The sequence below is a fragment of the Dipodomys ordii genome, unplaced genomic scaffold (assembly GCF_000151885.1).
Source record: "Dipodomys ordii isolate 6190 unplaced genomic scaffold, Dord_2.0 Scaffold235, whole genome shotgun sequence".
Taxonomy (NCBI): Eukaryota; Metazoa; Chordata; class Mammalia; order Rodentia; family Heteromyidae; genus Dipodomys; species Dipodomys ordii.
In genome coordinates, this window is record NW_012267451.1 from 1,360,069 (window position 1) to 1,432,157 (window position 72,089).

Below are 72,089 nucleotides of genomic sequence, written 5' to 3' on the forward strand. Positions count from 1 at the left end.
GGCAAGATAGTGAATACATTTCTTATCAAGCATTGTTGCCTCCTTCTTTGTTTCCCCATACTATCCCTTCCACTCTCCACCTGCGACCCGCACTCCCCCCTACGACCCCCAACCCCCCACCACTCACCCTGCCAAAGGTGTAATTAACCAAACAAAAATGCAAATTTTAAGAAAACCCAAGAAATCACTTACTGAATGCTCTGTTGCTGCACGACAAGGTCATTAATGTTTTGAAGCCATTCCCAAGAATAAAAGGGGAAAAACCCTGCAATCACCACATCTCCCCTGCTGTGTGCCACAGATTTCTCTGTGCAAATGTGTTGGTCATCTTCAGAGGAACATAACACGAGCAGAAGCTCAGGGAGAAGCAGCATCAGAGACACAGGGAACATTGCTGCTGCATTGGCCTGGAACTGTGATTCTGGATGCAGACTGAGCCTGCAGTTTCAGATGGGTGTCTAAATGAATCTTCAGTTTTTGTGGCTTATTGTTAGCTGGATGGCCACTGGGACACACCATGGGCCTCCTCCACTGTCATAGAGGAATATAGAGCCCTTTCTGCCCTCTAGCTCAGCATCTGGTGTCTGACTTCAAGATCAAAACACAAGTTGAAAAACATGTGTACCATCTTCTCCACACCCTCAGGACTGTGATTTAATCCAAGACTGTAGATAATGAAACTCCAGGGATGGATTCTTTTCTTGTTGAGTTGTTCACAAAATTGTGTGAAAGCAAAAAGTTGAAAAGAAAATAATCACACAACTTAAAGTCCCATAGGAAAGCCATTAGCGATGATGGGAATAGATAACACCAAAGGATGCCAGGTGAAGGTCAAAGGGCATAGATTACCATGGCCAGCAAAGGCACCATCAGAGTTATTGGAACAGGATCAAAGATGAGGATGGGCAGACTCACAAACCCAGGGCCAAGGGAGCCACAGAAGTTTACTGAAATGACACATTCAGGTTTCCATACCAACTCCATATACAGAAGCATCCAGAAGAGGTCAATGAAATTTACTCCTGCAGGTGTTACCAACAGTCTCAATGAATTCAACCAATAGAGTTCAATACTTCAAGGTCAGGACACACATCCAATTAGACTTCGTGTTCTGAAACTTGAACTTCTTCAGTGCTTAAATGCCTTTGACCAGCAGAATGCATCTATAAATAAACTGTGGGTATCCACTGCTAGACAGGGATGTTCTATGATCTATGACTTTCTAGGAACCTAGCAGGCCTATCCAGTAAGGATCCTGGAAGCTGTGTGTGTATGGATGGATCTTGTTCTGCTGTGTGTCTCCTTCATGTTCCAGGTGCTGGGGAAATTATTGTATCCCACTTGGACAGGCATGTGGTCCCTGCTCTGTCCATGTCTCCCTACCTGTCTCCTTTATTTGTTCCTCATAATAGAAGTGAATCCAAGGTCACAGCGAAGGTTCCTACTCCCCACAGACTTCACCATGGTGGCTGGTTCTGTGATTTGACTCCATGTGTTTATCAGGAAGGACTTGGCAAAAGTAAGTTGGAAAAGTCAGGATGCACATGCTTTTTGGTGTTGGTAGGCAAGACCTTGCAAGAGGTCCAGAGCTGGGGCCAAGCTCTGACTTGGCTTCTGAGGTAGAAATCTTTGTTGCTTCCTGTACCCAGGATTACAGGTATTAGCCTCCCCAGCCTGGCTCTGAAGACAAACTTTTACCCTGTTCTCCTAATCTATTACTCTATTTCTGTTAAATCTGCCCAGAAGAACAGCTCCTCTCGACTTCCTCTTCACCTACCTGAAACCAGGAGTCACCTGTCAATCACGTGACTGAGTCAGCACACTCTTAGGTCACTTCTTTACAATATTACCCAGTTTGTTCCCCTCCCTTCCCTACCCACTGGTTGTATGCTTAATTTTTCACACAGTGTTCAGTATATACCACTGATGCAGTTATCAGAGTGATTTACTGAACACAATGATATCCACTTCCTCCCATATTTCTGACTCAAATATATAATTACATGCCCAAGACTCCATTGTGTCTGTGTAACTCAATTTACTTTTTCTATTCATGGGTTGATTGGAGCTGACCCTGAATCAGGATTTCAGCATCTAAGTAGTGTCATGATAAAAACTTGTCATATATAAACATAGACATAACAAGACGCCATACTAGTGTGTGTGGGTAGTGTTCATGTAATATTATATCTTTTCTCATATTATGTTACCAATGATGTTACAACTTCTTTTGGCCATATCCTCACCTGCACGTGTTATTATTAATTTTATTGGTAATCTCCCAAATTGTTTAATACCAATTATTTTATAATGATCTCTATTTTATGAAACTCAAGACCTAATCAGACCATGTGCTACTTAAACATTTTGTGGTTAGAAAGAGTGAAGACAATTTTTGCTTCTCAAATCATTTTTTTTTATCCAAATGAAACCAACTTGTTTCCTCAATTCCCATTCTCAAGGCTTTTATTTTCTAACTTCCCTCTTCCTTTACATTTCATTATTTCCTTACAGAGTTTGTTTGTTTGTTTGTTTGTTTTGTCAGACATGGGGCTTGAAATCAGGGCTTGGGTACTGTCCCTCAGCTCTTCATCTCAAGGAGTGTGCTCTACCACTTCAGCTGCAGCACCACTTTTCCTTTTCTTGTGGTTTATTAGAGAGAAAAGTCTCATGGACTTTCCTGCCTGGGCTGGCTTTGAAGCCTGATCCTCAGGTCTCAGCATCCTGAGTAGCTAGGAAAACAGGCAGGAATCAACAGCACCTGGTTTTCTTGCTGAATTTTTAAAAATTGATTTTTAAATTAAGTCTTTGAAACATTTGATCTCAACATGACATTTTAAAAAATATAAAGTAATTACCCTTAGACAAACTGGTTGTAAATTGATATTTTACATTTGGTTTTAAACTAGGGAGAACAGGAGAATCACATGTAGACTGACATTGCACTGAGTGCAAACTCTACAAACTTGAGGGATCTTAGACCATAATATTTTGCTGTTTTCAAATTGCATCACTTTACATATCACTCTTCTAACTTTCATAGGCAATATTTGAAGGAAAACAACTTTTAGGTAGAAGCAGTCATACATCAGCCGTTTAGCATGCAAAGAATTGAGTAATCACTGGGAACGGTTGGCTCCAGCAGTGGCTCAAGCCTGTAATCCCAGCTGCTAAAGAGGCTGAGATCTGAGAATGTAGGTTCAAAGACAGTCTGGGCAAGAAACTCCGGAGAATCTTATCTCCCATAGACCACTCAGAGAACCAGAAGTGACCCTGTGGCTTAAGTGGTCAAATGCTTACCTTGAACTGAAGAGCATAGGGACAGCATCTAGGCCCAGAGTTCAAGCCCCACGACAGAAAAAAAAATAAGACCTGAGCAAAATAAATTAGAATTTACATTGAAGAAAATATCTAATCAAAGGCAGAATTTTTTTATTATTTTTGCTGGTCATGGGACCTGAATTCAGGGCCTGGGTGCTGTCCCTCAGCAATTCAGGTCAAGGATGGCCCTCTACCACTTGAGCCACAGCACCATTTCCAGCTTTTTCTGCTTATGTGGTGCTGAGGAATTGAACCCAGGGCCTCATGCATGCAAGGCAAGCACTCTACCACTCAGCCACCTTCCCAGCCCAATTTTAATGTAGGTGCTATTATTTTTCTTTGTCCCTTATGGGTAATCACAATGGTAAAAATATGTATGTAGAGCAAATTGTATAATATCTATCTGAACCATATCTAAAAGAAAATAGAAAATCTTAACACACACTCCACAATTATTTTACCAAAGGAATCCTGGGGAGAAAAAGAAGGTAAATATGAGTTTGGATGGATTAGTATAAGTGAAGAAAATAAGTGAAAAAATTTAGAAAACCATAAAACTCAAGCCAATATTCTTACCTTTGTATGTTCTCAAAGCCAGTTAGAGAATTTCTACCTCCTATCCCTTTGGCTGGTGGAAGCTACCAATAAGTTGCCTAAAGACTTCAGATTGCAGTATCCAAGTCTGGTTGGTATGTAAGCCATTCACCACCTATTATACAGGAGTGAAGCTTATGCCTCTGGGAGTTTCCACATCCACCATACAGGCCAACCAACCTAGGGAGTAGGCCTAACCACGTGCATCAGGCCCTCCCCTGACCTGACAACCATCATGTCCAAGCTGCCCAGGCCCTGTGCATGGTTTGGTGCCTCTTGTGGAAGATGAGGATCAAGATCCTGCTCTGGGAGTTGAAGGATTCTCCCACCATACCCTGGGGCATGGGGCAGTGATCATCATCAGGATGGAGACCTGGGCCATCAAGTGAGGGACTGCACCTGGCTCTCGAATACCACAGGACCTTGCCCTTGTCTGGGCGTAGGTTCAGCAGCAACAAGAAGTGGAAGATCCTGAGCAGAAGGCCCAGAGGGCACGGACAGTATCCATAGCCTATTCATGCTATTCACACCCATCTCCATGTTGGGGTGCTACACATGCCACGGGTGGGCTTCTCTTTTCTTTTTTTTTCTTTTGCTCACGCAGATTGGGTTGGTTTTTAATGAAAGATTATGTGGCTTTAATATATTGGGTATTTTTTTCTCTCCCACACCCTTTTTTATTTCCTGGTATGTTTTGAGCCTTTGGAATCATTGGGATTACCCACAGTGGCATACACAGACCATCTGAAGAAAGCACATCATTTGCTTTAAAAAAAAATTAAATACAGGATTGACTATTCTCAGAGTTGGATGGAGGGAAGAAAAAGGAATTAAAATTCAATTTATGGAATAAATTGTGAGTGTGTATGTGTGTGTGTGTGTGTGTGTGTGTGTGTGTATGTGTATACCAGCCCTAGAAATCAGGGTCCCAAGTTCCCTTTCTTGGCTTTCTTCTTTACAAGTGGCATTTTACCATTTGAGAAATACGTCCAGTCACACATTTTAACTTGGAAGTTAAAAATGGAGTCTCATAGACTTTTCTGTCCAGGCTAATTTTGAACTGTGATCCTCAGATCCAAGCCTTCTAAGGGAGCCATTGGTAGCTGACTCGAACAAAATTACATGGTTAATATTGAAATTAATAATGAATTTAATAATAGATTTACACAAAAATGTGAAAATTTAATAAACATTAATCAAGGTTTTAGTCAGTATTTTAAAACAGTAACACTTTTTCTTTATTTAGATTACTTACATAAATTTGACAGTTTAGCTAAATTTACTAACACATTTTGACCTTTACAATGCATCTTGTCATTGTCTTGATCTACAAAACTTATGAACTCTTCAGACTTTAACAATAAAGTTGTTTCTTCCAAATCAAGTGATTTGTACATTTCTTTCCTTTTGCTCAGTATCAGCTGTTTCTTCTTTCTCTCTCATTCCCTCCCTCCCATCATCACCCTTGAGTTGCTTCATTCACTTTCATCAATAATCAGTGCCACTGATGGAACCCTCTGCTGTATTTTTTTTAACCATTTTCCTCCACTTCTTTTTTTTTATTGTGAAAATACTGTACAGAAGAGTTACAATTACATGGGCAAGATAATGTTTCCCCTTCCCATCCCTTCCATCTTCTCCCATCTCCTCATATCTCTGCCCCCCCCCGGCAAAGTTATAAAGTTCATTTTTCGACATAACGACTTGTATGTCTCATTGTTACAATGGGTCCACCTGTATCCCTATTTAAATGACTTGGGTTTTTTTTCCTTCCTCTCCACAAATTATACCAACCTCAAAAACAGTGAAGGCAGGGGTTATATCGTGGGAGAGGGACCTACAAGGTAACAAAGAAACCATCTTACAAATATGTTAGAAACAATCACATGAAATAAAAAAGAAACATTGGAATACTTATCTTGGGGTTCATTTCAACTAACATCAACTTATCTGAACTTATCTGCTTTGTCTTACACATATACTAGTTATTGCAAATAAGGAAAACCATCGGGTCTATGTTTCTTTGGGCCTGGCTTACTTCACTTAATATAATTTTTTCCATGTCTTTCCAGTTCCTAACAAATGGGGCAATGTCATTCTTTTTGATGGAGGCATAGAATTCCACTGTGTATATATGCCACTTTTCTTGATCCATTCATCTACTGAGGAGCATCTGGGTTGGTTCCATATCTTAGCTATGGTAAATAATGCTGAAATAAACATACCTGTGCTGGTAGCTTTAATCCATCTTAACAGGCCCATATCAAGCATTGAAATAGAAGCAGCAATGAGAGACCTACCATCTAAGAAAAGCCCAGGACCAGATGGTTTTATAGTGGAATTCTACAAGGCCTTCAAAGCAGAGCTCACCCCAATACTCATCCAAATCTTCAATGAAATTGAAAGAGAAAGTTCACTACCAAACTCCTTCTATGAAGCCATCATGACCACCATCCCCAAACCAGGCAGGGACTCATAAAAAAAGAGGACTTTAGACCCATTTCTTTGATGAATATCAATGAAAAACTTCTCAACAAAATTTTGGCCAATCAATTTCAACAATTCATCCAAAAAATCATAAACCACATTCCTCCACTTCTTTGCCCTCTTCCTAGTTCCCCTCAGATGTGCATGCCTATGCACCATATGTGGGGTCCAGAACATAGAGTCATCTAGAAACTATATAACAACTTAAGGAGACGTTCTTTGTTTCTTGGGTCTTGTTTACTTTGTCATATCTCACTGTAAAACAGAAACACTTTTATGATAGGTAATTTAGTCCAATCAAGTAGAGATTTTTCACCACTGGATCTGAAAAAAATAAGCAGGAAATAAAGCAGTGGAAGAAAGTACAAACTATCTTTTGCCAGCATGGCTAAAGAAATCCCCCCAAAATCTAGTGTATCTGTTGTTCTCTTCTCTCTTCTTCTTCCATTTCTATTTGGGTGTCCTTAGAGATCTGGTATAATATGATGCACAAATTGACTAATTGTGAGCTCTGAGCATGAATTTTCCCAAGGTCATATGGAAGTCAATGATGAGCCTATCCTTTCCCTCCTTCACTTGAGTGTCTCCAAGACACATGTGGGTTCCATGTTTGTATCCTCAGGGACAGAGGTTGCAACTGGCAAGCTCTTGGTCTGTCATTTCTGAGGATGGAGGTTGAGCTTTCCTTGAGTACCAGGCTTGAAAAGTTCTTTTGTTCTTTACCCTTTGGTTCTGTCTAAAGGCAGAAGTAGCTCTACCCAGTAAGTACTGATGTATTTGATATGTGAAGAATCTTTGAAATATCATCTCTTAATTATAAATAAAAGCATAATTTCTTTGGGTAGCCAGTTTGTAGGACAGCACAGTGAAAATTATTTCATCACTACTGTGACCATCACAGTTCACCAGGTTTTATACATCCTTAGTTGTATTCATTTTGTAGAATGGGTAACCAATTTCTTTTCTTTCTACCTACACACTACTGGCTGTGTTTCCTGTTGAGATCTTCCCTAAACTACAATACGTGTATTGTTCTAAACTCATTCTGAGTACTGCAAAGGAGCTAGTGCAATGACATTATAGGTCTGGAACTCAGTTATCAAAACAGCATCAATGGCAGGGTGCTAATGGCTCAGGTCTATAATCCTAACTACTCAGAGGCTGAGATCTGAGGATTGCAGTTCAAACCCAGCCCAGGTAGGAAAGTCCTTGAAACTCTTATCTCCAATTAACCAACAAATGACCAGAAGTGGCACTTTGGCTTAAGTAGTACAGCACTCTCCTTGAGCTGAAAAGCTCAGGGACAGCACCCAGGCCCATAGTTCAAGTCCCAAGACCCACAAAAAAATAACAGTATCAATGATATTATTCAGAGATTCCTATTTTTGTCAAGCTATGATCTCTGATTTCTGTGTTGTTCTTTTAATTTCATATACTTTATCTTTCTGTACTTCACAGTGAATTTCCATCATGGCCACCTAAAGAAATGAAAGTCAGCTGATGTTCTTATGGGTTTTTGTGTTTTTTGATGCTGGTTCTGATATTTGAAGTCAGGGTCTGGGTGTTGTTTCTGAGCATTGTTTCTGTGTAAAGGGAGTGCTCTACCACTTGAACCTCATATATATTCTGGCTTTTGTTGGATCATTGGAGATAAAAAAAAATCTCATGAATTTTCTTCCCCAGGCTAGCTTGGAACTCTGATCCTCACATCTCAGCTCTCTGAGGAGCTAAGTTTACAGGCCTGAGGCACTGGTGCTCAGCTGAGTGTGAGCAGTTTTAATGTAACTTGTAACTGTTTAAACACAAACTGTTACAGCTGTGTTTGCATTGGGATCACTGGTTATGGACAAAAGACATGAGATCAGAATCATTCTAGTAAGTTGTCCTCTTTGACAGGTAAACATTCATTTTATTTCACTGGGAATCCAGGAATAGGTCCCCTCTACCTTAGACTCTTTCCTTAGAAATGACTTTATGCTTACTTCCTTTACATTGGAGAATGATGAATGTATAAGTGCAACTCCCTATTTATTATAGCATAAAATGGTAAGTTTCCACTCGATGAAGGGCAAAATGTTATTGGCTTTGAAGTTCCAATTTCGCTAGTGAGCAGCTGATCAGAAACTTCATATTGCTTGATGAAGACATTTGATATGGTAGTCTAACATTCATTTCTCTTGTTTAGTAGGCTGTTTTGGTTCTCATTAAAGCTTTATGGTAGGAAAATTCATCAATGCCCCTGTGTTGAATACTTACTTGTCCAAAAATAGCAGTCATTGCATAAGCGCCTATACAAAACAGGGAGCACTCTCTTCTTTGAGTCATTGAAACTGGGAATAATCTGTTTGGCTTCCAGACATTTCTGTCTTTGTGCTTTCCTTTGTGCTTTCCTGTTTTCCAGCAATGGCCCAGCAGAATTACGAACAGCACTGTGTGTCTCTGTGATGCATGGATGGGTGATGTAATTCCACTGACCCACAGATACAGCATTGAATGACGTCAAGATCTCTGGACTCAGAGACACGTGCTTCCTTGACCTTTGGATTAATCCTGACTGTGCAATGCAGTGGTGGCCTGACAATATTCCCACTTCAAGTTTCTCAACACATCTGATTTCTTAAGAGACCTTTCTGAATCAATCTTGTACTCATAAAATGGTAAATAATATTGAGAGATATGGAGTCTAAGCCTATCTAATATGTTTGTCCTGTCTTTGGGGAGTTTTTATCTTCTTATAAATGATTCCACTTCTCCACTCATTAATATTGAGGATTCTTAGGTCTGGGACAACAAGGATCTGCTTGGCCAATTATGCACTCTGTATCTTTGGTTTTCAATAAGAAATAATATCCAATAAGCAAACTATTGCTCCAGCTGCTCATTTGGACAGCTCTAATTATGTTTGAGCATTTGCATTTCTTCCCTGAAAAATACATTTATAGACTCCTGTCAGAAACTGGAGCAGATTAACATCCTGCTCTAAAATTCTTAAGGAAGGAAGAGAGAGAATGAGAGATATTCTGAATATAGCAACTTCTTTGTTCAAAGAATTCCTCAAATTAAACTAAGATGTGACTGTCAAATTGTTACAAATTGCTCTCAGAGCCTGTAAACATTTCAAGCAACACTTATGTTCATCTTAATGTTTCTTTCTTCCAGGACATGATCTCTCCTCAAACTTGGACAGAGAATTACTCTCAGGCATTATCAAGATGATGTAGCACTTGGGGGCAAAGATGCAGCCCAGGAGACCTCCACTGGAAGCCAATATGGAGAAAACCTCCACAGCCATCATGACCTTCCCCTTGGTGTTTGGTAGACTAGCAGAAAGGTGAGTCACACACTGCAGAACATCAGCATACTGAAGGTCAGGAACTTGGCCTCATTGAAGGTGTCAGGCTGGTCACTGACCAAAAAAGCCACTGTGAAGCTGGCTAGGGCCAGGGTTCCCAGGTATCCCAGGACACAATAGAAGGCAGTGAGGGAGCCCATGTTGCACAGGATGATGATGTGGCCATGTTCAGAGTGTGCATCTCTGTCCACAAAGGAGGAAAGATTCCCAGCCAAAGGACAGAGAGAGTTACCTGGATGAGGGTACAGATGGGGACGAGGAGGTTAAGGGCCAAGGACACCAGCCACTGCTTCATTCTTCTCCCTGGAGCAGTGAGTGGGAAGGCCAGAACCACAGTGATGGTCTTGGCCAAGACCGTCGAGACAGCCATGGTGAAGACTACTGCAAATGAGATGTGGTGGAGGATGCACGTGGCTGTGTGGGGACGTCCAAGGAAGAGTAAGGAGCAGAGAAAGCAGCAGATGAGGGAGACAAGCAGGATATAGCTGAGGACCTGGTTATTGGCCGAGACAATGTTGGTGTCCTGGTGCTTGATAAACACCCCAAGAACAACAGATGTGAGTGCAGAGCATCAGAGAGCCATGCCAGCTATCGCCATGCCCAAAGGGTCTTCATAATCCAGGAGGCTCTCAGTTTTCAAGAAGCAGTAGTTCCTCTCAGTGTTGGCAAACTGATGATCTGCACACCTCACACACTGCTCCATGTCTGGTGAGGAGTAAGAATCACTATTAGCCTATATTCAGCATTTCTCTTTCTTCTCATTCCCCTCCACTCAAGCAGTTCATTTTCCCTGATTTAAAAGTTAGCTTGTATTGCTTTCAATACCAAGAATAGTAACTCTCTATATCAAAATACTATCTGGTGAATTATCTTTCTTTCTCATATTTCTTATTCTTACCTTCCTCTCTTTCTCTTTTTCCTGTTTTTCTCCTTCCTTCCTTTCTTCTCTCTATCTTTCTCTCTCTCTCTCTCTCCCTTTCTCTCTCTCTCTCTTTCTTTCTTTCCTTCCTCCAGTGCTTGAACTGTGGCCTTGGGAATTTTTTTAGAGAATTAATGCTCAAACTACTACTCTACCACTTTAGCCACAGCTTGAATTCCAACTTTTTGGTGCCTACTTGTGGAAAAGAATCTTGTTTCCTGCCCATCATTACATCAAAGTTCCATCATCAAATTTCAACTTCCTGAGTCACTTGGATTACAGGTATAATATGTAATTACTTAGCCTTATGTGATATGTTCTTGACAGGTCACATCACTCTGGCTCTCTGCTACTGATTCAAGAAATAATGGACAAGAGGCTAGGAAGTTGGCTTAGTGGTAAAGTGTTTGTCTCACATGCATGAGGCCATGGGTTCAATTGCTCAGCACCACATAAGAAGAAAAAATCCAGAAGTGGTGTTATAGTTCATGTAGTAGGGCACTAGCTTGAGCTGAAGAGCTGAGGGACAGCGCCGAAGCCCAGAGTTCAGCCCTCACAACCACCCAAAGAATAATAAGAAAGAAAGAAAGAAAGAAAGAAAGAAAGAAAGAAAGAAAGAAAGAAAGAAAGAAAGAAAGAAAGAAAGAAAGGAAGGAGGGAGGGAGGGAGGGAAGGAAGGAAGGAAGGAAGGAAGGAAGGAAGGAAGGAAGGAAGGAAGGAAGGAAGATAAGGAAAATAGAGAATCAGCCAAATCGATCCATTTTTAACAAGAGGGTCTAATCCAAACCTCAACCTACTTCTTACACCACATACAAACTTCCTGAACATTTGATCTGTGTCAAGAACAATGCTCCTCCACCAATATGACAGGGTCTAGGAAAGATCAGCTGGAGATAGGAAAAAAAGAAGTGAAATGGAGATGGTATACTAGTTCTAAAACAATTGTATTTAAGTAATTGCTATTTAACCTAGTGGCAGTGTAAGAAAGGGAGTGATCCTAAAAAAGTTCTTCTATTATTAGTTATGCTAAATAGAAAATAAAATTTAATTAGAAAAGAGCAGCAATGGGCACTCAGAAATGAAAGGCTGTGTTAGATCCCCAGTTCCATGATGATTTGCACATCGTTTCAAAGATCAACTACTAATCCTTGATATTTTCTTTTCTTATATTTCCTTTAAATACAAAAAATGTGACTGATAAGAGGGGAACAGGGATATTCTCCAGCCTTCATAGATTAGAAAATACAATCAGAGATGTAATGGAGGGGCAGTGGGTTATTTCTTCTAAGGAAAAGTATGGGTTAAGGGTAACCATGGAACTCTTCCTGAAGGTGCATGTTTGTTCCTGCCGTGCTGCTCTAGATCATTCTACTGGCTTGGATGGACTGGATGTTAGAAAGGAGAGATGGGGAATTTCTTTATAACTCACAGACTCACCTGACCCATTAGACATCTCATTCTCTGGGCAAGGAGTGCAGTCAAAGCAACAAGTAGCATTTCCCTCCAGAGAGGCCTTCCTGAATCCAAGACCACAGCTCTCAGTGCAGACAGACTGAGGAGTCTGAGAACATTAAGAAGAAGGTTATTGACCATGAGACACTCAAGTTATTTAGGGGAAAAAATCATCAAAACACATAATTTTTATATACATACAGCCAATGAATTGGATGAGCCTATTACAGTTTCATCTAACATGACCTCAAGAAAATGTGGGGCCTTAACAACCAGTTCCTCATGCTATCAGGAAGTCATGGAGCCTTTAAGAGGTGGATGTTAATTCTAGGAAAATAGGAAAAAGGAGTTAAATCCTGCATCCCATTATTTTTTAATTAAGTTTTTTGTTGTGAAAATACTTTACAAAGGGTTACAGTTACAAGAGCAAGGTAATGAATACATTTCCTTTTTATTCTTTATCGAGCATTGTTGCCTATTCTTTGTTTTTCCCCTACCAAATCTTCACTCCCACCTCCTCAGCTACACCACTCCATCCCTCATCCACAAATTCCACCCCCAACCCTCCTCCCTAAATTGTAAAGTTCCTTTGCTGACATAGTGTCTTGTACATCTCATTGTCTCAATGGCTCAATCTGTGCTCTATTTAAACAATTTGTTTTTCCCTGCATCCCATATTTCAATTCAGTAATGATTTTTCTCTCCTATTCATCTGCGAACAAATGAATAAGAACATGAGTGGAAAATCAATCAGGGAAAATTCAAACCCACCCTCTAAAGCATAGCTAATTGCTTTGAAGGTGCTGCTGTACCCGGGGCCATTCACATCTCTATATTGGCTTCCCATCTCCAATGAGGTGGGTGAACTTCACTGGCAGATGATCCTTTCATTACATCCTGTCTCACCACAGACTCAAAAGCAGCAATCTACCCAACCTTGGTCTGAAATCTCCACGCAAAAACAAAGCAAGTCCTTCTGCATTCTTACTTGATTCCATCAGATATTTTGTCACAGTACTGAAAAGATGATTCACAGGTGGCATTCAGCTTTTGTCATATTCAATTTGAAAATATAGAACAACATATTGGTAATGAAATATTCCCTATTCCCTCCATGAATCTGTTAGTAAGAAAATTCCGGAAACAGGAAGTTATGAAATGTACACCACTGAGACATAGTTTTAGTGAACAAGCTTAAAAACAGAAGTTTTGTTTATTTATACATGAAATGATAGACCATGATATGATAGTCAGAAATGACCAACTATGGGGGAGAAATAAGGATGTGGTAACATAGTCTACAAGCACTGTACTCATAACCTGACTTAAGGAATTATAAGCACTTTCTACAACTACGACATAATAAGAATACTTTTTTTTAAAAAATGAGAATGCAAAAGAAGTAAAAATGACCTACCTTGGTAATACCTACGGGCCACTCTATCAGATTTTGAAACAAAATCAGTTGTTGACCATGAAGCCTAGATGGAAAAAACTTGCCAACTTTCATCCATTGTGTCAGACCTTCAGGAAAATTCCAAAAGCTCATAATGTCATACCGTGCCTCCAATTCTCTTCGTCTTTCAAAATCACTTGATCTCCAACAGTTTTGGTAAATTGGATCTTCTTCAAAAAGGAATGCAGCTAAAAGGGACACATTACAGTATGGTGAAGTGCTTTCCAAAGTTATGACAGAACCCCAGAAAAATGGATGCACACAGGTTAGCCTTCATTTTCACCACATGATTCACACACACCACAGGAATCTAACCAACTGTATCAAATGCTCACCCACAGATGACTAAAGTGTTACCAAATTCTAAAACCTGGTTATCCAGGATGGGATGCAGAAACTCAATTTGAAGAGAATGACACTCCAACCACATCCAAGCAAATAATGACTTATCATATGACAGACCTCAATCACTGTTCTAAAGTGAATTCTTATCAATTATTTTATGATTGTGATCAGAATCAGTCTGAAAAACAGGTAAATAATAAACTAAGTAGAATCATAGAATATTTATGAAAACTATGGAGGTTTATGTTAAGCAAGACTTAGTTCAATGTGTGTGTGTGTGTGTGTGTGTGTGTGTGTGTGTGTGTGTGTGTGTCTATCCTGTGGCTTGACCTCAGGTCCTAGGCATTCAACATGAGGTATTTTTTCCCTATTCAATGTAAGCAATCTATCATTTGAGCCATAGCTCCACCTCTAGCTTTTTGGTGGTTAATTGTAGTCAGAAGTGAGCTAGCCCAAAGGAGGAGGCTGCAATGCTTGGTAAGAAATGTATGCATTATCCTGCCCATGTAATTGTAACCCCTCTGTACAATATGTTCACAAATAAAATAAAATAAAATTTAAAAAAAAAGAAGTGAGCTAGCTACAGGTGTGAACCACTTGTGTCCAGACATTCTTAGGTTTTCAAGAGCTAGTCACCCTTGATCTGTTATTTTAAAATTGACAAGGACAATTTGGATATATGCTATTGAAAAGGGGATGGCTTTTTCCAAACATAAGGAGGATGGGGACAGAAGACACAGCACTTCCTTGTCATGAATTCAGCGTTCTTCAAGAATATTGTCTTGCTGGGCATTGATTGGTCATGACTGTAATCGTAGTTACTCATCATCCTGAGACCTGATCATCACAATTCACAGCCATCCCAGGCAGGAAAGCTTGTGAGACTCTTATCTCTAATAAAACAGTCAGAAAACTGGAATTGGTGCTCTGGCTGAAGTGGGAGAGTCCTACCCTTGAGCTGAAGAGCTGAGGGACAGCACCCAGTCCCAGAATTCAAACCCCATGACCAAAAAAGAAAAAAACAAGAAAAAATTGTCTTCATAGCTCTACAATCACTTCATGGAGAGGCAGAGCAGGCCCAGAGTCTCTTATATTTTCCAAAATGGAGGCAAACAACTTACATCCATCTGCTATGAAAGCTTCTATAAAAAGTCAGTATACCTAGAGTAGGACACCCAAAAACAAAGTCATTACCTGTGAAGAGAGAAATGCCTTTGATTGCGAATTGTGAAATTGTGGCTCTTCCATGAGATGAAGAATCATCTGGTGAAGGGAATGGGCCACAGCGTACACAGCATTGTAGATGTTGTAACTCTCTTCTGACATGGTCATGTCAAAAATATACCTCAGCAACCAATCCAGTGTGGCATTGTATGAACAGGGCCCCAAGTCTCTGAAGTCAGACATAATCAATAGGTAACAAACAGACTGGATCCGTGACCTGGGAAGGGAATTATCTCCTGAGTTTTTGGACAAGGTCTCTGTTAGAATAAAATTTGTGAACCCAGCAGTATTTCTATAATTGTGAGAGAAGATTAGAGGTGCATGGAAGGAGTCAATCAGAAAATATCTTTTACCAATGGTCACGTCATCATAGGGTGAGTTCATGACCCAGACTTTCCCTGTAACTAAAAGTCCCCTAATTTAAGAATAAAGCTTAGTAGAAATTTGCCGACCCCATGAATGATAATCACATTGGTTGATGATTCAATTTGCTAGCGGTGCATTGGTAGATCATTTGAGAAACATGAAAAGGCAGTGTAAGTGATCATGTTCTCAAAGGCCAAATACACCCCATTCTTGCCCATCTTTTCTCTCATTTCTGAGTGGAACCACTCACCATAGTCGTCTTCATGTGATGAACAGTCCTACCCAGGTCCATCTAAAATAAAGCATCATGGAGACCATGGCCCGGGCTAGACCTGAGTCCTGGACAGTCATCTGATAGACAGTACCGAACTTTCCATGGTCTCTCAGGAGAAGATCAAAAGACCCATATGTGAACTACATGGAAAAATTAACAAAACACCAGGAAGACGATGATAGTAGGAAAGTCTCAGCCCTGATGTGAATTAAACAATTTGGATCAGTGGAAACAAAAGTTTGCTTATGCCATTTGCAAAATCACCTCCCATGTTGCAAGCTCATTGTAGATATGTACGGATAAGGCTCAGAGCTTTGGGTCATCCTTTGGTCTCTTACAACCTTTCCTTTATTTATTTTTGCAGTAAAGAAAATATGTATATCCCACTCACTTTTTGAGTCTTTCCCCTGTGAGATCATGCATTTTGAAGGGTTTGTGATAACACCTCTTTTTCAGGCTGTCGAGGACAGAGTCAAAGTGGCCATGGCTTCACATCTGCCCACCCCACCCAGCCGCACCTCTGGAAGTTTGTAGAGGTCCAGCAGTGTTCCAACTGGGACAGATGTACTTGAGGTTTCTGTGAGTACTGCTAAAGCTTTGTTGTCTCTTTTGCAGGTGTAATTAGGGTTGTTTTTATTCTTCCCAGACAATCAGATGAGTGGATCCTCTAACAGATCAGTACCTGTGTAATGTACACTATAGATCTCAAACCCCAGAGTCATGTTGGGTAGCAGATGGGCATTCATATTGATCTCTTTCACAGCCATTGGTATTTCTATAAGTTCATCCTGCACAGAGGTCACAACATTTGAGTAGGTATATGTGTGTTACAAATGATAAACTGCAAATGTCATGACTTTGTTGATTCAAATGCTTATCACTACACACAGTAGTATGTGTAGATCCTATCTCCCAACAGCATGGCATTAGAATTTGGAGTCTTAGAAAAGTTCTTAGATTTAGGAGAGCTCCTGAACAGGATTTGATCAGCATACAGGAGGTGACTATTCTTCTGAGAGTGCAGGGGTGGGGGGAGGTGGATGAGCAAGCTGGTTTCCCATTTCTGCACTGTATGGATATGTGAAAAACAGTGCTATCTGCTGGGACATAGAAGCATGTCCAGCTCACATCCAAGTCATTGGGTACCTTGATTTACTGTGCATATGAAGAACTCTTAAGAAATACAATTCAAATTTGAAGCAGTTCGTCCACCTGATTTCAACCAATATGACCAGAGAGGCAGGGACTGCTGTGTTAGGAGCTGCTGACTTGTGTCTGTGCTCGCATGCCAGACATTTGCCAAAGAATTATATCTTGCCTAGGGAGGAAATTAAAAAAAACAAAGAAATACAATTCATGTCAAGTGGTAGAGTAACACTAAGCTGATTCAGAGAAAGTCATGAAGAAACGTGATTCCACAGAAGCAGAGCAAGATGGCAGCTGAATTATACTTAATGGCAAAAAGCTAAAACCATTTCTTTTAAACTCAGAAATGAGCCAAGGATGTCCACTCTCTCCACTTCTCTTCAATTTAGTATTGTAATGGGTAGCTAGAGCAATATGACAAGATGCAAACGTAAAGGGGATCCAAATAGGAAAATATGAAGTAAAATTCTCCATCTTTGAAGATGACATGATCTTGTATTTAATGAATCCCATGGATTCCATCCCCAAATTACTGGAGGTGATTTGAAATTTTGACATAGTATCAGGTATAAAAATAACCCTCAAAAATCAATGGCTTTTCTGTATGCCAACAAGGAGAAGAGCATGAAATCAGGAAAGCAACTCCTTTTGTAATAGCCCCACAAAAAATAAAATACCTAGGAGTTAACTAAAGAAGTGAAAGGCCTCTAAGATGAGAACTTTAAAAACCTGAAAAAGGAAATTAGAGCAGAACTTTGGACGTGGAAAAACCTCCCATTCTCCTGGATTGGGAGGATCAACATCGTGAAAATGGCAATACCACCAGAGGCAATGTACAAATTCAATGAAGTATATATCAATATTCCAACCTCATTCTTCAATGAAATAGAAGATGCAATCCAAAACTTCATATAGAATAAGAAAAGGCCCCAAATAGGAAAAACAGTCCTGAGCAGAAAGAACAATGCTGGAGGAATATCAATACCAAATTTTAAACTCTACTACAAAGCCACAGTAATCAAAGCAGATTGCTACTGACACAAGAATAGATCTGAGGACCAATGGATTAGAACTGAAGACCCAGAAATGAAGCCACAGATCTATAGCCACCTAATCTTGGACAAGGGAGATAAAAAAACAGAGTGGAAGAAAGATGGTAAATGATGCTGGCAAAATTGGTTAAACACCAGTAGAAATATAAAGCTAGATCCTTATATATCAGCCTGCCTCAGAATCAACTCAACAGGATCAAAGATCTTGAAGATAAAGCAGACACCCTGAAAACATTACAGGAAGGAAGAGGAGAAACTCTAGTGTTCCTTGACAGAGGCTGAAAATTTCTTAATAAAGACCCAGAAACACAACAAATCAAAGAAAGGTTGCACAAATGGGATTGGATGAAACTGCAGAGATTCTGCATGGCAAAAGACATACATAGTTAGCATGCTCAATAAAAAGTCCACGGATTGGGAGAATATCTTTACTAGCCATACAGTGGACAAGGGTCTTCTATCTGAAATACACTTAGAACTCCAAAAATAATAAACCTCACAACAATAAGTCCTCAAAGAAACAACTGCCCGATAAATAAATGGGCTAAAGATTAAAGAGAAACTTAACTGAAAAAGAAATAAGAATAGCCAGTAGACACATGAAGAAATGCTCAACTTCTCTAGCCATAAAAGAAATCCAAATCAAAACAATGTTGAAATTTCACCCCAACTCAGTTAGAATGTCTATAACAAAGATGTTTAATAACAACAGATGCTGGAGGGGATGTGTCCAGTAGGGAAAATGTTGGGGGGAGTCCAAACTTGTTCTACCACTCTGGAACTACAAGAATTGCATGAGCAGGCTGAGAACAGTCAAAGAGAAACACAGAAATTGGGTGATCAGGCTGAGAACAGTCAATGAGAACTACAGGAATTATGGGAACATGAGGAAGCTAATCAAAGAATAATACAGGAATTGTGAGCGTAGGAGGAGAATAGACAAAGATCAATAGAGGCATTCATGGAATCCATAAACAGACAGATGAAAGAATTCAGGGAGACCACAAAGGAAATGCTGACTGGAGCCCATTATTAGGAAAGGGAGTCCAAGGAAACCAGTAACAATCAACTGAGGGATTTGGGAAGAAACACTGCACACAAAATCAAGCAAGTAAAGAAGTTCATACAAGATCTAAAAGCTCCAACAAAGAATTTAAACCCATCAAATCCTACCAATTAGAAGGAAAACAAATAAAAAACAAAGTAGAAAGTCTTGACAATAGGTTAGGCCATTCTGAACATCAAATCTTTGGGATTGAAGACAGCCTAGATATTATAGAGAAAGAACATACAACTATACAAGACAAATCCAAGAAATATGATAGATCTATTCAACATTTGGAAGACACCACCAGAAGGACTAATCTGAGGATAATGGGTATAGAGGAGCACCTAGAGACAGAAGTTAATGGTCTATGAAATTTATTTAACAGGACCCTAGAAGAGACTGTCCTAAACATGCAAAAAAGATAGGCCTATTCAGATACAAGAAGCTTTTAGAGCTCCAAATAGACCAGACCAGAGCAGGGCATCCCATTGTCACATTATAATTGCCACAGGATCAATTCAGACCAAGAAAAAGCTCCTTAAAGCTGTCAAGGAGAAAAGATCAATCACCTATAAAGGGAAACCAAATAGAATCACCTCAGATTTCTCAGCAGATACAATCAAAGCAAGAAGAGCCTGCAATGATGTATGCCACGCTCTAAAGACAAACAACTATCAACCAAGAATAGTGTACTCAGATAAACTCTCCTTCATAACTGAAGGTCAAATAAAAACCTTCCATAGCAAAGAAAAACTGAAACAATATGTATCCACCAAACCAGCTCTACAAAAGATACTTAAAGATGTCCTACAAAATAAAGGTAAAGAAAAAAACGCATCCCAACTGAAAATCCAATTACCATAAGAAGCCAGTAGTCGCAGCCTCCAAGAAGGTAGATAACATTGCAGGAACTCCCAAATACCTCTCAGTCCTAACTCTCAACAATAACAGACTTAACTCTCCAATTAAGAGACATAGACTGTCTAGTTGGATAAAAAGCAAGATCCTTCTATCTGCTACCTTTAGGAGTCACACCTTGCCAATGAAAACAAATATATTTTGAAACTGAAAGGTTGGAACAAAATCTGCCAAGCAAACGGTCCCCATAAATAGGCAGGTGTTTCAATTCTAATATCAGAAAAAAATAGACCTTGAATTAAAATTAGTGAGAAGAGATAAAGAAGGGAGCTATATACTAATTAAGGGATCTCTCCTTCAGGAGGATATTACAATTCTGAATACCTATTCACCAAACAACAGAGCACCCAAATTTATCCAAGAAACACTACATTCCCTCAAATCTCACATAAATTGAACAACATTAATTGTTGGGGACCTTAACACACCACTATCCCCACTAGATAGATCTACTTGGGAAAAACAACAGAAAAAATGAAGATCTAAACAACTTATAGATCAACTAGATTTAACAGATACCTACCAAATATTTCACCCAGCAGCATCAGAATACACATTCTTCTCAACAGCACATGGAACATTTTCCAAAATAGACCACATTTTAAGTCACAAAGCAAACTTGTCCAAATTCAGAAACATTGAACTTATACCTTGCATTCTCTCAGACCACAAGGGAATGAAATTAGAACTCAACACCAAAAGCCACCAAAGAAATTCTTATAACACATGGACGCTGAACAACAAACACACTGTTGAATCACCAGTGGGTAATGGAAGAGATTAGAAAGGAAATTCAAATGTTCATGATAATCAACAAAAATGAGCACACAAATTACCAGGTCCTCTGGGACACAGCAAAGGCAGTACTCAGAGGCAAGTTTATAGCTCTGAGTGTTCCTACTTCAACAAATTGGAGAGATCTGAAACCAACAACTTAATGCCACATCTGAACCTCCTTGAAAAAGAGCAGCAAGATAATCCCCAATACAGTAGATGAAAAGAAATAATAAAAATTAAATCAGGGGGCTGGGAAGGTGGCTCAGTGATAGAGTGCTTGCCTGGCATGCATGAGGCCCTGGGTTTGATTCCTCAACACCACATATGCAAAAAGAAAAGCCGGAAGTGGCACTGTGGCTGAAGTGGTAGAGTACTAGCTTTGAGCTTAAGAGCTGATGGACAGTGCCCAGGCCCAGAGATCAGGATCCACAACCAGATTCCCCCCCAAAAAATTAAATCTGAATTGAACAAATTAGTATACAAAATATCATAGAAAGAATAAAAAACGAGTTGGTTCTTCGAAAAAATTAACAAAATTGACAGACCCTTAGCAAATCTTATCAGAAAAAGAAGAGAACACACCCACATTAATAAACTCAGAGATGAGAATGGAAACATCACCACGGAAACAACCAAGATTCAGAACATTCTAAGGGAATACTTCTCAAACCTTTATGCTAATAAGGTTGAGAACTTGACAGAAATGGACCTTTTCCTAGAAAATATCGACATGTTGAAAGTAAACCAAGAAGAGTTAATCCAACTTAACAAACCCATATCAAGCATTGAAATAGAAACATCAATAAGAGACCTCCTATCTAAGACAAGGCAGGGACCAGATGGATTTACAGCAGAATTCTACAAGGTCTTCAAAGCAGACTTCATACCAATACTCCTCCAAATCTTCAATGAAATTGAAAGAGAAAGTTCACTACTGAATTCATTCTTTGAAGACATCATAACCCTCATCCCAAAACCAGGCAGGGACTCATCAAAGACAGAGAACTATAGACCATTTCTTTGGTAATCATTGATGCAAAATTTCTCAACAAAATTTGGCCAATCAACTTCAACAATTCCTGCAAAAAATCATATACCACAATCAAACAGGATTCATTTCAAGGATGCAAAGCTGGTTCAATATATGCAAATCAATTAATATAATTCATCACATTAACAAGAGCAAGGATAAGAACCACATTTATCTCAATAGATGCAGAAAAAGTATTTGACAAAATTCAACACCCCTTTATGATGAAGGTTATGGAAAAACTAGAAATCCTGAGAAAATTCCTTTATACAATAAAGGCTGTCATGGCAAAACTACAGCCAGCATTATATTAATGGTGAAAAACTAAAACCTTTTCCTCTTAACTCAGGAATGAGACAAGGATGTCCACTCTCTCCACTTCTCTTCAATTTAGTATTAGAATGCCTAGCTACAGCAATAAACAAGATGCAAACATAAAAGGGATCCAATAAGGAAAGATGAAGTAAAACTCTCCCTCTTTGCAGATGACATGATCTTGTATTTAAAGAATCACAGACTCCACTCCAAAATTACTTAAGCTGATTCAAAACTTTGGCAAAGTAGCCAGGTATAAAAGTAACTCTCAAAAATCAATGTATTTTCTGCATTACAACAATTCAGGAAAGCAACTCCATTCGTAATAGTCCGTAACAGAAAGCACAGTGCTGGAGGAATATTAATACCAAATTTCAAATTTTACTACAAAGCCATAGTAATCAAAACAGCTTGGTACTGGCACAAGAACAGACCTCAGAACCAAAAGAGTAGAATTGAAAAACCCAGAAATGAACCCACAGACCTATCGCCATCTAATCTTCAATAAGGAAGGTAAAAAAAAAAAAAGAACGGAAGGAAGACAGCCTCTTCAGTAAATGATGTTGGCAAAATTGGTTAATCACTTATAGAAAACTAAAGCTAAATCCTTATATATCACCCTGTACCAGAATCAACTCCAAATGGATCAAAGACCTCAGAGTCAAAACAGACATCCCGAAAACATTATAGGACAGAATAGGAGAGATCTTAGCTCTCCCTGTCAGCGCGCAAAATTTTCTTAATAGAAAAAATGTTTGGACAGATGGGATTGCATGAAGTTGCAGAGCATTTGCATGGCAAAAGACATAGCTAGCAAGATCAATACAAAGCCCACAGATTGGGAGAAGATTTTTCACTAGCCATATAATGGACAAGGGTTTCATATCTAAAATATACCTGGAACTCACAAAATTAAATCTCCCAACAACAAATCCTCAAAGAAACACTGCCCAATAAATAAGTAGGCTAAAGACTTACATACAAAATTATCTGAAGAGGAACAAATGATGTCCAATAGACACATGAAGAAATGCTCAACCTCCTTAGATAAAAGAAATGCAAATCAAAACAACATTGAGATTACACCTCACTCCAGTTGGAATAGCTATAGTCAAGAACTCTAATAACAACAGATGCTGGAGGGGATGTGGACAGAAGGGAACCATCCTGCAATGTTGTTGGGAGTGTAAACTTGTTCAACCACTTTGGAAAGTAGTATGGAGGTTCTTCAAAAGACTCCACATAGAGCTCCCCTATGACCCAGAAATCCCACTTTTGGGCATTTACCCAAATGTTTACAAACAAGACCACACTAAAGCTACCTCATAGTCAAGACCCAGGTCTCCTTCTTGATGATGCTCATTGCCCCAATGCCCCAGGGGATTCTGGGATTATCCTTCCCCTTCCCTAACAGGACCCTGATCTCCATCTTCCCAAGAGGGGCCAATTTATGTGCAGGAGCTGGGCATCTCGGACATATTGGTTGTCATGTCTGGGGACGGCCTAATGCACGGGGTGAGGCCAGCACCCTAGTTGGTTGGCCTAGTAGGGGTGGATCTGGAAGTAGCAAAATAAATAACTTACAAGTTGGCATACTAATTTATATGCATTTTAATATTTGGATCATTTTATATAACTGTGTGCTGATTAGAAAAGAATATGTATAGTACATGGGCACTAATCAAAGAACACATGTTTAGCATATGTGAAGCCCTGAGGTCAACCCCCAGCAACAAAAACAAAACAAAATTAACAGCAACAAAGAATATATTAGCTATATTGTTAAATATTATGCATGAATGTGTGTGACTAAAATTACATGGGTTTGGGGACAAATCTTTCAATATATTTGCTTCTATTATGAAAACTAAAGGATATTGTTTGTCATATTTAATACAAATTAAAACAACATTTATCACATTTAATAGAAGTGTAGAATAAGCATCAAATATGTAAGAGCTTTATCTAGAATCTAGGTATTTATAGGTCAACTCTATGCTATTTCTATATTAAAAATATTGCTCATGTTGAAAACTCTTAAACCTTTAGAATTAAAAATCACCACTTATTATTTCCTCCTTCTGATATAATTGGTTTTTGAAGGATGATGATAAAAGGGTGCCATTGTTATACTTAAAGATGTTACCCTTTTCCCCTGTTGCATTGCAGACATAAAGTTTTTACTATCAAAAATGGGGAATGCATTCTCACAAGTTTCACTATTGTCTCAACTACTGGAATTACCACAACCATACCCGGTTCTTGCCCCATTCTCCATGCTCACTCACCTTGCCCTAATGGATTCCTATGACAGACAGTGTGCCCATTGTGTTATGTGTATTATCTCTAAATGCTAACAACTTAAAAAATAGTTACTATTGTAACTATCACAGATCAGAATATTGAAAATTGAGGAAGTTGGTTAGTGTAAATGCAAGAAGTAAGAATAATGACTTCAGAGCTTAAACACTTTATAATATTGTATAGTTCCAGGGGAAATGGAACCTGGCTGGTCCTAAAGTAATTTACTTATATATGAGTTCATACAATAAAATGAAAACTAGATTTTAATGAAAAAATCAACATGACCTTTCTCTCTTTTTCACAACACTGGGGACTAAACCCCCAAACTTCTTTTTTTCAGATTATTAAATCTTGCATTATAGAGGTTTGAGTTAAATGTCAAGACATAATATAAAATTTTCCATAAAGATTACAATATGATAATTATTCCTAATCATTCAGAATCAAATCCATGCTTCAGATCCCTTAATAAATGAAACTGAACACTCCACAGCATACTTGCATCTTGCCTTTCCAAAATCATCTCTTAAGAAAATGTCAGAATCCCTTATATCTTACCCCTTCTTTCTTTTTTTTTTCAAATTCTTTATTGTGATTAAGTGATTACATAATTCCCCAAATTTCACAGTATTGTAGGATAGTGATGCTTAGTTAAAGTCACAAACACATTCTAACTTTCAGGGAGCAAATTGTTTATTATAATCTATAAAGTTTATGAGTTCTATGAGCTTTGACAATACTGCTATTTCTTGCACATCAGGTGATATTTATATTTCTTTCCTTTTGCATAGTGTCAGCTGTTCCCTCTTACCCACTCGTTCATTCCCTCCCTCCCTGAGCTGCCCTTGAGTGGATTGGTTCGTTTTGATCAATGTCCAGTATAGCTGATGGGTCCCACTGTTGTATGTTTTTCCCTGATTCCCTCTAGTTCTGTGTCTCCTCCTGGTTTCCCTCCAGTATGCACATATATACCATATATGTGATCAGCAGCATGGAGTTATTCAGTAGTGATTCGACCAGCTGAGTGGAGGTCCTTTGTTTCTCAAGTCTTATTTACTGTCATATCACCTTACATTTTGGATTTAACATCCACTTATTAGGGAGACCATGTGCCATTTGTCTTTTTTGCTCTTGGCTTACCTCACTCAACATGATTTCTTCTAGTTCCACCCATTTCCCTGCAAATGTCATTATTTTGTCCTTTCTAATGGCTGCATAATATTCCATTGTGTATACATGCCACATTTTTGGATCCATTAATATGTGATGGGGCATATCCTGGCTATTGTGAACAGTGCTGGAATAAACATGTAGGGGCATGTGTCCTTGTATACTGGTTCCTGTTGTTCAGGATAGATGCCTAGGAGTGGTATGGCTGGGTCATAGGGGAGGTGAATATTTAGCTTTCTGAGGACCCTCCAGACTGCTTTCCAAAGTGGTTGTATAAGTGTTTATTCCCACCAGCAGTGTAATAGGGTTCCTCTTTCTCAGCATCCCTTGCAGTATTTGTCATTGACTGACTTTAGTATGTGGGCCATTCTGATTGGGGTAATGTGGTAACTCAGGGTTGTCTTTATTTGCATTTCCTTTACAACCAGGGATGCTGAACATTCCCTCATGTATTTCTTTGCCATTTTTTTTTGGATCCAGTCATGGGACCTGAATTCTGGGCCTGGGCGCTGTCTCTCAGCTCTTCAGCTCAAGGCTAGCACTCTACCACTTGAGCCACAGCACCACTTCCAGCTTTTTTTTTGCTTATGTGGTGCTGAGGAATCAAACCCAGGGCTTCATGTATGCAAGGCAAGCACTCTACCAGTGAGCCACCTTCCCAGCCCCTTCTTTTACATTTTTATCTGTTCTTCTGAGAAGTCTCTCTTTACTTCTCTTGCCCATTTAGTAATTGGTTTGTTGGGTTTGGGTGGAATTAGTTTCTTGAGTTCCCTGTATATACTGGATATTAACCCCTTATCTATATATTGCTGGAAAATATTTTTCCCAGTTAGTTGGTTGTCTTTCTATCTTGGTTGCTATGTCTTATGCTGGGCAGAAACTTTTTATTTTAAGGTAGTCCCATTTGTTGAGTCTCTCTTCAATTTGTTGTGACCCTGGGACTCTGTTTAGGAAGTTCCTTCCTATGCCTATAATTTAAAGTGTCTCTCCCACTATGTCCTGCAGTAGTTTCAGAAATTCAGGTTTGATCCTAGGGTCTTTAATCCATCTTGAGTTGATGTTAGTGCATGGTGACATGCTGGGGCCCACTTTTAGTATTCTGCATGTGGCTGCCCAGTTTTCCCAGCACCAGTAGTTGAAGAGGCTGTGCTTCTTCCACTATACATCTTTGGCACCTTTGTCAAATAGCTGACTGTAGGTGTGTCATTTTATTTCTGGATACTGTATTCTATTACATTAGTCTTCAGGTCAGTTTTTATGCCAGTACCAGGCTGTCTTTATTATTATGGCTCTATAGTAGAGTTTGAAGTCTGGCATCGAGATCCCTCCCATGTTGTCCTTTTTGCCTAGAATTGTTTTGGCTATTCTAGGTCTTTTGTTGTTCCATATGAATTTTTGGACTGTTTTCTGTATTTCAGAAATGCAAATCATTGGGATTTTAATAGGAATTGCATTGTATTTGTATATTAATTTTGACAGTATGGCCATTTTAACTATATTAATTCTGCCTATCCAAGAGCATGGAAGGTCTTTCCATTTCCTGGTGTCCTCTGTAATTTCTTTCTTTAAGTTTTTATAGTTTTCATCAAATAGTTCTTTTACATCTTTGGTTAGGTTAATTCTTAAATATTTTAATTTGGGGGGGTTATTTTGAATGGAGTTGCTTCCTTTATTTCTCTTTCTGCTTGTACATTGTCGGAATACAGGAAAGCAACTGATTTTTGTGTGCTGATTTTGTATCCTGTTACTTTGCTGAAGTGGTTTATAAGTTCTAAGACTTTGGGGGTGGAGTTTTGGGTATCATGAAGGTATAGTATCATGTCATCTCCAAAAAGGGATAATTTAACTTCTTCCTTCCCTATGCGGATCCCTTTAATGTCTTTTTCTTGCCAATTGCCCTGGCTAAGGTTTCCAGGACTATATTAAAGAGCAGTGGAGACATTATTCCTGATTTTAGGAGAATTGGCTTTAGTTTTTCCCCATTAAGTATAATATTGGCTATTGGTCTGTCATATATGGCCTTTATTGTTTTAGGAATGTTTATTCCATTCCTACTTTCTCTAGAGCTTTTAACGTGAATGAATGTTTAACTTTATCAAAAGCCTTTTCTGCATCAATGGAGATAATTGGATCTGTTGATGTGTTGGAATACACTTATTGATTTATGTATGTTAAACCATCCCTGCATCTCTGGGATGAAGCCTACTTGGTCATGATATGTGATTTTTTTAATGTATTTCTGGATTCTGTTAGCTAGAATTTTGTGAAGGATCTTTACATCTGTGTTCATCAAGGAGATGGGTCTGTAGTTCTCTTTTTGGGGGGGTCTTTGCCTGCTTTGGGGATGAGTGTGATATTGGCATCGTAGAAGGAGTTTAGGATAACTCCCTCTTTTTCTGTTTCTCTGAAGAGCTTGAGGAGTATGGATATTAGTTCTTCTTTAAAGGTCTTATAGACTTCCATTTTGAATCCATCTGGTCCTGGGCTTTTCCTTGTTGGAAGCGTTCTGATTGCTTCCTGCATCTTGATGGAAGATATTGGCTTATTTAATTGATTTATTTCTTCTTTGCTCAGTTTGGGAAACGTATTTCTCTAAGAATGCATCCATTTCTGTTAGTTTTTCTTTCTTTAAAGAGTATAACTTTTGAAAATAATTCTTTAGAATTGTTTGGATGATCTTTGGTATTTGTTGTGATTTTTCCCGTGGTATCCCTAATCTTGGTGATTTGAGTTTCCTCTCTTCTTTTCTTAATTAATCTTGCCAAAGGTCCATCAATTTTATTTATTTTTTTGAAAAAGCAGATGTGTTTTATTAATTTTATTTATAATTTTCCTATTCTATAACTCGTTAATTTCCACTTTCAATTTGGTTATCTGGCTCTGTCTAGTAATTTAGGTTCCATTTTTTCATGTTTTTCTAGCAGTTTGAATTGCATTGTGAGATTATTTACTTGGTCTGTCTCTATTTTCTTGATTGGGCACTGAGGGTGACAAATTTGTTCCTCAGGACTGCTTTTACTGTGTCCCATAGGTTTCTTTGTGATGTGTCTTTATTTTCTTTGAATAGTAGGAACTTTTCAATTTCTTCTTTAATTTCTTATGTTACCCAGATGTTGCTTAGAAGTGTGCTGTTCAATTTCCAGTTATTTGAGTAATGTCTGTGGTATGCTTTGCTATTGAAAACTAGCTTGATTCCACTGTGGTCAGATAGGATACTGGAGATTGCATCAATCCACTTGTATTTGCATAAGTTCCTTGAATGAACTATGATATGATTTATTTTGGAGAAAGTTCCAGAAGCTGCTGAGAAGAACATGTGCTGTGTCATTTTAGGGTGAAAAACTCGGTAGATGTCAGTTAGTTCCGCTTGAAATATGGCCTCACTTAATTGGGTAGCTTCTTTGCCAATCCTCTGGTTGGTAGACCTGCCCTTTGGTGAGAGTATGGTGTTAAAGTCTAGTAGTATTATCATAGTTGGATCTATTTCTTTCTGTAAGTTTGAGAGTATTTGCTTAACACATTTGGGTGCTCCAATGTTTGGGGAGTATAGACTGATAATGATAATAAACTCCTCTTGGATTGTTCATTCATTAATATGTAGTGGCCTTCCTTGTCTTTTTGTGTTGATTTTAATGAAAAGTTTATTTTGTCAGATATCAGGATAGCTACTTCTGATTTCTTACTGGAGACATTTGCTTGGTAGCTCTCTCTCCAACCCTTCATTCCAAATTTGTTTGTGTCTATGGCTGAGAGGTGTTTCTCCTGAAGTTAACAGATAGATGGGTCATGGTTTCTGATCCAATCTGCAGTTCTTTATCTTTTGATTGGTGAATTTAGTACTTTAATATTTATGGTTATTATAGAGAGATGCATTGCAATTCCTGTTTTCCTAAGTTTCTCTTCTCTCCTTTCCTCCTGTGCTTACTAAGTTAGACTCTATTAATACTTGTCTTATGAGGATCCCAGTTACTGATTGTTTTCTTCAAGTTGTGTTTCCCTTCTTATTATTATTTGCAATGCTGGTTTATTGTTATCGTTCATTTAGTTTTTCTTTCCTATTAAAAATTTTAGTTTCTCCATCGAATGTGAATGCAAGCTTTGCTGGATATATCAGTCTGGGCTGGCAGTTATTGGTTCTCAGGGCTCGATTCTTACTTTCCCAGGCCTTTCTTGCATTTAGTGTCTGTATGGAGAAATCTCCAGTGATTCTGACTTTTTTCCCATTATAGTGCAGTTCCTTGTATTTGCTGCATGCAAGATTGTTCCTTTATTATTCAGACCTTTCATTTTTACTGCAATGTGCTTAGAAGTGTTTCTCCTTGGATCCTGCTTGTTAGATGTTCCATATGCTTCTCTTGTGTAGGTAAGATGTTTTCTTTTTAAATGTGGGGAATTTTCTTGCTGAGTAGGACTTGCATTCCCTTGCTTTGATATTTGTCACCTTTGTCCATTCCAATTATATGAAGGTTAAATTTCTTGGCACTATCTGCTTGCTCTTGGATTCCCTGTTGGCATAGCTTAAGTGATTTGTCCATATCTGTGACTTTTTTGTCCTGTTGTTGCATTTTGTCTTCTGTATCTGAAACTCTAAATTCCATTTCATTCACTCGGTTACCTATGGCTTCCGTTGTGGTTTGCATGGAGGAAATTGATTCATTTATGAATTCTATTTTGTTTCTCAGAGTACTAATCTCACCTCTTAGTAAGGTGTGTATTGCCTCTATTTTTGCATGCATCTCCTGTTTGAAATCCTGCATCTCTTTTAATATTCCATTTCTGTGTTCTTTAAAGTTCTGATCTATTTCTCACTTTAATTCTTGAGTCATTACCTCCAGCATCTCTTGGATATAACTTTTGTCTTCCATTCCTGCTTTGCTTCCACTGGGCCTCTCCCCTGGGCAGTTGCCAGCCTTTGGGGGATAGCTTACTATCCTGGGTGTTGATAAACCTTGTAATTTTTCTTTGTGATTTTTGCATGGGGATTCAGGAATTATTGGAGACTAATCTGAAATTTTGTTTTGGTTAATGTGTTTCTGTCTTTGCTTGCTTGCTGGTTCTGGGTTGGCTGACAAAGTCTATACCTAGTCTCCATTCTTTTGAGGGAGAGGCCAACCACATAGGTCTCTTGACTGTCTTCTGTATATCACTGGCAGTTTCTGATTTTAGAGGGACTGCAAAGCTTAAATTTTTCCTGTTTACTCCTATAGGTGTTCTTGGAGAGATCACTTGGATTTACTCTCCCAGTTGCTGGAGTCTGCTAAGAGCTCCTGATTTCTTTTTTTGGTCTGTCATGGGCCTGAATTCTGGGCCTGGACAATGTCCCTCTGCTTTTCAGCTCAAGGCTAGTGCCCTACCATTTGAGCCACATCACCACTTCTGGTCCTTTCTTCATATGTGGTGCTAAGAAATCGGACCCAGAGCCTCATGCACACATGGCAAGCACTCTGCACTTGAGCCACCTTACCAGAATTAGCTCCTAAAATTCTTAAGGAAAGAAGGGAGAGAATGAGAGATTTTTCTAAAAAATACACTCACTAATATAGAAAAATATATGTGAGCCAGACAGTGTCTTTTGCACCTCATTGTTACAATGGGTCAAACTCTAACCCTTCATAAGCATTTTCTTTTTTCCCTTCCCCTCCCCAAATTAGAGAAATGTATATAGAAGATGCAGGGCACTGGAATCAAACACAGTGAAAACAGGGGGATGCCCTGGGGGAGGAACATACAAAGAAAAAAAACACATAGAACTTTAAACTTCGGCGAGGATAGGGCAGAGTAGTTGTGGAGGTGGGAGGGAAGGGATTGTAGGGAAAAATCAAAGGAGGAGGCAACGATGTTTGATAGAAAATGTACTCATTACCTTGTTCATGTAACTAGAACCCCTCTGTACAGTATTTTTACAATAAAAATGCACAAAAGAAAAAAGAAATAAAGGAAATATGTGAGCAGAAATACACATCTAAGTCAGAGAATGGACTGGAGTTCCCATAATGAAAGCATGGAAACAATCAACAACATAATGTTCATATATTAGTAGCCTTAGAAATATAGTGATATACAAGCAGCAAAATAGCATAGGTAGAAAGAATAACTGAGACAGGATAGAAAGGAAGAAGCACAGTAGATAATGTACTCCCAAGGAAGAATGATAGCATAAAAGGCAGATTACACTGGAAGAAGCATAATGTATCCAAGTTAGGCACTGAACGTGAGGTGTTTTTTTTTTCTTTTCAATATAATATTTCTATCATTTGAGCCATAGCTCCACCTTTGGCTTTTTGGTGGTTAATTGTATTCAGGGGTAGGCCACATATGTGGGCTCCTTTTGTCTAGACAATCTTAGCTTTTCAAGAACTAGTCACCCTTTATTTCTTTTTTTAAAAAGGTCAATTTGGTAATATGGTATTGAAAAGGGGACGGCTTCTTCTACATTTAGTGCAGATGGAGTCAGAAGACACAGCAATTCCTTTTCACGGATGCAGCATTCTTCAAGAACATTGTCTTTGGAGCTCTATAATCATTTCATTGAGACGACAACAGGCCCAGTGTCTCTTGTATTTTCCAAAATGTAGCCAGATGACCTAGTTCCATCTGATATGAAAGCTTCTTCATTAAGTCTGCATGCCTAGTGTAGGTCACTTAAAAGCAAAGCCATTACCTGTGAAGAGAGAAATGCCCTTGGTTACCCATTGTGCACTGGTGGTTCTTCCATGTGGCGAAGACACATCTGGTGGTGGGGTGGGCCAAGGCATATACAGCATTGTAGATTTTGTAAATTTCTTCAGCCATGGTCATGTCAAAAATGTGCCTCAGCAACCAATCCAGTGTGACATTGTATGAACAGTGCCCCAAGTCTCTGCAGTCAGACTTAATCAGTAGGCAATAAACAGACTGAATCCATGACTTGGGAAGGGAGTTATTTTCTGAGTTCTTGGACAAGGTATCTGTCAGAATATAATTGGCGAACCCATACGTGTTTCTATGATGGTGAGAGAAGATGAGAGGAGCATGGAAAGAATCAAGCAGAAAATATCTTTTAAAAATTGTCACGTCATCATAGTGTGAGTTCATGACCCAGACTTTCCCTGTAATTAAAAAGTGCCCAAATTTAAGAATAAAGCTTAGTAGAAATTTACTGTTCCCAAAAATGATAATCACATTGGTTGATGAGTCCATTAGCTGGCAATGCATCCATAAATCATTTGATAAATCTGCAAAGGCAGTGTAAGTGATCATGTTCTCAAAAGCCAAACAAACTCCATGTTTGTACAGCTCTTCTCTCAATTCTGAGAGGAACCACACACTATAGTCATCTTGGGTTATGAACAGTCCAGCTTAAATGCAGCATCAAGGAGACCATGGCCAGAGCTAGAGCTGAGTCCTTGGCAGCCATCTGATACACAGTACTGAACTTTCCATGGACATTCAGGAGAGGATCAAATGTCCCAAATGTGAACTACAGGGAAAAAAATGAACACAAACCCAGGAAGAGGGTGGTCATAGGCATATCTCGGTCCTGATGTGAACTACACAACAACTGATAGCAGTGGGAGCAAAAGTTTGCTTATCCCATTTGCAAATACATCTACCATATTCCAAGTTCTTTGTATAAATGTACAGATAAGGCTTAGAACTTTGGATCATCCTTTAGTCTCTTAAAGCTTCTCCTTTTATTTATTTTTTTTGCAACAAAGAAAATGTGTATGTCCCACCCACTTTTTGAGTTTTTTCCCTGTGAGATCAGGCATTTTGAAGAGTTTTTTGTTCAGCCTGTAGAGGACAGAGTCAATGTGGACATGGCTTCACATCTGCCCACCCCTTCCAGCCTCACCTGTGGAAGTTTGTAGAGGTCTAGCACTGTCCCAATTGGGACAGATGTGGTTGAATTTCCTGTGAGTACTGCTAAAGCATTGCTATCTCTTCTGCAGTTGTAATTAGAGCTGTTTTTATTCATCCCAGACAGCCAGATGAGAGGATCCTCTAACTCATCAGTATCTTTGAAATTTTTACTATAGATCTCAACCCCCCAGAGTCCTGTTGGGTAGCATATGGGCATTCTTGTTGATCTCCTCCACAGCTAACACCAGGGTAAGAAGCAATTGTTATTTCTTTGAATTTATGCTGCACAGATGTTACAAAAATTTGGTGTGTATATGTGTATTACAAATGGTTAACTGCAAATCTCATGACATTGTTGAATCAAATGCTTATCTCTACACAGTATTATATGTAGAGCCTGTCTTCCAACAGTATGGCATTATAATTAGGAATCTCAGACAATTTCTTATAAGTGGGAGAGTTCTTGTGCGGGTCTTGATCAGGATACATGAGATGATTTTTCTTCTGAGATTACAGAAAACAGGGTGGGCGGGGATGAGCAAGCTGGTTTTTCCTCTCTGGAATGTATGGATATGTGAAAAACACTGCTGTCTGCTGGGACATAGGAGCATGCCCAGCTCACATCCCAAGTCTTTAAGTACCTTGAATTACCTGTGCATCTGAGGAAACTCTTAAGAAATATAATTCAAATTGGGAGCAGCTTGTTCACTTGAGTTCAACCAGTATGAGCAGACAGGCAGGACTTGCTATGTTAGGAGTAAATAGGAAAACAAGCTGGCTTGTCTCTGTGCTCGCTTGCTAGACTTTTGCAGATGGTGCACCCTGTTGATAAGAAGTAAATATTTCCCTGTGAAGAAATTAAAGAAAACAAAGAAATACAATTCATATTATGTGGTAGAAGCACAGTAAGCTGACTAAGAGGATGTCATCCTTGAAGGGGATTCCTCAGAAACAGAGTGAGGTGGTAGCCAGGAAGCTAGAACATGAAGATTGTACTACCCAAAAAAAAAGAACACATGAGAGTCAGGGGGTATGGACCAGAGGGTACTTCTCTAGTAGAACAAAACAACAGAAAAGGATATGTGAGAAAAGATGAAAAGAATTTGTCTCCATGTTTCTCCCCAACATCAGAGTTAGTGGTTCCCTATGGACAGAAACCCTCTGACATTGCATGGAAGGAGAGAATTAAAGTTAAATCTCAGCATCATCCCCATAAACTGAGGCAAGTGGTGGTGATGTTTATAGTCTCTGCTCTTGGTCCAGATTCTGCCTCTGGAACTCTTTTAGGACAGACAAGGAAGACACTGACACAACCTGCCTCCTCCAATCTTGTAAATGACACCAGGTATTGGATCCAACCTCCTAGTGAGCAGGGTATAAGTGTGGCTCAGGGTTTTTTCTTAGACCCCTGTGTCAGACATGAAATGGTTGGACCAATAATCCAGAATAAACTAAATGCCTTGCTTCGTGCTAGCACCAATGCTTCCATTGGATCTTCCAAGAGGATCCCAGCTGCCCCAGAGCAGCCTAGGAAGGAAAGTCTGTTAAGTTTCTTTGTCAGTCATGGGGCTTGAATTCTGGGCAAGGGCACTGTCCCTGAGCTCTTCAGCTCAGGGCCAGTACTCTACCACTTCAGCCACAGAGCCTCTTCTAGAGTGGAATTCTAGATAGCAGTCACACTCCTTCGTCAAAATCTGTCTAGTCCCAACCAAGCCAAAAGAAAAGTGGACTATGGCAAGGCATACAAAGTTTTATCAGTAATTGGTTCTGAGAAATACATAGAGACTCAAGCTCTGCAAACAACCAGATAAACTCACTCTTTAGGGTTTTTTTTTGTTTTGTTTTTATATCTGATCTTTGTTGTTTTTATTTCTCTGTGTTATTTTGTGTATTTTTTTAGGATTTGCTATATCAGTTAAATCTTCTATTTTCCATTATTATGTGTTTTTTCTTCCACTTTTTAATTTTCTAATTTTCTATTTTTTGTTTCCTCTTACTATCCCCTTTTCGTTTCTCTCCACATTATAATGCTGCTCCATCAGAGCTACCCTGTTTAGTTGTAAACAAAAAGAAGGCCTCTGGCCTCCTTCAATGTATGTAAACAGTAATTACAGGAGTTATCTTAGATTAAGTGACAGCTCAATACTCTGAATAAACTCTTTTTCTAATTTCAGCAACTTTTCCAAATACACTTATATATAATTTCTTATCTATATATAATTTCTTTTCTTAGCTTCATCTAGATCTCTAATCTATTCCCTACATAACACTTTGAATTCTTTTCTACCTCTTACCCTCAGAAACAAGGACTCTTCTGCATATACCTCTCCTCAAAGCAGTTCTTACCCCTCTATTAACATTATACCCAATTTTTCTTCTGAACTTAAATTTATATCTCTCCACTCCTAACCCTTCTCTTTTCCATCTGCTCCAGTCCATTGATCCCTAAAGGTTTCTATCTAACCCAACTTAGAGTTGGTTCTGTTGTGACTATGTACAAGGGGCACATCCTGTTACCTCTAAGATGCAGACTACTTATCAACCAATCGTACATTTTCTCAAAAGTTACAACTATATGCAATTTCTACCTCGGAGCCACAACATCCCTCTCCAAGCAAAGAAAAAGAGAGCTAAATAGGGAAACACCTACCCATAATACTGAACCCTCAAGATCTATACATTTATATGACATCGTGTTCCCTCTGGCATTAAAAGACTGTTCTATCATCATATCGGTGTGGTTCTTATCGCCAAATGGGTAGAACTAACTGCAGAAACAAAAGAAACATGGCCAATCAACTAACCTCAACACTATTTTCATATAAATAAGCTACAGAGCAGTCCCGGAATGACCTAGAGGATAAGGCTCAACCTATTTTAAAAGCATTGCTGGTAAATCTGCTGAATGAAAAACTGGACACCCTGCATAGGGCTATAAGAGAACGTGATGAGGTCAACCAGAAGCAAATAGATGACTTCATGACCTCCAAAAATAAAAGGATAAAGGAACTTCAACAGAAGATGAAAGAATCTAATGAAAAGCTAGAAACCAAGATAAAGAAGTGGAAAGAGAAGTCCAAAAACCAACTCCAAAAGATAAGGCAATCTATTCAAGACTTTAAAAAAACCTTAATAAAGAGCTGGCACCATTAAGAAAGACTAGCAAAAAGGAAACAGATGAACAGCAAAGTAAAAAGCCTTGAAAGCAGAATGGAGGAGGCAGAAGAAAGAATCTCTGAGGCAGAAGACAGTTTAGAATCCAGAGAGAAACAACACACAGATTTTCAGAACAAAACCAAGAAGCATGACAGATCACTGCAGGAAATACAGGAGACATTCATAAAGCCTAATGTGAGACTAAAAGGTATAGGAGAGGGCCTGGAGAGGGAAACCAATGGATTAGGAAATATATTCAGAATCCTAGCAAAAAGCTTCCCAAATATACAAAAGGACAGGCACATCCACATACAAGAAGCTTTTAGCACCCCAAACAAGCCACATCAGAACAGATCATTCCACCAGGACATTATAATCTTTCCTGGGTCAATAGCCACTAAGGAAATAATTCTTAAAGCTGCCTGGGAGAAGAGAACCATCACATATAAAGGTAACCCAATCAGAATCACATTAGACTTCTCAGCAGACACCATAAAAGCAAAGATGGCCTGGAAAGAAGTTTGCCACAACCTAAAGACAAATAACTACCAACCAAGAATAATCTACGCAGCTAAGCTCTTATTCATAGCAGAAGGCCAAATAAAAACCCTCCACAGCAAGGAAAATCTGAAGCAATATATTGCTACCAAACAACCTCTTCAAAAAATCCTCAAAGACATTCTACATATAGAACACCAACAGGAACAGAATATACCCAATGATGAGGTCCACAACCAGAGAACTAAGTAATCACAACAAGAACAACCAAGGCACCGCTCCCCCACCCTCAAAATAATGGATGAGTGTCAGGGATAGATAAATACCTCTCAGTACTAACTCTCAGTAATAATGGACTTAAGTCTCCAATTCAACAACATAGATTGTCCAGTTGGATCAAAAAGCAAGATCCTTCTATCTGCTGTCTTCAAACATCACACCTTGCCCACAAAAATAAACATATTCTGAAAGTGAAAGGCTAGAATAAAATCTACAAAGCAAACAGCCTCCATAAACAAGCAGGAATTGAAATTCTAATATCAGATAAAATAGACTTCAAATTAAAATCAATGAGAAAAGATAAAGAAGGTCACTGTCAAGACTCATTCTGGGATCTCTCCTTCAGGAGGATATTATGATTCTAAATATCTATGTACCAATAAAGGAACACCCAAATTTATCCAAGAAACACTACTTTGCTTCAAAATCACACATAGATTCAAAAACAATAATTGTTGGGTATTTTAACACACCACTATCCCTGCTAGATAGATCAACCCAGCAAGAACACAACAGAGAAACCTCGGATCTTAACATCTGAATTGATCAACAAGACTTAACAGACATTTACCTAATATTTCACCAAGCAGCATCAGATTAGACTTTTTTTTCAGCAGCACATAGAACATTCTTCAAAATAGACCATATTCTAGGCCACAAAGCAAATTTGCCCAGATTCAGAAACATTGCAATTATGCCCTGAATTCTCTCTAGACCACAAGGGAATAAAAGTAGAATTCAACACCAAAAGCCACCAAAAGAGAACCTGTAACACTTCGAAGTTGAACATCAAACTGTTAAACCACCAGTGGGCCATTGACAAGATTAGAAAAGAAATTCAAATATTCATGATATTTTACAAAAATGAACACACTATCAGCTCCTCTGGGACACAACAAAGGCAGTAATCAGAGGCAAGTTTATAGCTCTGAGTTCCTCATTAATACATTTGAGACATCTGAAACCAACAAGTTAATGAGGCACCTAAACTTCAGACAGAAACAAGTAATTAAAATTAAATTAGAATTAAATTAATTAGAGTCCAAAAAACTTTAGAAATAATTGAAAGGAAAAACAGTTTGTTCTTTGAAAAAAATAAACAAAATTGACAGAGCCTTAGCAAATCTTATCAGAAAAAAAGAACACACTCAAATAAACTCAGAGATGAGAATGGAAACATCACTACAAAAACAACCAAGTTTAGAATATAATAAGGGAATACTTTCCAAACTTCTATGCTAAAAAATTTGAGAATCTGAAAGATATGGATCAATTTCTAGCAAATATTGACATGCTGATACTAAACCAAGATGATTTAAACCAACTTAATAGACCCATATCAAGCATCAAAACAGAAACAGCAATAAGAGTCCTCCCACCCAAGAAAATCCCAGAACAGGATGGATTTACACCTGAATTCTACAAGACCTTCAAAGCAAAACTCACACCAATACTCCTCCAACCCTTCTATGAAACTGAAAGAGAAAGATCACTACCAAACACTGTCCATGAAGCAATCATAACCCTCATCCCAAATCCAGACAAGGAGTCATCAAAGAGCCCGATTTCTTTGATGAATATCGATGTAAAACTTCTCAAGACAATTTTGGCCAATTGACTTCAACAATTCATCAAAAAAAATCATACACCATGATCAAACAGGATTTATTTCAAGGATGCAAAAATGGTTCAACATACGCAAATCTACTAATATAATTCATCACATCAACAAGAGCAAGGGAAAGAATGACATGATTATCTCAATAGATGTAGGAAAAGCATCGGACAAGATCCAACACCACTTGATGATGAAAGCTCTGGAAAAACTAGGAATCCATGGAACATTCATCAATATAATAAAGGCAGTGGCTGATAAACCAAGAGCCAGAATTATAATTAATGGAGAAAAGTTAAAGCCATTTCCTCTAAATTCAGGAATGAGACAAGGATGTCACGCTCTCCACTCCTCTTCAAATTCGTACTAGAATGCCTAGCTAGAGGAATAAGAAAAGATGCAAACATAAAGGGGATGCAAATTGGGAAAGATGAAAAAATTCTCCGTCTTTTCAGATGATATGATCTTGTATTTAAAGAACCACATGGACTCCACTTCCAAGATGTTGAGCTGATCAGAAACCTTGGCAAAGTAGCAGGGTATAAAATTAACCCTCAAAAATCACTGGCTTTTTTGTATGCTAACAATGCTTTCCATGAAATCAGGAAAGCAACTCGTATTAGCCTCACAAAAATAAAATGCGTAGGAGTTAGCTTAACTAAGAGGTGAAGGACTCTATGATGAAAACTTCAAAAAACCTGAAAACGGAAATTAAAGCAGAACTATGGAAGTGGAAAAACCTCCCATGCTCCTGCATTGGGAGGATTAACATTGTGATAAGGGCAATACCACCAAAGGCTATATACAATTCAATGCCATACCTACCAATATTCAAACCACATTCATCAAAGAGATAAAAGAAGCAATCCAAAAATACATATGGAACAATAAAAGACCCCAAATAGCAAAAACGATCCTTAGCAGAAAGAATAGTGATGGTGGAATATCAATTCCAAATTGGAAACTCCATTACAAAGGCAAAGTAATCAAAGCAGCTTGGTAATGGCACAAGAACAGACCTGAGAATCAATGGAATAAGACTGAAGACCCAGAAATTGACAAGCAGACCTATAGGTACATAATATTTGACAAGGGAGCTAAAAACAATAGAATGGAAGAAAGACAGCCTTTTCAGTGCTGGCAAAATTGGTTAATCAAGTGTTGAAAATTAAAGCTAGAGTTGCATATATCACTTACACCAGAATCTTCTCCAAATGGATCAAAGACCTTGAAATAAAAGCAGACACCATAAAAACATTACAGAAAAGAATAGGAGAAACTCTAGGGCTCCTTAGCATAGGCCAAATTCTTCTTAATAGAGACCCAGAAACACAACAAATCAAAGAAAGGATGGACAAATGATATTGCATGAAACTGAAGAGCTTCTGCATGGCAAAGACATAGCTAGCAAGATCCATAGAAAGCCCACGGACTGTGAGAAGATCTTCACTAGCCATACAATGGACAAGGGTCTCATATCTAAAATATTCTTTGAACTCAAAAATCTTTAATCCCTCAACAACAAGTCCTCAAAGAGGCAACGTCTCGATAAATTCTTGGGCTAAATACTTTTTTTATTGTGAAAATATTGTACAGAGTGGTTCCAATTACATAGACAATATAATGAGTACATTTCTTATCAAGCATTGTAGCCTCCTACTTTGTTTCCCCTTCCCATCCCTTTCCATCCCCCCCCCCACCCTACCGACCAAAGTTGTAAAGTTCGTTTTTTGACATAACAACTTGTACATCTCATTCTTGCAATTGGTCTACCTGTATCCCTATTTAAAAGATTTGTTTTTTCCCTTCCCCTCCACAAATTATACCGACATTGAATACAATGAAACCAGGGGATATACTGTGGGAGAGGAACACAAAAAGCAACAAAGAAATAATCTTATAAATATGTTAGAAACAATCACATGAAAGAAAAAACATTTGAATACTTATCTTGGGGTTCATTTCCCTAACATCAACTTATCTGACCTTTTCTGCTTGTCTCAGACATATACTAGTTATTACAAATAAGAGAAACCGTGGGACCTATGTTTCTTTGGGGCTGGCTTACTTCACTTAATATAATTTTTCCAAGCCTTTCCATTTCCTAACAAATGGGGCAATGTTATTCTTTCTGATGGAGGCATACAATTCCATTGTGTATATATACCACATTTTCTTGATCCATTCATCTACTGAGGGGCATCTGGGTTGGTTCCATATCTTAGCTATCATAAATAATGCTGTAATAAACATAGTCGGGCTGGTAGCTTTTAGGGTGGTCTTGTTTGTGATCATTTGGATAAGTGCCCAAAAGAGGGATTGCTGGGTCATAGGGGAGAGAAACCTCTCTGAGGAGAAAATAAGAATAGCCAATAGACACAGGAAGAAAAGCTCAACTTCTCTTGCCATAAAAGAAATGTCAATCAAGACAACATTGAGATTCCACCTCACCCAAGTTAGAATGGTTATAATCAAAAATCTACTAACATAGCTGTGGTAAATAATGCTGCAATAAACATAGTTCTGCCGGTAGCTTTAGTATGGTCTTGTTTGTGATCATTCGGGTTAATGCCCAAAAGTGGGATTCCTGGATCATAGGGGAGCTCTATTTTGAGTCTTTTGAGGAACATCTATGCTATTTTCCAAAGTGGTTGAACAAGTGTACACTCCCAACAACAATGCAGGATGGTTCCCTTCTGTCCACATCCCCTCCAGCATCTGTTGTTATTAGAGTTCTGGATTATAAGCATTCTATCTGGGGTGAGATGGTATCTCAGTGTTGTTTTGAATTGTATTTCTTTTATGGCTAGAGAGGTTGAGCATTCCTTCAGTTGTCTATTGTCCATCCTTCTTTCCTCTTCAGAGAAGTTTCTCTGTAAGTCTTTAGCCCACTTATTTATTCGGCAGTTGTTTCTTTGAGGATTTGTTGTTGGGGGATTTAATTTTTGAGTTCCAGGTATATTTAAGATATGAGACCTTTGTCCATTGTATGGCTAGTGAAGATCTCCCAATCCGTGGACTTCTACTGATCATGTTCGCTATGTGCTTTGCCCTGAAGAAGCTCTGCAACTTCATGCAATACCATTTGTCCAACGTTTTTTTGATATGTTGTGTTTCTGGGTCTCTATTAAGAAAATTTTGGACTATGCCAAGGAGACCTAGGGTTGCTCTATTCCATCCTGTAATGTTTTTAGAGTGTCTGCTTTGACTCCGAGGTCTTTGTTCCATTTGGGGTTAGATTCTGGTACAGGGTGATATATAAGGATTTAGCTTTAGTTTTCTATAAGTGATTAACCAATTTTGCCAGCATCATTTACTGATGAGGCTCTCCTTCTTCCTAAGATATGGAACCAACCCATATGCCCCTCAGTACATGAATGGATCAAGAAAATGTGGTGTGTATACACACTGGAATTTTATGCCTCTATCCAAAAGAATGGCATTGCCCCATTTGTTAGGAAATGGAAGGACTTGGAAAAAATTATATTAAGTAAGCCAGGCCCAAAGAAACATAGGTCCCATGGTTTCCCTTATTTGCAATAACTAGTATATGACTAAGACAAGCAGAAATGGTCAGATAAGATGACATTAGGTAAAATGAATCAAAAGATAAGGACATAAGTGGTATTTTCTTTCTTGCTATTGTTTCTAACATATTTATAAGATGATTTTTATTTGTTTTGTATGTCCCTCTCACCATGGTTTAATTCATGTTTTTACTGTATTTGATGTTGGTATAAGTTGGAGAGGGGAAGGGAAAAAAGAAAATTTTAAATAGGGATACATGAGGACCCATTGCAACAATGAGATGTACAAGATGCTATGACAAAATATGAACTTCCCACCTTTGTGTGGAGTCGGGGGGCTGAGCGGGGGTTGGGAGTGTAGTTGTGGAAATGGGAGGGCACGGATGGTAGGGGAAAAACAAAGAAGGAGGCAATAATGCTTGTTAAGAACTACACTTGCTTATGTAATTGTAAACCATCTGTAAGGTATTTTCACAATAAAAAACTTATTAAAAAAAGAAATCTAGTAACAACAGATGTTGAAGGGGATATGCACAAAAGGGAACTATACTGCATTGTTCGTGGTAGTGTAAACTTGTTCTTCCACTTGGGAAAGCAGTATGTATGGTCCTCAAAACACTCCACATAGAGCTCCCTATTACCCAGCAATCCCATTTTAGGCATTTACCCAAGCGATCAGAAACAAGGTCATAATAAGCTACCAGCACAACTGTGTTGATTTCATCATTATTCACCATAGCTAAGATATAGAACCAACCCAGATGCTCCTCAGTAGAGGAATGGATAGAGAAAATGTGATGTGTACATTGAGAGAGAGAGAGAGAGAATGGAATTCTATGCCTCCATCAGAAAGAATGGCATTGCACCATTTGTTAGGAAATGGAAAGACTTGGAAAAACATTATATTAAGTGATGCAGTCAGGCCCAAAGAAACATAGGTCCCATGGTTTCCCTTGTTTGAAATGACTAGTACATGCCAAAGACAAGCAGAGAAGGTCAAAGGCTATGAACATATGTCCATATAAGATGATGTTAAGCAAAATGTACCCCAAGACATGGAAACAAGTGGGTTTTTATCTTGCTATTGTTTTTAATGAAATTATAATGGACTATGTGATTCTTTTGTTTCTTTTATTTGTTCTACTCATTGCCTTACTCATGCAACTGTAACTCCCCTGTACAATATTTTTACTATATATATATATATATATATTTAAAAAATTAAAAAGAATCAGGAGGTGTTGGAAGGTCCCTGAGGAAAAACCAAATGCTCTTTGCATCAGTTCCCACCATGGGTGGTGTAGGCTGACACTTGTCTTCCTTTGCCTTCCCCCAAAAATGCTCCCCCCAAACTTAAGCAACCGTCTACCCAAAATATCTACAACAGCACACCTTCCTCAACTCAAGGATAATCATCTGGAAAGAATGGCCAAAACATACAGAAACTCTGAAAGTGTAACACTGGGAGTGATTGGAGCAAAGATGAGACATCTACTTTTGCATAACTTTGAAGTAAGAACTCCTACCTTTACCATATGAATACCCCTGGTAGCCCAAGAGCTCTGTGTCTCTCCTCAGTTAGAGTGTGTCTTTGCTTTTCTGTTTCCTGTTTGTCTACCTGCTTGCTTGTTTGCTTCCTTATTAAATAAAGCTCTGCCACTTTGTGACTTGTCTAGAATTTCTTCTTCTGAGACCAAAGTTAAGGATCCTAAGTAAAGAGTCCCTACTTGTTTCGGTGACACTGCTGGTTGGTTCTGCTGGCCACAGCTATAATTAAGACCTGTTTCAGCACACAGATCTTGCCACTGCTAGACAGAATCTTCTCATATGGCCATTCCCTGTGGATGAGGCATATGGGCCCCCGTGGCCCCAGAAGGAGGCATGGTGGGACCCACCACTGACTTGGGTTTACCCTGAGGTTTGTAGAACCACAGAGTATTTTGTCACCCAACTTGCCTTTGGTTTTCTCTGCTACTGAAGCAGTTTATCGCCAAACCGGCTAACTTCTCACAGGACCTGCGCTCCCTCTAGTGGTGACATTGTGGAAGTCACTACAGACTCAGGAACCCTGAAGCCTGCCTGGAATTTCTGGAAAGACAGGCACAAAGCCAGACCAGGTAGACTGGTCAGGGGAAAGAGGTAGAGAGGAGTTGGGAACCAGATGCTATCACATGTCCAATATGAATCAAGAATGTTCCAGAATGATGAGTTCTCCTAACATTCAATATAATCATTTTGTGGAAATTCTCAGAGAGAATCTCAACTCTCGTGGATGTTTCTTGATGTCCATTTGTACAATGTAACTGAGGCTTGACAGCTAGAATGTCAGTAACACTAAATATTAATCGGACACTGGTGGCTCAGGCCTGTAATTATAACTACTCAGGAAGCTGAGATCAGAGAATTATGTTTTGTAGTCACTTTGCTTAGGAATGTCTGTGAGCCTCTTATGTGCAATCAAACAGAAAATGGTAACAGAGCTGTGGTTCAAGTGGTAGAATGCCAGCCATGAGAGAAAAAAATTCTAAGGGACAGCCCTCAGAACTTGAGATCATGTCTGATTACCAGAGCGTGTGTGAACATGCACACGCACTCACTTGTGCACACCCCCCCCACACAAAGCTCAATTAGAGAATGGACAAAGAATATAGCTCTGTAATTTTCCACCTCCAATAGGGGTACTTTTCTATTGTTGGATCTACACATGAGCCCTATCTGTCTCACTGGGAATTCCCTAGTTTACAGAGAATTCTGTAGATCTAAAAGTGGTCAGCTCATCTGGGTCAACTGAATGAATCAGTGTGTATAAAACATGAAAAAGCTAGGTGCCGGGTGGCTGATGCCTTTAATCCTAGTTACTCAGGAGGCAGAGATCTGATGATGGCTGTTCAAATCCAACCCAGACAGAAAAGTCCATGAGAAGCTTAATACCAATAAAGCACTAGAAAACTGGAAGTAGTGCTGTGGATCAAGTGGTAGAGTGCAAGCCTTGAGCTGAAGAGTATATGGGGACAACACCCAGGCCAAGAGTTCAAGCCTCACACCAAAAAAAGCATGAAAAATACATTGAAATTTCATTTAGGAAGTTATGAGCAGGGGAAAAATAGATGAGCCTGGAGAGATGTCAGAGAACAAGGAATAGAAGCAGAGCTTCTGCGAATGTCAGAGGAGACAGGCCAAGATAAGGACAGCAGAGCAGAGGCTCACTTACATTAGTTAAGGGGAAAAATCAAACATGTCATAGATTCTTATTCCTGATCTGACCAACAGTTCCCTATTCCCAGAGCTTTGCTAACATGAAATTACACCAGAAGAAGAAACTGCATGTCTATCCTAAGAAATGTTGCCCTGAAGGAAGTCCAATCATTAGTCCTGTTTGTAAAAGTATAAAGGACAGAATTGATTGAAGATTCCCTGGCCTATTCCCTATGGATGGGGACATTGCATTGCATTTTAGTGTGTTAATATGGACTCTTGGTCACCCCATTGACCATGAGCCAGGTCAAGACAGGCTGGAGGAGTCACAGTGATTGTGGGAAGTTTGGGAGAGTCCTGGGAAAGGGAAGTGGAATGGAACTGACAGAAACCTCTGTACCATTTGGAAGGAAGAAAAATATTTATCAGGAAAGTCTGAAATAAAGGAGAGCTGTTATGGTGAGGGCACTGTAGAAGATACAGAGAACAATAATGGATGTAACTAACTTTGCCCACCCTGGCTAATAATCAAACAGAAAATGCAAATTTTAAGAAAACCCAAGAAATTACTTACTGTAGGCTCTGTTGCTGCTTGGCAGGGTCATTCATGTTCTGAACAAATTCCCAAGAATAAAGGGGGGAAAATACGGCAATCACCACATCTCTCCTGCTATGTGCCACGGATTTCTCTCTGCAAATGAGTCTGCCATCTTCAGAGGAACTGACCACTTGTGGATGCTAGAAGAGAAGCAGTGTCAGAGCAACAGAGAACATTGCTGCTGCTTTGGTGTGGAGATATGATTCTGGCAGCAGACTGAGCCTGCAGTGTCAGGCAGATGTCTAAATGGATCTTCAGTTTCCGTGGCTCCTTGTTACCAGGATGGCCACTGGGACACACCAACGGCCTCCTCCACTGTCCTATAGGAAAACAGAGCCCATTCTGCCCTCTGGCTCTGCATCTGGGGTCAGGCTTCAAGGTCAAAAAACAAGTTGGAAAACATGTGTAGCATGTTCTCCACACCCTCAGGACTGTGATTTCATCCAAGACGGTAGATAATGAAACTCTAGGGATGGATTCCTTTCTTGTTGAGTTGTCCACAAACTTGTGTGAAAGCAAAGAGTTGAAAAGAAAAAAGTACACAAAATAAAGTCTCGTAGAAAAGCCACTAGGGATGGTGGGAATGGATGAAACCAGAGAATGCCATGTGAGGGTCAAAAGTTCATAGAGTGCCATGGCCAGAAAAGGCCCAATCAGAGTTCTTGGAGCACAATGAAAGATGAGATGGACAGACTCACAACCCAGGGCCAAGGGAGCCACAGAAGTTTACTGAAATGACCCATTCAGGTTTCCATACCACTGCATATGCAGAAGTATCCATAAATGGTCAATTCATTTATTTAGTGTTGCAGGAGGTACCAACAGTGTCCCTGAATTCAACAATGACAGATCAATACTTCAAGGTCAAGGTACACATCCAATTGGATGTGAAACTTCTTTAGAGCTTGCATGTCTTTTACCATCAGAGTGCATCTATCAGTACATTGTGGCCATCCACTGTCAAACAGAGATGTTCTATGATCTATGACTTTCTGGGAATGTAGCAGGCCTGCCTACTGAGGATCCTGGAGGATGTGTGTGTATGGATGGGTCTTGTTCTGCTGTGTGTCTCATTCATGTCCCAGGTGCTGGGGGAATTATTGTTCCCACATGGACAGGCATGTGGTCCCTGCTCTGTCCATGTCTCTCTGTCTCCTTTACTATTTGATCATAATAGAAGTGAAACAAGGTCACAGGGTAGGTTCCTGGTCCCCACAGAGCTCAACCTGGTGGCTGGTTCTGTGATCTGGATCCATATTTTTATCAGGAAGGGATTGGCAAAAGTAAGTTGGAGTGAGGTGGTATCTCAATGTTGTTATGATTTGCATTTCTTTTATGATTAGGGAAGATGAGCATTTCTTCATGTGTCTATTGACCATCCTTTTTAGAATGGCTATAATCAAGAACTGTAATAACAACAGATGCTGGAGGGGATATGGACAGAAAGGAACCTTACTGCATTGTTGGTGGGAGTGTAAACTTGTTCAACCACTTTGGAAAGTAGTATGGAGGTTCCTCAAAAGACTCCACATAGAGCTCCCTTATGACCCAGCAATCCCACTTTTGGGCATTTACCCAAAGAATCACAAATAAGACCACACTAAAGCTACCAGCCCAACTATGTTTATTGCAGCATTTGTAGAGCATATGGTAGCAAAGATGGCGCTGAGAGGGAGTTGAGTGGGCAGAGACCGATTTGCTTTATGTTTATTGTGTAACCAACCCATGGAAGCTTAGGTGCATGATAGGGTTTGACCTTTAAAGTGATTGGTTCCTTTTCCTCTCATGCCATGCCACCCACTCTTTTTTGCTTTAAAAAGGGCTTGCTGTGTGCTAATAAATGAGTTTTCCTGCTTGATTTGACTCCCTGTTGCGTCTGATTATCTCCCGGGCTAAGGTAAGCTGGGGAACGGGCAAGCAGCCCCCATTCACCTTTCATGGGATGGATGAAGACCCGACATTTGGTGCCCAACGTGGGGCATGAAAGGAAAAGATACTGGCTGAGGCTAAGTGATCTCTCAGGGTAAGTGAAACCCTTATATGGGTAATGCCATCTCACAGAAGAAAGAGGAGGCAACATTAGGCCTAGAGGGAGTAAAGGAGGATTTGGGAAGTGAGAAGGAAAAGGAATGGGTCAAATTTGACCAATAATGCACTGAAACATGCACACTGGAAGTCAAAACGAGGGTGAAAGTTACCCCCTCTGACTCAGGTGCCCCTGACCATCGTAGGCCCCTTCCCTATTCCCCCAATTGGGGGAGAGGTATGGCACCCTACGTGACCTGCGAGAGGGACCTGCAAGACCTGGACCCCTACCACCCTTCCATGGAGGGTCAAGGGCTGGAGAATTAACTTACTCAGAGGCCTACCCTATAAAGGAAGGGTCACCAGGGAGCCCGAACCCTGGGCCACAGGATTGGCTTCCCCAAGCATATCCAGTCAATATGGCACCAAGAGCCAACAGACCCTTGGAATGGGATCCACGGGAAGCTAAGGATCTTAAAGAGCTCCACAACACAGTGGCTGAGGATGGCCCAAACTCTCCTTGGGCCCAGACCCTATTACAGGACATTGCTTATCACCCATGTGTCCCTAAGGACTGGCTGGATGTGGTCAAAGCTGTCCCTACCAATTCTCAGTTTATTAAATGGTGTGCTTTCTTTAAGGAGGAATGCAGAGTGTGGGCAGAGAATAACTGTCCGGCTGAACCCAGGATACCTATTACTTATGCCATGATAACAAGGATGGGGGAAGGATACTCCACTGGCATCCAACAGGCCGCAATACGTGGCCCGTACCATGACCAGGTGAGGCAGGCTAGATTTGCTGCATGGTACAAACTGGATGATGGGCCTACTGAGTACCCCATAGCAGGAGTGAGACAAAAACCTGGTGAACCTCTAGCTGAGTTTGTAGACTGAGTCCAACAGAGTATTCACCACGAGCTGCCAGCAGGGAACCTCTGAGATCAGTTTGTAAAGCTGCTGGTCTGGAAAGGGATGAATGCAGACCACCGCATGGCCTGCACAAGATTGATAGAGAGTTCCCTGAGCAGATGGGTGGTGGCCTCCCAGGATGTGGGAACGCAACAGCACCAGTCCCAATAATTAACTTTAGCTTTACAGGCGCAGACATCTGCAATGACTGAAGCTATTACCCAGGCGCTGGCAGCCCAGGGCCAAGGAACCCAAGACCATCGGGGAGCGTGACTTGTTTTAAATGCAGGCAGGAGGGGCACTTTAAGAGGGACTATTTACAACAATCCCTCCCAAAGGCGCTGGGAGGCCAAACCAGCCCCTACACCCTGCCTCAGGTTCAGGAAGGGATACCATTGGAGAAAGGATTGCCGATCCAAGTTTGATTTAAATGAGAAGCCTTTAAACTATGGGAGGGGCATCCCCCAGCCCCATTAACTCAAGGAGGAACCCCTCTGCTGTGAGGTCCAGACAGCCTCGTGGCAGAACGACCCTGGCCCATTGGACCATACCCCTGGTGGAAGGACTCTGCCCTAAAATGAGTATTCTCATAGGCAGAAAGAGGTTTCACTGCTTAATTGACACAGGGGCAGATTGAACCATACTCAGGAAGGAGGAAATGCCCTTGGACTGGAAGCTGGCACCTGGGTCCCAGATATTGGGGGTAGGGGGCAATTCCCAGTCCAAAGAGATGGTTGCCCTTATGAAATGGACTAGCCCAGATGGAGAGCAGGGAAAGGTATGCCCTTTAGAGGCAAAACACCTCACTGCCAATTTACTAGGGCAAGACATGCTAAGACAAATGAATGCCGTGGTAACTACAGACCATCAAGCATCCTGTGATGATATCCTGGATGGGGAAGAAGCACAAAGGCTTAAACAGGATGTAGAGTGAGTTAAGGAAAAGGATTGTTTTAACTTTCATAATTACAGAGAAGAACATAGGGGACCTGCTGGGGTGCACCCCCAATCCTAAAGGCCACTGCCGCCCGAGTACATCCCATCTTGTGGAAGCCAGGAAGCCCTATTTGGGTGGAGCAGTGGCCATTGACCAAACCTAAACTTGTAGCCCTCCACCTTTTGGTGAAGGAACAGATAAACATTGGGTACTTAGGTCCTTCTATGAGTCCTTGGAACACACCTGTATTTGTTATTCAAAAAGTATCCAGGGCTTGGTGTTTGCCTCAAAACCTAAGTAAGGTAAATGAAAGGATGGAGCTAGTAGGAACGCACCTAAGAGGCATGCCCTGACTCCTGCTATACCTTCAGAATATACCTTGGTTGTGATTGATATTAAAGATTTTTTTTCTATCCCACTGCATCCAGATGACTGTGAGAAGTTTGCTTTCTCCATCCCTTCTCTTAATTTTTCCCAGCCTGATCAGAGGTTTGAGTGGATGGTGCTGCCACAGGGAATGGCCAATAGCCCGGCCTTTTGCCAACAATTTTTGTCACAATTTTACGGCCTGTGCTGGGTTCAGATACCTCCCTTGCCTATGCCTACATGGATGATATAATTCTGGGGCACCAAGACCTGAGCCACCTGGAGGGCCTTCTGGCCCAAGTTCTCGCAATTTTAAAAAAGGGGGGGTTACCATAGCCCTCAATAAAATTCAAAAGGTGCCTCCTTTTAAGGTGCTCAGGTCCCACCTTACCTTGACTCAGGCCAGCCCCCTTAAGTCTTTGTTGGATATTCCAGCCTCTCTAACCTTAACCCAACTTCAGAGTCTTTTAGGGGAAATGAGTTGGCTGTTACCATGGGTTCCTGTCCCTAAAGATAGTCTTGTGCCCTTATTTACCCTACTAAAAGACAGGATGCCCCAAGAAGTTATTACAATTATAGACAGCCATTGGGCAATATTTTTGCAGTTCCAAAAAGCCCTGGATGAAGTTTCCCTGAGGAGGTATTCTATTTTTGAGCCCATTTTCCTTTAGTTGTTTGCAGGTGTTACATTGATTTCTGCAGTTTTAACTCAAAGTGGGGAGCCATTAGAGTGGGTTTGCGCTCCCCTGGGGGGCACACCTCGGGTGTACTCTCAGGCCGACCAACTTGCAGATGCTATTGTCAAGGGAAGGACCCAAGCCCAAAGGCATTATGGCCTTGACCCTCACTCCATTGTCTTTCTTTTTCAGATGGCAGACATTGAGGGGCTCACTCAAGCCAATGCTCATCTTGCTCTCTCCTTGGAGGGGTTTCTAGGCCAAATTGCCTGCCATTATGAGCCATCCAAATGGACCGTCATGTTATGGTGACTTCCCCTCAAAATGCCATTTTTATTTTCTCGTACACCTACTCCTGGTGCCCTCTATGGTTTTACTGACGGAGGTAAAACAGGCTCTGCGAATGCAGCCTTTGAGGACCACCAAAAGACCCCGAGTAAACAAAGATTTCAACCTTGTCAAGGGTCAGCACAATATAAAGAAATGCTGGCCATAATTATAGCCCTTCAGGACATTCAAAAACCCTTTAATTTGTATTCTGATAGACTATATATGATTAACTTGCTCCCTCTTTCCCCAGGCACATATTAAGCTGGATGAATACCCTATTTCCCTCCTTATGGTTACCCTTAAGGGCCTATGAGAAGGGAGGATAGCCCCTATTCATATTCAACATTTGAGAGGGCATTCAAAACTTCCTGAGTTTTTAATGCCTATGCAATAATTGGGCAGACCAGCTAGATACTGTCCCAGAAGCAAGAGGCTAACTGTTTGCATGACTTAACTCACATTAATTGGAGAGGTCTTCAGCATAGATATCCTCAGATTCCTGTAAAGGATCTCAAAAGAATAGTACATACCTGTAAAACATGCTAGCCCTTCTTAAAAGTACCCCTGTTACAACCCCAGGGGTAAATTCCAGAGGCCTTAAACCTAACGTCCTCTGGCAAACGGATGTTACTCATTTCTAGCCTTTGGTAAGTTTAAATATATCTTTGTCTCTATAGATACCTACTCAGGAGCATGCTGGGCCACAGCAAAAGAACTAAATATAAACAAGCACATTTTCTTCAATCCTTTGCCACCTTGGTTCTACCAGCACAAGTTAAAAATGATAATGGACACTGTTTTGTTAGTAAAGCAATGTCAGAGTTTTTTGACAAATGGCATATTAATCATACTACAGGAATTCCCTATAATCCCCAAGGCCAAGCAATTATAGAAAGAAATCACCAATGTCTTAAGGAGCAATTATTAAAACAAAAAAGGGGAGTTAGCCCCCACATATAGTTACAGATAGCTTTGTGTACCATTAACATTTTAAATTTTTCAAAAGGGGCAACTGAATCCAGATTTCAGAAGCACTGGGGACAACTAAACCCTAAGCCCCAAGTGAAAGTCAGGTAGAAGGATCCCCTGACACAACAATGGAGAGGACCTGATCCCCTAGTTACTATGGGCCGGGGATTTGGATGTGTTTTTTTCCCATAGGGGAGACAGTACCCATTTGGATTCCTGTGAGGAACCTTAAGTTTTTACCCATTTCCTCCATACAGGAGGATGCCCAAGGATAAACTAAGCAACAAGGAAAGAAAAATGGCAATGGTGGCCGAGGCTTGTGTTTAAAAGAGGAAAAACCAGAAAGATGACTATTAACCATCCCCAAGGACAATAGGACTTGAGAAGCTCTTGTGTTCTCTAACAATTGCAGATGGTGATAATCCAGCTGTTGGCTGTCCTGATCCTCCCAGTCCTGGCAATGGCCTTACAGAATCTGTATCAACCTCAACGGGTGACCTGGACAGTGATCAGTGCTGGCAATGCAGAAATTATCAAATAACTTGTCTTTAGATCTTTTCAACCCCACAGGCAAATAGCCTGATTAGAACAAGCCCCACCTCTGGACTCTGAAGTGGCAAAGACTGCTATCCCATCCCTGACTAATGTTAAAGGACTGCTAATGACTTTGCTTATCCTGGTAATGCTTTTGCTGATGGTTTTTCTATGCCTTCTTGCATTATATGTGCACTGCAAAACTCTTATGAGCTTAGCCAGCCAGTTACATAAGATCAAGTGCCAAATGAATGAATTTCCCCCCAGAGGAATTGCAGCCAGAGATGGGTAAGAAGTTGTCAGTCTGACTAACCTACGACAGGGCCTTCAACTTAGCTCTGAAGAAGTTCCCATGGATGGGTAAGGCAGACACATGATCCACCCAACCTAAGACAGGTGGGTTTGCTTCTTTAAACAAAGATAGGGGAGATGTTTGGAGCCATTGGGAACTGACAGTAAAGCTCAAACATCATCTTGACCACTGTGCTCGCTTAAAGGCATGTACAAGAAACTGGCTTACTTAAAAGACACCAGGTGCCTGGGATTGCTTTGCTATGTTTGCAGAGTTTGTTTTAAATTTTCCTTGTTTTTCTGGACTATAGTAGAATGGCATGAGTGTGGGGGCCCACGAGGATGCACGGTGCTGCATGTGCGGAACTCCCAATACCCAGGCTGCTCCCATGTTCTGAAGAGGACGATCTTACGATATACTGACTTTTATATATGCCCAGGAATTAATCAAACTGCTTCAGACATTTCTAACTGTGGTGGGACTGATGTTCATTACTGTGCTAGGTGGGGATGTGAGGTAACTGGAACAAGTTCTTGGATCATGCACAAGGGCCCTCCCTATCCTTTTTTGGTGAATCTTGCCCCCCAGACTTGCCTCAAACCCCCTGCATGGACAATGCTATTCTTACCAATGTAATCCTGTTAAAATAATCTTTACGGAGGAGGGGAAAAGGATAACTAACTTTGAGGTGAGTCTGCCATTAAAACAAAAAAGGGGAATCTGTAGGGCACATATGCAGCAAAGATGGCACTGAAAGGGAGTTAAGTAGATAGAGCCCGATTTGCTTTACATTCAGTGTGTAACCAGCCCATGGAAGCTTGGTGCATGATAGGGTGTGACCTTTACAGTGATTGGTTCCTTTTTCTCCCCTGCCATGCCACCCACTCTTTTTCTCTTTAAAAAGGGCTTGTTCTTTGTTAAGAAATGAGTTTTCCTGCTTGATTTGACTCCCGGCTTCGTCTGATTGCCTCCCCAGCTACGTGAGGCTGGGGAATGGGCAAGTGGCTGCACTTACCTTTCCTAGGACCCAGTCCATCTTTCCTGGGATGGATGAAGACCCAACAAGCATTATTTACCATAGTTAAAATATGGAACCAACCCAGATGCCCCTCAGTAGATGAATAGATCATGAAAATGTAGTATATATACACAATGGAATTCTATGCCTACATCAAAAAGAATGGCATTGCCCCATTTGTTAAGAAATGGAAAGACTTGGAAAAAATTATATTAAGTGAAGTAAACAAGGCCCAAAGAAACATAGGTCCCACGGTTTCCCTTATTTGCAATAACTAGAAAATGTCTGAGACAAGCAGAAGAGGTTGGATAAGTTAATGTTAGGTGAAATGAACCCCAAGATAAATATTCAAATGTTTTTTCTTTCATGTGATTGTTTCTAACATATTTATAAGATGATTTTTCTTTGTTGCTTGGTATGTCATTCCCCCACAGTATAACCCAAGCATTCACCGTATTGGATATTGGTATAATTTTTGGGGGGGAAGGGAAAAAACAAATCATTTAATTAGGCATGTAGTTGGACCCATTTCAACAATGAGATGTACAACTCATTATGTCAAAACACGAACTTTACAACTTTGGTGGGGGAGAGGGGCGGGTTGGTAGGGGGGATGATGGGAAGGGCTAGGAAGCGGAAGAGGAGGTAACAATGCTTGATAAGAAATGTACTCATTATCTTGCCCATGTAATTGTAATCCTTCCGTACAGTATTTTCACAATATAAATAAATAAATAAATAAGTTGGAAAAGTAAGGATGCAAATGCTACTTGGTGTTGGTAGTCAGAAAGATCTTGCAAGAGGGTCAGTGCTGGGGCCAAGCCTAACATGGCTTTTATCCTGTTCCTTGCCTATATTACACTATTTCTATTAAGTTTGCCCAGAACAGCCCCTCCTCACTTCCTCTTCACCTGCTTTAAACCAGTAGTCACCTGTAAATCACTTGACTGTGAGTCAGCAAAGGAACCCACATCTGAGGTCACTTCCTCATCCATAGAGGTAACTTCCTGAACTGCCCTTGTCACACATCCCTAGTACAGAGAGAGGTTCCCAGGCTCTGAGGTCACTTCCACATCCACGTGGTCCTCCCTCAATGAAAGTTCCCTTCTCTCTTTCTCTTTTTCTTTCTCCTCTATCTTTTCAATATGCCTCCATTTCCTGTGGGTGGGTAGTTTCCTTTATATTTCCTGAACCTTGGGTCATGTTTCTTTTCTGGAGAACCTTACAATTTCTACTTTATTGTCGTTGATATCTACTCTATTACTCTAAGCCTTTTTCTCTCTATATTTCAAAAATGAGAGAAGGGACTGGGAAGGTGACTCAGTGGTAGAGTGCTGATCTTGCATGCATGAGGCCCTGGGTTTGATCCCTCAGCACCACATAAGCAGAAAAAAAGCTGGAAGTGGTGATGTGGCTCAAGTGTTAGTGTGCTACCGTAAATTGAAGAGCTGAGGGACAGTGCCCAGGCCAAAATTCAGGCCCCACAACCGACCAAAAAATGAGAGAAATAATGGTGATCTGTGTTGGGTGATAATACATCTATCTATCTGGCTGCCTGGCTGTATTGTAAAGATGATGTACAGATGAGTTACCACAGTAATCATATGTAAACATAGACATAACAAAAACCCATACTAATATCTGTGGTAATATGCATGTAATATTATATCTTTTGTCATATTATGTTACCAATAGTGTTATAATATTCCTTTTGACCACATCCTCACAACATCTGTAAGGATTTATTTGATAACTTCACTCTTCCTTTACATTTTTTTATTTCCTTACTGAGATTTTTTTGTCAGTTATGGGGCTGTAATATCTCAGTTGCTATTAAGAAAGGGCAAAATCTCTTGGTAAAGAAAAACCTCAGATGAAGACTGACTACTGGTCAGCCTTTGCTTCTCCATCCATTCTAAAAAGCAAAAGAATATCTCTCCCTCATTAAAGATGGCAGCTTTGAAGAAGTCGGCCTACAGTTTTGAGACTTATCACCAGCTGCCCTAGGATGTTACATTAGTCAGGAGTTTATAATAAAAATAATTTTTAATTGTATCAATTGCATTAATAGTGTTAATCATGGTGGCCAAGTCAAAAGTATGCTTTGCTTGTGCTCCTGTGACTCAAGGCTATGTTTTTGCTATGTTTTACTTCTGTAACCTTGCTTGCATGCCTCAGTAACAGAGCCTTAAGACCACCAATTAAAGACCACCACTCAGTGATCCCACAATGGGCAGCCTATTGCAAGTTATTACATATGATATTTACCATAAAGAACAAATGAATTTAAAGGACCATTACTGTCTTTCTCCCATACTATTTTTTTTAGCTCCATTGTCAAATATTAGGTGGATATGTGTCTGTGGGTTCTGGTCCTCAGTTATATTCCATTGGTCCTGTTCTTGTGCCAGTACCAAGCTGTTTTGACTACTATGGCTTTGTAATAGAGTTTGAAATTTGGTATTGATATTCCTCCAGTGCTAACCTTTCTGCTAAGGATTGTTTTTCCTATTTGGGGTATTTTATTGTTCCATATGAATTTTGAGATTTTCTTCTATTTCATTGAAGAATGAGGTTGGGATATTGATAGGTATTACATTGAATTTGGAGATAGCCTTTGGAAATATTGCCATTTTCATGATATTAATCCTCACATTTCAGGAGCAGGGAAGGTTTTTCCACTTGCTTAGTTCTGCTTTACTTTCCTTTTTCAGGTTTTTAAAGTAATCCTCATAGAGGTCCTTCACTTCTTCAGTTAACTCCTAAGTATTTTATTATTTGTGTTGCTATTACAAATGGAGTTTCTTTTCACATTGGAAAGCAGTAGGTTGCCAGATCCTACTGGGAAGGTACTCAGAGATATCCCAGTCTGGTTGGTCTATGAGCCCACTCACCACCTGTTAGAGCAAGAGTGGGGTTTCTGTCTCTGGGAGCTTACCCCTACCAGGCCAACCAAACTAGGGCACAGGCCTCATTGTGTGCATCAGAACGTCCCCAGACATGACAACCAGTGTGTCCCAGCTGCTCAGCTCCTGGACATGCTTTGGCCCCTCTGGGGGAAGATGAGATTCAGGGTCCTGCTCTGGAAGTTGAAGGATACTCCCAGCAGCTCTTGAGGCATGGGACAATGAGCATCATCAAGAAGGAGATCAGGACCTTGAGCAAGAGAGGCCACACATGGCTCTGGAACGCATCAAGGCCTTGCCCTTGACTGGGCCGAGGTTCAGCAGCACCAATATAGGACAGATCCTGACCAGCAGGCCCAGGGATCACAGGTGGGATTCAGAGCCTATTCCTGCTATTCCAGGCCCTCTCTGGGTTGGGGTTTCACACCTGCCACGTGTGAGCATCTCTTTTCTTCTGCTCACACATATTGGGTTGTTTTTCATTTAATGATTATGTGACTTTAAAATATTGGGCGTTTCTCTGTCTCTCTGTCTCTCTCTCTCTCTGTCTTCCCCTTTTATCTCCTGGTATCTGATGAGCCTTTGGCACTGCCCACAGAGGCATCCATACATCATCATGAGAAAAGACATCACTTGCATATTTAAAAATGAATTTAAATGCAAGATTGATATTTTCAGAGTCAGGTGGTAGGAAGAAAAGGGAATTAAAAAATATATGGAAAAAACATGTGTGTGTGTGTGTGTGAGAGAGAGAGAGTGTGTGTGTGTGTGTGTGTGTGTGTGTGTGTGTGTGTGTGTGTGTGTGTACACCAGCCCTGGAAATCAGGGCCCCAAGCTTCCTTTCTTGGCTTTCTTATTCACAAGTGGCATTTTACCATTTGAGAAATACCTCCAGTCCCATATTTTTACTTGTATGTTAGAGATGGAGTCTCATAGACTTTTCTGTCCAGGCTAGTTTTGAACTGTGATCCTCAGATTTCAGCCTTCTAAAAGAGCCACTGCTGTCTGACTTGAAAAAGAAATTATGTGTACAATATTGAAACTAAGAGTGAATTTACTAATGGATTTCCACAAGAATGTGAAACTTTGATACATATTACTCAATGTTTTAGTCAGTATTTTAAAGCAGTAACACTTTTTTTCATTATTGAGATTAAGTAATTACATAAATTTCACAGTATTGTGGCATAATGATACTTGGCTAAATTCACTAACACATTTTAATCTTCACAATGCATCTTGTCATTTTATTGATCTTAAAGCTTATGAACTCTACAGATTTTCACAAAAAACTGCTTCTTCCAAATTGGGTGATATGAACATTTCTTTCCTTTTGCTTAGTATCAGCTGTTTCCTCTTTCTCTCTCATTTCCTCCCTCTCATCACCACTCTTGAGTTGCTTAGTTCACTTTCATCAATGATCAGTGCTGCTGATGGGCTCTCTGCCTATTATTCACCCATTTTCCTATAGTTCTTTGCCCTCCTCCTAGCTTCCCTCAGATGTGCATGTGTACACACCATATATGGGGTCCAGAATATAGAGTCATCTAGAAATTATATGACAAGAAGAGGTTCTTTGTTTCTTGGGTCTTGTTTACGTTGTCATATCTCATTGTAAAACACTAACACTTTTTTGATATGTAATTTAGTTCAATCAAGTGGAGAATGAACACCACTGGATCTTATAACATAAGCATAAAATAAAGCAGTGGAAGAAAGGACACATTATATTTTTCCAGCATAGCTAAAGAGGTCCCCACAAAATCTCGTGTGGCTATTATTATCCTTTATCTTCTTCTTCCATTTCTATTTGGGAGTCATTAGAGATTTGGTACAATATGATGCAAAAATTGACTAATTGTGAGCTCTGGGCATATGGAAGTCAATGATGAGTCCATCCTTTCCCTCCTTCACTTGAGCATCTCCAGGACAAGTGTGGGTTCCATGCTTGTATCTTCAGGGACAGAGGCCAGCTCTTGGTCTGTCAGTCCTGAGGATGGAGGCTCAGGGTTCTTTGGACACTAAGCTTGAAAAGGTCTTTGGTTCTTGACTCCTTGGTTGTGTCTAAAGACAGAAGCAGCTCTACCCAGTAAGTACTAATGTATTTGATGGGTGAAGAGTCTTGGAAATATCACCTCTTAATCATAAATACCAACATCATTGTTTTGCGTAGCCAGATGTTATGACAGAGCAGTAAAAATTATTTTACCACTTGTATGACCATCACAGTTCACCAAGATTTATACATTCTTAGCTGTGTTTGGTTATAAGAATGGGTAATCATTTTTTCTTTTTACCTATAAAATACTGGCTCTGTTTTCTTTTGAGGTCTTCCCCAACTAAAATACTTGCATTATTCTAAACTCTTTCTGAGTACTGAAAAGAGACTATCACAATGATAGTAAAGGTCTGGACCTCAGTTATCAAAAAAAGCATTAATGATACTATGTGAAGATTTCTATTTTGCCCAGCTATGACCTGTGTTGCTCTTTTTATTCCATATGCTTCATCTTTCTCTACTTCACAGGGAATTTACATTTTTGCCACCTAAAGAAATGAATGTGGGCTGGGATGTTGCCTCAGTGGTAGAGCGCTTGCCCTGCATGCCTGAGGCCCTGGGTTCTATTAAACAGCACCACATAAGCAAAAAGAAAAAAGCTGGAAGTTGTGCTGTGGCTCTAGTGGTAGAGCGCTAGCCTTGAGCTGAAGAGCTGAGGGACAGAGCCCTGGCCCAGAGTTCAGGCCCCAGGACAGGACCCCCCCAAAAAAAGAAATGAATGTAAGATTGTGTTCTTATGGGGAGTTTGGTGCTGGTTCTGATAGTTGAACTCAAGGTCTGGGTGTTGTTTCTGAGCATTCTTTTTGTGTAAAGCTAGTGCTCTACCACTTGAACCACAGATACACTTCTGGCTTTGTTGGTTCCTTGGCTATAAAAGACTCAGGAACTTTACTGCTCCAGGCTGACTTGGAACCATGCTCCTCACATCTCAGCTTTCTAAGGAGCTAAGTTTACATGCCTGAGGCACTGGTACTCAGCTAAGTGTGAGTGATTTTAATGTAACTTGTAAGTGTTTAGACATAAACTGTTACTGGTGTGTTTGCACTGGGCTTGCTGCTTATGGACAAAAGACATGAGATCAGAATAATTCTGGTAAGTTGTCCTCTTTGACAAGGTAAACATGCATTTTATTTCACTGAGAGCCCAGGAACAGGTCCCTTGTACCTTAGCCTCTTTCCTTAGAAATTACTCAATAGATATTTTCTTTACTATTAGAGTATGATGAATGTATAAGGGCAACTATCTATTATTAGCACAAAGTGGTAAGGTTACACTTCATACAGGGCCAAAAGTTTCCTCGTTCCTATTTCTCTAGTGGACAACAGATATGTCTTCATAATGCTTGATGTAGACATTTGACATAGTAGTATAACACTCGTTTCTCTTGTGTAGTTAGGCTGTTCTGGTTCTCGTTAAAGCTTATGGTAGTAAAATTCATCAATACCCTTGTGTTGTATACATACTAATCCAGCAATGGCATTCAATACAAAAGCAGATGCTTACAGAACAGTGAGCACTCTCTTCTTTGAGTCACTGTAAATGGAATGATCTGTTTGGCTTCCACGGGCTGTCTCTGGGCAGATGCTTTTATGTTTTCCAGCAATGGCCCAGCAGAATTACAGACAGTGCTGTGTGTGTCTCTGTGATGCATGCATCAGTGACATCACTCCATAGACCCACAGTTACAGCATTAAATGACATCAAGATCTCTGGACTCAGCGAAATGAGTTTGCTTGTTCTGTGGAGTCCTGACTATATAATGCAGTGGTGGCCTGACAATATTCCCACTTCAAGCTCCTTAACCCTTCTCATTTCTTAAGGGACTCTTCTGAATCATTCCTGTTCTCATAGAATTTTAAAGAACATTGAGGGATATGGAGTCTGAGCATACCTAATGGTTTTGTCCTCTCTTTGAGGAGCTTTTTCTCTTCTTATAAATGATTCAGTTTCTCCACCCATTAACATTGAGGATTCTTAGAGACTGGGATGACAAGGCGCTGCTTGGCACCTGGACTTTTGGCTTTCAATAAGAAATAATGACCAATAAGCAAACTATTGCTCCAGCTGCTCACTTGGACAGCTCTAGTTCGTTGATGCACTCACATTTCTTCTCTAAAAAATACATTTAAAGACTCCTCTGTGAAACTGAAACATATTAACATTCTGCTCTAACATTCTTAATGAAAGAAGAGAGAGAAGGAGAAATTTTCTGAAGAAATGCATACAAAATAGAAAATATGTGAACAGAAATACACAGCTAGGCCAGAGAATAGACTCGAGGTACCATAATGAAAGCATGAAAATATTTCACAGCAGAATGTTCAGATACTAGTAGCCTTATGAATATAGTGATATGCAAGCAGCAATATAACATAGGTAGGAAGAATAATTGAGACAAGAAAGAGAAAGGAAGAAGCATAGTAGATAATGTACTCATTCGGAAGTATAATAGCATAAAGGACACATTACACTGGAGGAAACATAAAATAGCCAAATTAGAATGAAAATTTAGGAAGTCTTGTAGGGAATTTAACATGACTCTAATATAACCAGAGGAATGAATAAGAGTAACTATTGTGCAAAGAAATCCTCAAATTAAACTAAGATGTGACTGTCAAATTGGTACAGATTGCTCTCAGAGCTTCTAAACATTGTAGGCAACAGTTGTGTTCATCTTAATGTTTGTTTCTTCCAGACTGTGATCTCGCCCTGAACCTGAACAGAGAATTTCTCTCAGGTCTTATCAAGATGATGTAGCACTTGGGGACAAAAATACAGCCCAGGAGACCTCCACTGGAGGCCAAGATGGAGAAGACCTCCACAGCAACCATGACCTTCCCCTTGGCACTGTGGTAGACAGGCAGGAAGGTGAGCCACACACTGCAGAATACCAGCATGCTGAAGGTCAGGAACTTGGCCTCATTGAAGGTGTCAGGCAGATTCCTGACCAGAAAAGCCATGGTGAAGCTTGACAAAGCCAGAAAGCCCAGGTATCCCAGGACACAGTAGAAGGCAGTGAGGGAGCCCATGTTGCACAGGATGATAACATGGCCATGTTCAGAGTGTGCATCTCTGTCCACAAAGGGAGGAGAGATTCCCAGCCAGAGGCCACAGAGAGTCACCTGGATGAGAGTGCAGATGGGGATGATGAGCTTAGGAGCCTGGGACACCAGCCACTGCCTCATGCTTCTCCCTGGAGCAGTGAGTGTGAAGGCCAGAACCACAGTGATGGTCTTGGCCAGGACCGTAGAGACAGCCACAGTGAAGACCACTGCAAATGTGGTGTGCTGGAGGATGCAGGAGGCTGTGTGGGGACGGCCAAGGAAGAGCAAGGAGCAGAGGAAACAGCAGGTTAGGGAGATGAGCAGGATGTAGCTGAGGGCCCGGTTATTGGCCTTGACAATAGGGGTGTCTTGGTGCTTGATAAACACCCCAAGAACAGCAGCTGTGAGTGCAGAGCAGCAGAGAGCTGTGCAGGCCAGAGTCTTGCCCAAGGGGTCTTCATAAGCCAGGAAATTCTCAGTTTTCAAGAGGCAGGTGTTTCTCTCAGTGTTGGCCAACTGATGATCTGGACACCTCACACACTGCTCCATGTCTGGTGAGGAGTGAGAATCGCTGTAAATCTGGGTTCCATATTTCTCTTTCCTCTCATCCCCCTTCATTCAAATAGCAAATTTCCCCTGATTCACCAGGTGACCTGTATTGAGTTCAATACCAAGTAGAGTAACTCTCTATATTAAAATACTTTCAGGTGAATTCTCTTTCTCACATTTTGTTCTTTCCTTCCTCCATTTCTCTTTTTTCTGTTTATCTCCTTCCTTCCTCTGTTCCTTCCTTCCTTCTTCCTTATATCCTTTTTCTTTCTCTCTCTTGCCTTTCCTCCCTCCTTCCTTCCATTCTTTCTTCCTTCGTTCTTTCTTGGCTTCTGTTTTTTCTTCCTTCCTTCTTTCCTTCCTTCCTTCCTTTCTGTCTTTCCTCCAGTGCTTGAACTCTGGCCCTGGGAATTGTTTTCAGAGTTTTCATGCCAAAACTACCATTCTACCTCCTGAATTACAGTTTTTTTTGGTGCTTAATTGTGGAAAAACATCTTACTTAGTTTCCTCCCCATCATTGCATCTAAGCTCCATCCTAAAATCTCAATTGCCTGAGTCGCTTGGATTAAGGGGTAATATATGATTACCTAGCCTTATGTGCTGCATTCTTGACAGGTCATATCACTCTGGCTCTCTGCTATTCATTCAAGAAATAATGGAGAATATAGAATTACCCTAATCATTTCAGTTTTATTAAGAGTGTCTATTCAAAGCCTCAATCTAATTCTTATACCAAGCACAAATTTCCTGAGTATTTATCTATGTCAAGAACAATTTTCCTTCACTGATATGATAGGGTCTGGAAAAGATCAGCTGGATGAGGGAGAAGAGAAATGAAATAGACATGGTAAACTACTTCAAAATCTTTTATATTTAAAGAATTGCTAGTCAATCTAGTGCCAGGGTCAGACATAAAGTTATCATAACCAAGTGCCTTGTATTATTAGTGTTTGCTAAATAGAAAATCAAATTTAGTTAGAAAAGAGCAGCAATGGGCACTCAGAAATGAAAGGCTGTGTTAGATCCAAAATTCCATGATGATTTTCACATCATTTCAAAGATCAAAAACTGGTCCTTGATATTTTCTATTTTTTCTTTTTTATTTCTTTTTACAGTATTTTACTTTTATTTTCTCCATTTCTCCTTTTTTTTTTTACTAAATGTGTATTTTTATTGGAAGATACTGTACAGAGGGGTTACATTTACATGAGCAAGTTAATGAGCACATTTCTTATGGAGCATTATTACCTGCTCCTTTTCTTTTTATAAGTTTTTCATTGAAAAAATACTATACAGAGGAATTACAGTAAAGTAATGAGTAAGATAATGAGTACATATCCTATCAACATTGTTTCCTCCTCCTTTGTTTTTTTCCTACCATCCCTTCTTTCCCCACCTCCCCAAGTACACCCTAACCCCAATCCTCCACCACAAGTCAAAGTTGTAAATTTCGTTTTCAACATAGTGTCGTGTAAATCTCATTGCTACAATGGTCAACCTATATCCATATTTAAGCAGTTTGTTTTTTCCTTCCCCTCCCCAAACTAGAAAAATGTGTATACAAGATGCAGGACCAGAATCCAATACTGTGAAAACATGGTTTATACCATGGGGGAAGAACAAACCACAGAAATAAAAATATCATATAGTACATCATAAATACATTAATAAAAGAAAGAAAAAATAACTTGTGTCCCTATCTTGGGGTTCATTTGACTTAACATCTTATATGGTCATATGTAAATAGCTTTTTCCTTTTCTGCTTCTCCTAGACATATACTAGTTCTTCCAAATAAGGGAAATCATTAGTGTATATTTTCTTTAAATACAAAAAATGTGACTGATGAGAAGGGTATAGGGGTATTCTCAAGATGAATCCTGTAATAGATGAGAAAATACAGTCATATATATAATGGAGGGGCAGTGGGTTGTTTCTTCTAAGGAGAAGTATGGTTAACAGTAGTCATGGAATTCTGCGTGAAGGGGAATATGTGTTCCTAGTGTGCTACTGTAGATCACTCCACTGGCTTGCATGGACTGAAGGTTAGAAAGCAGGGATGGGGAATTTCTCTATAACTCACAGACTCACCTATTCCCTTAGAAATCTCATTCTCTGAGCAAGGAGTGCAGTCAAAGCAACAGGTAGCATTTCCCTCCAGAGAGATCTTCCTGAATCCAGGACCACAGCTCTCAGTGCAGACAGACTGAGGAGTCTGAGAACATTCAGATGAAGGTTAGGAACTCTTCATCCTTTTATATGACATTCCAGACACTCGGGAAAAGATCTTCAAAACACATAATCTTTATATACATACAGCCAATGAATTGGTTGAGCCTTCTTACAGTTTTATCTAACTGGACCAGGAGAATCTGTGGGTCCTTAAAACCCAGATTCTCAAGCCATTGGGAAGTCATGGAGCCTTTAGGAGGTGGATGTTAATTTTAGAAAATTAGGAAATGGGAGTTCAATCCTGCATCCCATTCTTGAATTCAGGTGATGATGTGTTTTCTCTCTTATTCATCTGTGAACAGATGAATAAGAGCATAAGAGGAAAATCACTCAGGGAAACCTCAAACCCACACTCTAAAGTGTAGCTAATTTCTCAGAAGGTGCTGCTTTACCCAGGGCCATTCACATCTCTCTTGGTTTCCCAGTTACAATGAGGTGGCTGAACTTCGCTGGCAGATGCTTCTTTCATTACATCCTGTCTCAGCACAGACTCAAAAGCAATAATATACCCAACCGTGGTCTGAAATCTCCAGGCAGAAGCAAAGCAATCCCTTTTGCCTTCTCATTTGATTCCCTCAGATATTTGGTCACAGTGCTGGAATGATGATTCACAGGTGTAATTCACCTATTATGATATTCAATATGCAAACATAGAACAACATAATGGTAATGAAATGTTCCTCTATTCCCTCCATGAATCTGTTAGTAAGAAACTTCCAGAAAGAGGAAGCTGTGAAATGTACACCACAGAGATAAAGTTTTGATAAACAAGGTTAAGTGCAAGATAACCTTATGGCATATTTATATCTAGATCATGATATTATAGCTAGAAATGACCAACTCTGATGTAGAAATAAGGATGTCGTGACATTATCTACAAGCAATTGCGCACATAACCTGACTTAGGGAATTACAACAACTCAATAATAAACATACATTTTTTTAAAAAAAGGAGAGAGCCAAAAATGCATAAATAACCCACCTTGGTTATTCCTATGGGCCACTCTATCAGATTTTCAAACAAAATCAGTTGTTGATCATGTGATCTAGATGGAGAAAACCTGCCAACTTTCACCCTTTGTCCCAGACCTTCTGGAAAATTCCAAAAGCTCATAATGTCATACTCTGCCTCTGATTTCCTTTCCTCATTCAAAACCACTTGGTCTCCAACAGGATTGGTAAATTGGATCTTCTTCAAAAAGGGATGCAGCTAAAAGGGACACATTACAGTAGTGTGAAATGCTTCCCAGAGTTCTCACAAAATCTGAGCACAATGGATACACACATATCAGCCTTCATACTCACCACATGATTCACACACACCATAGGAATCCAACCAAATGAATTAACTGCATGCCCACAGTGGACTAAAGTGTTACAAAGTTCTAAAACCTGGGTATCCAGGATGGGATGCAGAAACTCAATTTCAAGGGAATCAAACTCCAACCACATCCAACCAAATAATGAATTATCGTATGACAGACCTCAACTGCCTCAGTAAATTGCATTACAATCCCTTAATTTATGATTGATATCAGTGAGCCAGTCTGAAAATAGGTAAATAATAAACTAAGTAGAATCATAGAATATTTATGACAACTATGAAAGATTAACTTAAGCAAGACTTAGCTCATTGTGTGTGTGTGTGTGTGTGTGTGTGTGTGTGTGTGTTTGTGTGTGTGTATCCTGTCCTGTGGCTACATCTCAGGGCCTACCCACTCAATTTGAGGGTTTTTTTTTTCAAAGAAATCATTCTATCCCTTGACCTACAGCTCCACCTCTGGCTTTTGGGGGGTTAACTGTAGTCAGGAGTGAGCCATAGGTGTGAGCCACTTGTGTCCAGACAATCTTAGGTTTTTAAGAACTAGTCACCCTTGATCTGTTATTTTAAAATGTTACAAGGACAATTTGGATATATGCTATTGAAAAGGGGACAGCTTTTTTCCACACATAGTGAGGATGGGGACAGAAGACACAGCACTATCTTATCACAGATGCAGCATTATTCAAGAATATTGTCTTCACAGCTCTACAGTCATTTCATAGAGAGCACACAGATCCAGTGTCTCTTGTATTTTCCAAAATGGAGCCAGGCGACCTAGTTCCATCTGCTATGAAATCTTCTATAGAAAGTCTGCATGCCTACAGAAGGTCACCCAAAAGCAAACTATTACCTGCGAAGAGAGAAATGCCTTTGGTTGGGCATTGTGCACTGGTGGCTCTTCCATGAGATGAAGAATCATCTGGTGAAGGGCATGGGCCACAGCATACACAGCGTTGTAGATGTTGTAACTCTCGTCTGACATGGTCATATCAAAAATGTGCCTCAGCAACCAATCCAGTGTGGCATTGTACGAACAGTGCCCCAAGTCTCTGCAGTCAGACTTAATCAGTAGGCAATAAACAGATTGAATCCATGACCTGGGAAGGGAATTATCTCCTGAGTTCTTCGACAATGTCTCGCTTAGAATAAAATTGGTGAACCCAGCAGTATTTCTATGATGATGAGAGAAAATGAGTGGTGCATGGAAAGAGTCAATCAGAAAATATCTTTTACCAATGGTCACGTCATCATAGGGTGAGTTCATGACCCAGACTTTCCCTGTAAATAAAAAGTCCCTTAATTTAAGCATAAAGCTTAATAGAAATTTACTGTCCCCATAAATGATAATCACATTGGTTGATGATTCCATTAGCTGGAGATGCATCCATAGATCATTTGTGAAATCTGAAAGGGCATTGTAAGTGATCATGTTCTCAAAGGCCAAACAGACTCCATTCTTGTCCATCTCTTCTCTCAATTCTGAGAGGAACCACACACCATAGTCCTCTTCGGTGATGAAAAGTCCCACCCAGGTCCAGCTGAAATGAAGCATCAAGGAGACTATGGCCAGGGCTAGAGCTGAGTCCTTGGCAGCCATCTGATAGACAGTACCGAACTTTCCATGGTCACTCAGAATTGGATCAAAAGATCCATAGGTGAACTACAGGGAAACAATGAACACAACACCAGGAAGAGGATGGTCATAGGCAAATCTCAGTCATGATGTGAACCAAACAAAAACTGGCAGAGGTCGGTGCAAAAGTTTGTTTGTCCCATTTGCAAAGTCATCTCCCATGTTCCAAGCTCATTGTAGACCTGTAAGGATAAGGCTCAGAGCTTTGGATCATCCTTTGGACTCTTACAACCTCTCCTTTTATTTATTTATTTTTGCAGCAAAGAAAATGTGTATGTCCCACCCTCTTCTGGAGTCTTTTCTCTGTGAGATCATGCATTTGGAAGGGTGTGTGATAACTCCTCTTCTTCAACCTGTCGAGGACAGAGTCAAAATGGACATGGCTTCACATCTGCCCACCCCTCCCAGCCTCACCTGTGGAAGTTTGTAGAGGTCCAGCAGTGTCCCAATTGGGACAGATGTGCTTGAGGTTCCTGTGAGTACTGCTAAAGCTTTGCTGTCTCTTCTGCAGGTGTAATTAGGGTTGTTTTTATTCTTCCCAGACAGCCATATGAGTGGATCTTCTAATAGATCAGTATCTTTGTAATGTGCACTATAGATCTCAAACCCCATAGTCATGTTGGGTAGCAGATGAGCATTCTTGTTGATCTCCTCCACTGCAAGCACCAGGTTGAAAAGCAATTGGTATTTCTTTATGTTGATTCTGAAAAGAAGCCAGATATATTTGGGAAGGTATAGGAGTATTACAAATGATTAACTGCAAACCTTCTGACTTTGTTGAATCTAATGCCTATCTAGTCAAATACACACAGTAGTATGTGTAGATCCTATCTTCCAACAGGATGGCATTTGAATTTGGAGCCTTAGATAAGTTCTCAGTATTGGAAGAGCTCCTGAACAGGACTTGATCAGCATACAGGAGATTACTATTCCTTTGAGATTACAAAGGGGGGGGATGAGCGAGCTGGCTTTTCCACTCTGCCATATATGGATATATGAAAAACACTGTTGTTTGCTGGGACATAGGAGCGTGCCCAGCTTACATCCCAAATCTTTGAGTACCTTGAATTACCTGTGCATATGAAGAACACTTAAGAGATAGAATTCAAATTGTGAGCATATTGTCCACCTGAGTTTAGCCAATACAAGCAGAAAGACAGGGCCTGCTGTGTTAGGAATTAAATTTGAAAGCAGGCTGCCTTGTATGTGCTTGCTTCCTAGACTGTTGCCTATGGTGCACATTTCTGCAAAGAAGTACATCTTGCCTTGTAAAGAAATTAAAGAAAACAAAGAAATTCAATTTATGTTATGTGGTAGAGGAACACTAAGCTGACTCAGAGAATGTCATTATTCAAGGGGATTCCTCAGAAACAAAGCAAGATGTCAGCTGAGGAAGCTAGAACATGAAGATTGCTTCATCCAGATGAGAGTCACAAGATTAGACCAGAGGATACTTCTCTAGTAGGACAAAACAACAGAAAAGAATATATGAGAAATGGTGGAAGACACTGTCCCCATTTTCATCACCATCATCAGTGTTAATACCTCAGTATGGACAGAAAACCCCTGACATTGAAGGGAGGGAGAGAGTTCAAGTTAAATCTCAGCATCATCCCCATATACTGAGACCAGTGCTGGGGAAGTGCTTATAGGCTCCACTCTTGGGTCCAGACCTTTAGATTGTGCCTCTGGAACTGGTTTATGACAGAGAAGAAAGACATTGCCATAACTTCCCTCCTCCAATCTTGTGAACAACAGAAGGTAGGGAAAAACCTCCTAGTGAGCAGGGCATAAGAGTGGGTCAGGGTTTTTTCTTAGAACCCTGTGTCAAGCATGTCATGGTTGGACCAATAATCCAGAATAAACTAGAGGCATTGTTTGAACCCTGATCCTCAGATCTCAGCCTCCTAAGTATCTAGGATTTCAGGCATTAGCCACCAGTGCCCAGCTTGTGGCCCCCATTACAAAGCATTCAATGCTTCTCTGGCACAGCACAATTCTCCATCCCACTAGTTGGTAGGACAGGGAAGGAAGATGGTGACATTGTCCTAGAGCTTACTGTGGCCCAAGTGATAACACTAGAACTGTGCCATGACCCCACAGCCAGGCCAGCCTCTGGCAGAGCTCTGTAATCATCTCAGTACCTGGGAAAGTCATCTACCACCAGACAATCTGAGTTCTATTCTAGCTATCACTAATTGGGTATGGTTGTGGCCATCTTGGCCCATGAACCCATCTCTACCACACACAAACTGGGTGAATCTTAGTGCCCACCCAGCACTGCTCTGGTCTTGATTGCAATGGACTGAGGATGTGGTAATGAGGCAGAGTAGACTAGGGAAAATGAGGCCTGGTTAATTCATGCCAGGAATTCAAAAACTCAAGCTTAAAGCTTGTCCATCTATTTCTCTTAATATTAAGAGAATGAAATCATTTAGAGGAAAATGTATTAGCATAGATTGAAAGAAAATGAGGTATGGTAAGCTCACAGCAAATAGAGAGCTATTCATTCATCTACATCCCTTAAGATCAAGTGACTAAAATCATTGAGCAGAAAATGAAGCCAGATAAATTGAAGAAAATGAGTCCTGGTGAAGGCAATTCAGAAACATGATTTAGAAAAACAGAGGCACAATCTTTGCTTCAAAGAGAGACAACAAGATGTATTTCTTCCTGAGAATGCATTTCTTATCATAGGAATTAACAGTTGTCTGGCAGCATGTATGCCTTCCCCAAAAAATGCTCCCCCAAAACATAAGCACCATCCTACTCAAGATATAGACAACAGCATGCTTTCCTCACTGCAAGGGTAATCATTTGTTTTATGGAAGGATGCCTTCTTATCTGAAAAGAATGTCCAATATGTACAGAAACTCAGAAAGTGTAACACCAGGAGTGATTAGAGCAAAGATGAGACATCTGTGTTTACATAACTTTGAAGTCAGTCCTCCCACCTTTACCATATGAATACCCCTGGCAGCCCAAAAGCTGTGTGTCTCTCCTCTGTTAGAGTGTGTCTTTGGATTTCTGTTTCCTGTTTGTTTACTTGATTGCATGTTTGCTTCATTACTCAGTAAAACTCTGCCACATTTTCTTACCACTGTGACTTGCCTAGAATTTCTTATTTTGAGATAAAATTCAAGAAGCCTAAGTGAAGAGTGCCTACTTTTAGAGGGAAATTTCATTAATCTTCACCTGTTTTGGTGACCCTGCTGGTTGGTATTCCAGGTGTAATAGAGTTCTGGTGGCCACAGCTATGACTAAGGCCTGTTCCAGAACAAAGATCTTGCCACTGCTACACAGAAACATCTCACAAGGCCATTTCCTGTGCATGAGCATTATGGGCCCCCGCATGACCCAAGAGGAGGCATGCTGGGACCCTCGACTCAATGGGGTTCTCCTTGAGGTTTTTAGAACCACAGAGTATTTGTCACCCAACTTGCCTTTGACTTTCTCTGCTACTGAAGAGGTTTATCACTTCACCAGCTCACTTCCCTCAAGGCCGTTGCTCCCTCTAGTGGTAACAATGTGGAAGTCACTATAGACTCAGAAACGCTAAAGCCTGCCTGGAATTCTTGAAAGACAGGCCCAAAGCCAGACCAGGGAGACTGGTCTAATTCTGAGACATTTCAAAGGCCAGATGGTATCACGGGTCCAATATGAATCAAGAATGTTCCAGAATGATGAGTTCTGCTAGCATTCAATATAATCAGTTTGGAGAAATTCTCATAGAGACAATCTCAATTCTCATGTTTGTTTTTAATATGCTATTTTACAACATAACTGTGAAGCTTGACAGCTAGAATCTCAGTAATACTAAATATTAATTGGGCAATTGTGGCTCAGGACTTTAATTATGGCTTTTGAGGAGGCTGAGATCAGAGAATTATGTTTTGTAGTCACATTGGGCAGGAATGTCTGTGAGACTCTTATGTACAATTAAACACACAGAAACTGGTAACAGGGCTGTTGGTCAAGTAGTAGACTGCCAGCCATGAAAGAAAAAATGCTAAGGGACAGCCATC

At 40.1% G+C, this 72,089-nt stretch overlaps 2 protein-coding genes and 1 pseudogene across 2 annotated transcripts in view; all 3 read right to left on the reverse strand.

The window, feature by feature from the left end:
• Positions 1-392, reverse strand: part of LOC106000724 (vomeronasal type-2 receptor 116-like) — an 18,364-nt gene extending 17,972 nt beyond the window's left edge. The window contains exon 1 of the mRNA XM_013036001.1: positions 193-392. Coding sequence (XP_012891455.1) covers positions 193-392 — 200 coding nt within the window. The remainder of the gene's footprint in view (positions 1-192) is intronic.
• A 9,149-nt stretch (positions 393-9,541) lies between these two features.
• Positions 9,542-32,342, reverse strand: LOC106000725 (annotated as a pseudogene).
• A 29,617-nt stretch (positions 32,343-61,959) lies between these two features.
• LOC106000726 (vomeronasal type-2 receptor 116-like) overlaps positions 61,960-72,089 on the reverse strand; it is an 11,681-nt gene continuing 1,551 nt past the window's right edge. Inside the window, exons 2-6 of the mRNA XM_013036003.1 lie at positions 68,479-68,767; positions 67,282-68,091; positions 66,090-66,317; positions 64,967-65,090; positions 61,960-62,879 (exon numbers count right to left, since the gene is read on the reverse strand). Of these exons, the coding sequence (XP_012891457.1) occupies positions 61,960-62,879; positions 64,967-65,090; positions 66,090-66,317; positions 67,282-68,091; positions 68,479-68,767 (2,371 nt within the window). The remainder of the gene's footprint in view (positions 62,880-64,966; positions 65,091-66,089; positions 66,318-67,281; positions 68,092-68,478; positions 68,768-72,089) is intronic.